The sequence below is a fragment of the Lagopus muta genome, chromosome 6 (assembly GCF_023343835.1).
Source record: "Lagopus muta isolate bLagMut1 chromosome 6, bLagMut1 primary, whole genome shotgun sequence".
Taxonomy (NCBI): domain Eukaryota; kingdom Metazoa; phylum Chordata; class Aves; order Galliformes; family Phasianidae; genus Lagopus; species Lagopus muta.
Window position 1 is genome coordinate 51,244,783 of NC_064438.1, and position 53,702 is coordinate 51,298,484.

At 40.9% G+C, this 53,702-nt stretch overlaps 2 protein-coding genes across 2 annotated transcripts; one reads left to right on the plus strand and one right to left on the minus strand.

Annotated features, from left to right (window-relative positions):
* Nucleotides 1–3,403: 3,403 nt before the first annotated feature.
* On the plus strand, nt 3,404–17,978 carry C6H14orf180 (chromosome 6 C14orf180 homolog). The gene is made up of 4 exons (XM_048948645.1): nt 3,404–3,617; nt 5,985–6,111; nt 8,109–8,135; nt 11,119–17,978. The coding sequence occupies exons 1-4, from the start codon at nt 3,564–3,566 to the stop codon at nt 11,316–11,318; spliced, it is 408 nt and encodes a 135-aa protein (XP_048804602.1). The 5' UTR covers nt 3,404–3,563; the 3' UTR covers nt 11,319–17,978.
* On the minus strand, nt 17,952–30,966 carry TMEM179 (transmembrane protein 179). The gene is made up of 4 exons (XM_048948644.1): nt 30,472–30,966; nt 27,301–27,438; nt 26,015–26,093; nt 17,952–24,401 (listed from the first exon to the last, which is right to left on the minus strand). The coding sequence occupies exons 1-4, from the start codon at nt 30,771–30,773 to the stop codon at nt 24,222–24,224; spliced, it is 699 nt and encodes a 232-aa protein (XP_048804601.1). The 5' UTR covers nt 30,774–30,966; the 3' UTR covers nt 17,952–24,221.
* Between the last annotated feature and the right edge of the window lie 22,736 nt (nt 30,967–53,702).

Below are 53,702 nucleotides of genomic sequence, written 5' to 3' on the forward strand. Positions count from 1 at the left end.
TTGACACTCTGGAAGTTGAAGAAGATATGGAAGTCTCACTTCTAATTTATTTATTCCTTTTCTGTTCTGTTATCCTGATATGCTGCTTCCAGTTACCTCTGCACCCCGCATTGTATGGTATTACGTGATTTTGTTTTCAGATTGTTGGAGATAAAGTTACTTCATTATTAATATATATGCACCATGCATATCCATAAATATTGAATATATACTTGTGTGTATAAACCTCCTGGAAGTGTTAATAGTTAAGATAAACTAAGTCCATTATCAAAATGAGTGACTATTTCTATGACCCTATTTGCAATAAAACCAGATTCAATGATATGAGAAAATTGCTAGGTTTCAAAATAATTGAACCAGACCACACGAATCCCCACAAAGGCATCATTTACAAAGTACTTTGCTTGTCTAAAATATTTATTCCTGCAGAAGGGAATGGAAAAAGAATTCACATGGTTACATAGCTATCCTCTGAGCGTAAAATTGTTTTATCATGTTATGTTTATTTCCTAAACATCTTCCATTGGAGTATTGCGTGAAAATACTGGCTGTGCAGTTAGTTCCTTTGTGTGGACTGTTCATATTTATTCACTGGAAAGTCAATCATGTTTTGCTCAGGCTTGTTTTATTTTTCTGCTGAGCAAACACTTAAGCAACCCTTTTCTTGTAAAAACTCACTTGCACGTACGATGTAAGCCATTCACAGTCGGCACTGCATAGATATTTGACATGTCTGCTTTCTCTCCTATGTAATACAGGAAGTAGTGAAGTTTGTCCTCAGAAGAGGCGATTTACTGATTAAGACTGCAGTGCATTGGTCATGCTTAAGGACTCATCAGTAGTTACAGACATTTTTAGTTTGTCTCACATTAAAAGCCTGGATAGTTTTTTACTATTAAATGGTCACAGAGAAATGCTTCCAAGCAATCTACAGGCAAAGAATTACTCCCAGCAATTATCCACTGAATAAATCTGAATAATGCATACGTTCACAAAAGTCACTATCTATTTGTGAACAATTAGCAGAAAGAAATAGAGGTGACACTCATCAGCTAAATAATTCATTTATGAATTCTTTGTCCGGCTTTGGTTCTGACATATGTTGCATGAAATGACATCAAAGCTTCAAAGCAAAAGGAAATTCTTCCAACTTAAAGCAGTAATTATTTCCACATTGCAACTATTATTTGTTGATTGATTTCAGAAGCTAGCAAAGTTATTTTTTCATGGCATTTTTCATTTTGTGCATTAAATTGTGTTTTATTCCTAATGTATATCCAATTTTAGGTTGTTAAACTGCAATCAAAAGCACTTAGTAGGAATGAATCTGTCTCTATTATGAGATTTGAACTCCTGACATCTTTATCCACTGGAACATGAGTGCCCAGGTAACTACAAATTATTCAAGCATTTACAACCGTTACTATCAATAGAATTAATGCATTGTGGAAAAAGCAGTGAGAACAGTACTATTAAATGATCATTTTTAATGTTTAGATAGCAATCTTTTATGAAAACATTTATAAGATGCCTTATTATGTTTCAATTAAATGAGCAGAAAAATTGTTTACATTTAAGGGGAATGTCTGGAACAAAAAAGAATAGATTTCTGGAGTCGAAAATTAAAATATCCATTGTTTGAGAACAATAGTGAAAAAATAGATAGAACAACTATCTTTTTATGGGGGTTCTCAAGAGAATCTCAAAAAGATTTCAGATAAATTATTTTTAAAAATATGACCTCATTTTCAACAAAATCAGATTTGGTAGAAAAGGCGGGAATAGAGTTTGCCATTCAGGTCTCAAAAAGCTTCTGTGCTCATTTCTACTGTGTGCAGAAGAAGCTACAAAAACTTTTATGTGCCTTGATGGACGACTCTAGTAAAAATGAATGAGAAAATTTCTGTAGAGAAATTGTGAGTGAGATGAATGCTAGGCTTTGATTTCCCTCTTCCCACCTCCACCCATTTTTCTGGCCACATTATGCACATAAATTCTTTCTATTAATTAGTAGGAAGTAATTACAACAATGGGAACAAGGAGGAGCCAGAGAAGCTAGGTACCATGGTTTGGAAGGTTTTGTCACCTTTCTGTCTAGGATCTACTCTCAGAAAAGTTTTGAAGAAAGAATTTTCCCTATTGAAAGCTCAGCTTAGGTATCTCAAAAATAAATGTTGTGAAACATTTGCAGGACACAACAGAGAGGGGATTTTGAGATCATTTTTCAAGCCCTGTGGCTGTGAGCCAGTTGCAGCATGAGGAAAAGCCCTCCAACACCCCAATGTACAGGAAAGAGAAGGTAAGGTGATTCTCTCCAGGTAGATTTCAGATATGGTGCATTCAGTAAAGTGCCCCAGGCCGGCAAAATGCGTCCACCTCCATGCTGACATTGCTTTCACTCCTGGAAAAAAAACAAGGTTTGAGGACAGCATCTCTTACAATCACTGTAATCTCACGCAGAGACTGGTTCTTACTGCCAAGACAAGCTGCATGCCACAGGGTAGGTGTAAAACAATGTCTTGGTCTGAGCATGCACTGGTGTAACAGATTAAAACACTTGGGTCTTTCCTCCCACTCTGCAGCAAAATTTGCCCTTGTGAAAGGAGAAATGCCAGTGTTATTCCATGGAAGATTCCATCTGAGCTGGAAAATAACACAAAACTGTAGTTCCTTAGACATTTCATAGCAAATAAATAGCTCCAGGAAAAGAACAACAACAAAAAAAAAGTTCAAACTTGTGCTTCTTGTGCTTGTAGAGACAATAAACCACCATATTTCAGCAGTCATGGCAGGTAATTCTAGCTGGAAATTGTATATTTAATGATGGCCAGCCTTCAGCATTTGACAACAGGCTATTGAAGCCCGTTGAACGGTAAATCACCTCTCTTCACCATCAATAATCCTATTGTAATATCTATAGAAATGTCTAAAGTTAAAATCTCATTTTATTACTACAATAATGGATCTAATTTGTAAAACATATGAAATGAGGACATAGCTGTACTGGAGGGAGATATATGTGAAGCCACTACATCTATATCTATTTCCTGATGGCTTTTGCCCACATATTTTTGAACAGGAGAAGGACTAAAATAAATGCCACTTGCATGATTTTGGGGATTGGGTATGGCTTCTAGAAAGGAGACCAACAGATCATGGAAAGGGAGTAATCTCCACAAAAACAATGGTCTTGAATTTACATTTATACATATGGATATGTAGGTGTTAATCTGTGATTTGCTCCATTCAGCCCTTTCCAATCGCCAGGGAAGCCCAGCTTTCCAGCTGCACATCCACTATTATCTCTACATACTATTTTTGGCTGCTGAGTACATTTCAAGCTACGTCATCCTTCCCAAGCCAACATTGGCATGAAGGGCAGAAATTCCTCTCTCCACTCCTCTGTCATCTGTCACAGCTCCCATCCCTTGGTGGCACTGCTGGCTCAGCCCTCCTGCGGAGGGATATCCAGGAGCTTCTCCCCGATCCTCCCCATTTCCTTGAATGAATTGCTTTCCAACTGAAGCTTCATGCAGGAGGCTTCATGTTAGCATCCAGAGTACATGTCCCAAGTATGCCCAGCCCCATCTTCTGATCCTAGTGCAGACCAGCTCCCGGTAAGTAACGTCTTGATGAGTGATAGAGTCCTTGTGCTCAATGCCCAGAGCTTTTCACAGGTGGGTTGTTTATAGCAGCATACATTTTCCAACCTAACACTTCGGTAGGTTTCCAGTTCTTGTCATTGCATGTTGACACTGGATTGCAATGTGAGGGGAAAATGCATAATATTTTTCTGACGCTGTGTAGCTTTGATTTCCACAGGTTGTTAAAGCCTAGTAAATATTGCAAATGCCAAGTCTTGTTTAAGGTTTTTGCTGGCTAGGTGCTACCCAGCTATCTATCTGTTTAACATTTTTTCTATTCTGAGGTGACATTGCTGAGAGCTTTTTGACAAATCTCATATGGAAAAAAAGTGTCTTGTAGGGTTATGAATCTCTTAAAATATAAGGTTTCCTTGGCTATGCCACAGGAGGACACATCACAGCAAAAGCTGTGACCACTGCTGGTCTGAGCCGGGCATCTTGTGCTGTGCCTTCCTGAAACTGCTACCTTTTTCAACAAAGTAATTTAATATTCATTATGTCAGAAAGCACGTGTGCATGTGTGTGTGTATGTGTAAGACTACAGCAGAGTGATCAGGGCACTCACCTGATAGAAAGAGACCCTGTTCTCAGTGACTGCTCCAATGAATATTTAAGCATTTCACATTAAGTATTCATTGGCACAAGGATTGGAGCAGACCTCTTCCACCCCCAAGGGAGCACCCAAACACCAGGCTGCTAGGTCATTCTTTCATTCATTCTTTCTTTCTTTGTCCCAATGAATATTTAATTATTCCAGGCCAAACAAGATAGCTTCAGAGGCAGAGATTGAGATTCCCCACTATACAGGTCTGATGACTAAGGTGTGCATATAGGAGATGTGGGTTTGTATTCCCTTAGACTTAGAAGGTGAATCCAGGTCTCCTGTACTTTGTGTGTGCCTTCCAGCTTCTGAGTTGCTAGACAAAAAAACCACAGATCTCCACCATTCTGCCCATGGACATGACACAGAGAGGTTATGGATGCTTGTATGACCCTAAGATCAGAGAAAACATCCTCACCAGTGATATGCCATGCCAAAATCTAGCTTATTAATTCCTCAAGAGAAAGTATCAGTGCTGAAGATGATCCTCACTCCATGGCAGTTCCTGCTGTGTGTGTTATATGCCTTCCAGTTCAGTGGCCCAGCAGCTGTGAATGCTATTTTTAAACATAATTGTCTTGTGAATTATGTAGGCAGCATAAGTATTCTCCGGAAATCCATTCTGGTAAGCTTGATCTGCCCAGCAATGTCACCCCTAAATCCCTCTCTAGCTCCATCCCATAGTGGCATCTCTTCCAAGGCCAGTGTGATCAGCAGGTGTTCGGTCATAGGAATATCCAGTATGTGATGCATTGGGAAAACTACAGGTTTTTCATTGAGTAGGAAAAAGACAAACGAGGATAAAGCAGAGCAGGGAAAATCCACAGCAGAAACAAAGAAAACATCTAGGAAATAATATTTTTTCTTGAGCAGAAGGAAATGAAGAGGTGTAAATGAAGGTGTGTAGAGAAGAGCTATGGAGAAAACAACTTTATCTTAAAAATAAAATGTGCAGAGTCTCTGCCACCCACTTATGTCCTCAAAAAGTAGAAAATTAGCCATCTGTTGCTCCCCTTCCTGACAACAGTGGATGTATCTGAACTGAGATGCTTTGGATTCATTTTGGAGTTTGACATTACGAACATTCTGGGTGAGAATGAGGGATTTTTTTATTATTATTTCAGCTCTGTTTTTTGTCATTTGGCAGAATCCACAGCAACCTGATTTCATTATCAAAGACTGAGTGTGCCTTCTAAGCAAAAAATAGAACAGCAACACAACTGTGATATCGAAATGCAAACAATTACCTTCTCATACCCAATGGGATGGTATCCAAACACAAGATTGCTGAATAGCTACAGTTGAAATGGCAACACTGCATCCAAAACAGAGCTGCTCAGCTCAGAAAAGCACTTCAAAAGATGCTTCCAATTCATAAATCATATATTTCAAATCATATTTCTGTTCTTCTGCTCCAGTCTGTTGAGCAGCCACCTTCAATAGCATAGAGAAAACCTTTCTGAACACTTTTCTGTCTGTTATTTTAAATAAGATTTTTCCTGAGAAGACAGCTTTAAAGTATTGAAGATATTTGACAGTGAATGAATGTCTATATTGCCTTATTATAAGTTAAGTTATAAGTATTACAGTGATCTAACTGTAAATGTCACATCAGATGTGTTCTATATCATGCTCTTTGAGGGACATAGTAAAAATACAGGCACAAAACCTCAGAATTTCACTCAAAATTCATTACTCCAGCTTGAAAGCCTTGTTTTGTGTTTTGATCAACTCTTTAGACAGATGACAGTAGCTGCCCTCCTTCAATACTGAGGAAAAGGCCACCCGTGGACCAGGCTGTGGGGGAAAAGAGGAAAGCAGAGAGAAGGGTTCGATTTCGTGAGCCAGAAGAAGTCATTGAACATGGTATGTTCAAATTATTAGACTTCTGCCATGACTTGTCCTGTTCTTAACGTTCATCCTGTCTGTCACATCATCCTCCCCCTCTGCTTGTTTTATCTGTTATTTTGAGCCCCACAAAGAACAGAGGACAGATATCTTCTGCAATGCGCTCTACAGAAGTGCATCTGGTCCATCTGTGTGTCTGTCCTGGAGGAGAAAGTCATCCTCAGGCTGTTCTCATGGTGAACTGCCCCCTTTTGCAGGAACCACTGCAAACTGCAGGCTTAGCTGAGCATCACCCCAGAACAATGCCTTCATTCACAGAAAAGGATCTCAAACCAAATTTAAACATGCTTGTGTAAATCTGTGTAACTAGGATGCAATACCATGCAGGGAGCTCATTTTCCATGTTTTTGAGTAGTTTTCATGCCAAAAGACAGAAGAGAAATGTTCTGAGCCCAGCCAGCCAGGGTTAAAAATCAGCCAGGACATAGCTGCATCTGTAAAGGAGAGTACCCAAGGAACAAAACAACTAACCCAGCCATTGCACTTTCATTTGTGAGTCAAAATAACAGACTGCAGGTAGATCAACTGAGTCTGACCTCAGGCTGATGTTTAGCTCAAGGATCCAGTTTACACTTATGCACAAGCTATATACAACTCATAATCAAATAAGAATTGTTACGTTATTCTGCATTTCACAAACAGACCCAGCTAAGAAAAATGTGTTTATTGCTAAAGAGCTAAAATACTGCTAAAGAGCTAAAATTGTAATGTTTTGATATATCAGCTAGCAAAAACACAGGTGACAAATTTCTGTCAACCACCTGTTTGGACAGCTACTCAGCTTCTAAAAACAAGACTTGGCATCCATTTGTTGTGTTTGCATACAGACCTCTTGCTGGCTTAAAAGCATGCTATATCTGGTGCCTTCTAGTGCAGAAGTGAAAGCTGTTTCTTGATAAGGTTGTTGACACACAGCCTGGGCTTTCCTTTCCAAACTGAACTCACAAATCAGTGAGTCAGCCTTAAATCCTTCAAGGCACATTTAGATGTGCATGACTAGGATTTTTGTGCCTTTTTTTTTTTTAAAAAAAAAAAAAAAACAGGGTATAAGACCTCTTCAGCTCCCTACCAGAGCCTGTTCTTCCCCCCCCCCCCCCAATTAAAAAAAAAAAAAAAACCACAAAAAAAAAAAATCAACATTTGGCACCCCACAGTCAGCCCAACTTGGGCTGAAGTATTGTCTCCCACTGCCTCTGACATCAGCACAGCTGTGCCTGAGCTGCAGAGAGTTGCAAGGACAAAGACACTGACTCTTTTTCATGGAAAGAGGAAAAAAAAGTCCCAACTCATAGTTTATGTTCTGTGTTACAAATAGCCTATGGTTTAGATGGTTGTATGGGGTTTACCCATACAACATTATTACTATCAAGATGAAAGTTTTTCCATACTTAGGCCTTTTCATGCTGGATTGCATCTGAGTATCAGCTGCAAAGCAGAGGCAGTTCCAGGATAGCAGATGAAGGTTGTGTCTTACAGCAGGGTTTATTTTCTAAACCTCATTCTTCTCTCAACTTCTGGTCTATCTCACTTCCCTTCTATAAACAATGCAGAGTAGGAAGAGTTTAGGTGTTTTGTGGGTTTTTTTTTTTGTGAGATCTGACTCTTGAATTCCATGTAACAGCAGAAATCTCTACCTGTGAAATCATTTTTTTCCCCCTCACCTTCCTGAAGTGCATACAGACAGTATGCATACAGACCTCTTGCTGGCTTAAAAGTACGCTATATCTGGTGCCTTTTAGTGCAGAAGTGAAAGCTGTTTCTTGATAAGGTTGTTGACACGTATGTTTGCATGGAGCAGGTAAATCCTCATCTGGCATAAGTGCATTCAGCAAGATATTGCCCAGTGTCTGTAAGGCAATGGATAATTGCAGACACATTATCCACTGTGTCTACCTCTGCAGACAAGAGATGCCCTCTTTCCAGACATCTAACAATGTCTTTGTTCTGTTTTCTAGTTATTTCCTGCTGTGACTACGTAGTGGGTAAGTCAAAGTTCCACATTCTAACTTCGAGCCATCCACAGCACTAACCTGAGTTTGCTTTGCAGCTGTGGGAGCACACTCTGTAAATAGACCCTCCACATATGAACCATTTCAAACTGTCAGCAGCTGTTGTTTTTTTCTTTCTCAGCATATAAAGCACAAGGTGTTGATAAGGTCAGGTGCAGTATTTTAAACAAGTCCTCAAGTAAGACAAATAGTGGAAACAAAAATGAGATCCCTGAAGCTATTTTTAATTTAAATATAATTAATATATTTTATGGCAATGAAATAGGTACAGGTTTTTCACAAAGATATGGAAGGAAAGCACCCCAAGCAAAACAGTAGACCTCCCTGCTGACTTTCTTATGTGGGGAAGAGACAATTCATTTATACACCAGCAGCAGGGTAGAAATAATAAAAATAATGTTTTTTTTCTTTTTGTTTGCAAGGATGTTTGAGGCCAACCAGCCTCAGAGACCCACAAGGAAATGCGTGTACCTGGATGTTATTAAGATGTTGATCACTGCTAGAAGACTTGGCCAATATCCAGTCCTTTCTGTATGCAGTACAGTAAGAGGGGAAAGAGTACAGATGTGCACATACATATACAAACACAGAGCCATAGCACTGGGAGGCCAGAAGGAAGCAAATGTTATCACATCCTCCAACTGCCACAGTTGCCCAGGAAGAGGGTTTGTACGCTCATACAAACAGTAGCATCAGCTGAGGGAGTTACTGGGCTAGGAACAAGATTCTATGGGGAGGAAGGAGCTTGAAAAGACTCAACAACTATCAGGCAGCACAGAAACATACAGCCAGTACAGGATGTGAAACAAAACCTCCTGTATGCTGGTCCAGTGCTTTTCTCACAGACAATTTTCTGTTATCTTATGTGTATGGGCACACAGCTAGGGCTGAATGTGCTGTTCCAACAAACAATATAACAAATTTAAGCTGATTTTCTATTTGTTACTTATAATAAAGCGGATTTGCACTCAAGCACACTTCTGTAGCAGTGAACATAGTTATGTGAGCATAGCTCATCGCTCTTTTCTTTTTGGAACTGTTCTTCCATGTTATTTTTCCATATCCCTGGACTAAGCATATTCCTGTATTGAGAGGATATAATGAAAAGCCTAGTTTGCATTTTAAGCAATCCTAAAATTTGACTTGGAAAGTAACTTTCACAAGAAGGAAAATTATTTTGAGTACTTAATAGAAAAGGGCTGATGTAAAAAGCCATTGAGGATTACAGAAAAGTTTCACCCTTACAAAATATACTCATCAGGCAGGCCCTGTGCTTTGGAAATTTCGTGTGCTTCACACTCAGTCAAGAGCTATATTGTGTAGTCTGGAAGATCACACAAGGGAAACATCACCTTCCAAATTACAAAACTCCGCAAAAATCAGGAAGGTGTGAGTAAATTCATAAAATTATAGAATGCCTTGAGTTGGAAGGGACATTAAAGATTGTCTAGTTCCAACCCTCTGAGCTGGGCAGGGTTGTCAGCAACTAAATCAGGTAGTAGATAGTTTTGCCCAGGACTTCAGAACCTTGCTTTGAACACTCCATCGATGGGGCAACCACAACTTCTCCAGACAGTCTATTCCAGCATCTCAGCACCAAGATGGATCCCCAGAGGACACCATTCATCACAGTCTTCCTGGCCAAACATTTCCATATAAACCATCCATAGAACAATACCAAATAATCAAATTTATAAAAATTGAGGACTGTTTATGGATAATTTGCAAAATAGAAAGAAAGGCAAAATTCAAATGAATACATTATTTGCTGCAAATAATTCACTCAGGTCTACTATGGGACTTTGATTTGGTTTCTAGAAGCTATAAAATGACTGCCTATTAACATTTTACCTTTTCCCAATACACTTTTTGATATATTGTTATGTGTTTCTGCTTGGTTTTATGACTTTTACCTTCCTCTCTGTACATCTGAATGACAATTTAATGGACTGCTGTGTATACCAGGGCTGGTAGTAGAAGCTAATTTAAATATGTTATAGCTAATGCTGGTTCTTTAGCCATAATAATCCACAAGTTTTATCTTCTTATTGATTATGTGCATATGGCAGGAAAATAGCTGCACACTCCGAGTTTCTATTGAGGCATGAATTTGGTTTTATGCTGCATGTTTAATATCAAAGTGCTTTATAAAATAATACTAATGGTGCAATGACCACACAGTCAAACAGAGCTACCTGACTTGAATCAAACTGGATACATACATAAGAGCTGAGGCATCTCTAAAGAGCTTTGTGAGCATCAGCAAGCTAAACGTAGCCCATTGATTTCCACACATGTACTATACCTGACCTACAGCACTTTAAACATCTCTGAATTATATTTTAACAGGCAAGAAAAATGTTTACAGTATCCTTCCATTTAAGAGCAAATGCTGAGGATTTCCAGTATAATTAGTACACCTAGCATTTACAGAGAGGTTAAGTCTGCCAGACTTTCTGAGTGTGCCTCTCACCAAATAGAGCCTCTTCTCAGCTCTTACTGTAATTAGCAGAGATACAAAACAGGCTGAATAACAAGAGAAAAAGACAGAAATCTAGACCCTCTCTTTTCACTGAACATTTGTGAGCATTAAATAATTAGGTGAGATAGCTTAATATTCTCCTAGTATTTAACCTAACATTTAGCTTAAAGGCATAAAAAAAATAATTGCTGGAAGGAAATTAGAGATTATGCATTAGCTATGGTAATCCTTTTCTTATTGTATATAATTAAACTCTTTAAATGCACCATTAGATCTTTTATACTCACCAGCCTGCATCAGGAGTGTAACCCTCTATCACTTAACTAATGCCTACAGAAGGACTCAATGCCAGGGCCCCATGTGCCCTGCTATTCCCAGAAAAGGGGGGCAATGGCATCAGTAGGGCATCACATTTGGGAAGTGTAATAATGCTGAAATAATGCTGCTTTCTGTTTCCTCCTTACCTGTTTCTAGTACATGACAGGTCATCACCTGGATTGCCTATGCTCCTGGGGCTATCATTCTGTGTGGTACTGATCCTGGCTGCAAGTCTCTTCTACGCCAGCATGAAACAAGATACCAAAGTCCTGGAGGAGTTTCAATCCCGACTTGTTATCTTCTTTCTTCAGATAAGACACATCGCTCATAAATGCTGGACTTGGTTTACAAGGTAGTAGCGATGTCCTCCATTTGCAGGAAGGCAGCACTGATAACCACCACGTGTCAGAGTGAATGTCCCAGCCCACATTTAAGGAACACATGAGCATTCACCTCGAAGAACAAAAAAAAAAAAAACCACCCATTTTGTGCACTTTCTAGTACCTACTTTTTTTTTTTTTTTTTAATATTTCTGAATGATAGTAGTAGCACTAAGAGGTCCCACCAAACTGATGCTCCATTATCCTTAACAGCAAACGAGGGTCTGAATTTTGTCCCCCAAAGAGATTATGAACTGCTGCTATGAGGAGCAAGGCCAGAGAGAAATTTATTGACCTGTGCATGCAGAAGCACATTGAAAGAAGTCTCCTGAGTCTCAGGTCAAAGAATTAAATACCAAACCATTTTTCTCCTCAAGCTTCCTAATAACTAGTCTGCAAAATTTAACATAAAGCTGAACTACTGCACAAACACTGCTCTGGTGGCCAAAGTCTTGGCAAGCTGCTATATTTATATACCTGAAATGATTGCTAGTAAAATATCAGCAAATGGTTTTCTCATTTCCCTTTATGCTCCCTCCCCCCCATGGGCAAAAGCAGTTTTTTAATGTTTCACTTGACTCCCAGGTGTGAAAAATAACATGAAAACTCATTTAAATACTAAACAGTGCAATTGCCTTAACACAATACAGAGCAGCATTGAATCCCAGGTTAATTACCAAATCAGAACTTAATCCTCTAGGTTTGATTCAGTTCATAAACCCAAAATTTATGGTTGTGTTTGTCTTCAGTGGAAGCTTTCACATTTATGCCTGCATGTTTAAGGGTATTATAGACTGTTCATGAAGGTGTTTGGTCAAAGCCCTGTTATCCTCTGTTGTAGTACCATACAGTGCATCTCTCTGGAGGGAACCAAGCATATGCAATCTTACGAGCTTCAGCTATGTTTTGTTCTTAGAATCACAGAATTGCTTAGGTTGGAAAAGACCTTCAAGATGAAGTCAACCATAGACAAAAACAGCATGATTCATCTTCCAGGCCCTAGGTTCTTGTCAAGTAATACTTGATACGTGTATAAGGGTGACGGTGACAGCAGAGCCCATAAAAGCTGAAGAAAAGAAAGAAAACTGTGGAGAAGAGGGAAGAGATGCCCACAAGACCTTGGCTTTAACTCCTCCACCACAGTAATGCACCAAAAAAAAAAAAAAAAAGAGCTTTATTCCTAATTGACTTTCAAAAAAAAAAAAAAAAAGCAAGCTTATCCAGGCAGACCAAAAATTTAAACCAGACAGAAGGTAGAAGAAAACTAATTACAGAGCCTTCACCTAGAGCAGAGTGGCAAGTTGACAAATAACGAGTACAAAAAAAAAATATATATTTGTAGCTATTAAGAACTGACTTGAGCAGATATTCTCATGCTGTGAAGGCAGAAGCAATTGCACCTTGGGAGCTGCTGGTCTGGAACACAGAGGGCACTGCAGAAGCATTTGGCTCAGTGACTCTTTATGCAGAAGACTCATGCACCCCAGCTCACAGGGTAAGTCCCCTGCGGCTTCCCTGTCTTCTCTCCACTCACCCCACTATTGGGATAATAAAGAAGCAGCTTTAAACTTGTGTTCTGGTGAATCTATGGTGGGAAAGCTTTTCCTGAAGAGTCAGTTCCTACACTGCAAGCTGTGGTATATTGCAATATAGAAAGGCAAGGTCTGGCTTGACAGGAGCTGGGTCACTTTGAGAAGGAGAACAGTACCACAAACCTCTTGTGTGCTTTCACCTGGTTTCAGTAACTTGAAAAGAAACCAAAGGGATAAAATTAACCAGGAACTCTTTTTAGGACTGAAAGAGATGATAGGAAATTCATATGCATGTTTATATGCATGGGGCCGACCTTCTTCTAGCCATGCTTGAGGTGGAAAATAACTGCTGACCTCGCTGTGTCCAAGTTTATCAGTGTGAGAGGCCTACCCTGAGAATGGCTATCACATCCAGGTTGTCAAGGGAAATTAAGCAGGGGAACAGCTATTCCTAGCTCTGGCTGGTACAGCTTTAGGTACAGGCAATATCAGCACTTGAGTTGCCTGCAGCCTCCCAAAGTTTTTGGGAAGCTTCCTGGGCCAGGATTCTTTGCTGCAATCCAGTCAGGTATTTGGCAAAATGCAGAGAGCCAAAAGAATGCATTGTAGAGTACCACCAAAGAGCCAGAAACAAAAGCTAAAATCTGTCCCTGGGAGAGCAGTGACCTTTTACAGCTGAAGAATCTGCAGCTGAGAAAGCCAGTGCCTCTGTGCAAGTGAATGAAAAAAGTCAATAGCCAGAATGGAAATAGAAGTAAAAATCATGACCTCTGGGCCTGCCTTTAATTACCAGTGCACAACTCCACTGTAGACTTACCTGTTTTATTTTCTCCTCACAGTGAAGCACTTGTCCCCTCCAACCATTAAACACTCAGCACCCTTCTCACGCTCTGCTCTTTATCCATCACACATCTGTGCACACTGCTGTGAGCTGGATAGGATTTCTCCTTGCTCTTGCTCAACACTGCTTTCTTAGGTGTGACACCTTGGTGGGTTTGAAGGAGATGACCTCTGAATTTATACAGATAGGGTTGTGTTGGTTACTGTTTCCCTGGCAGGCTGTGCTGGGTAATGTTTTCCTCCAGTATGACTCCTGAGAATTGCTTTATAAAGTGGAAAACAAAAGGAGAGGGACTACACAGTTTGTAATAAATAATCAGAAGTGTTCACATGAATTCACTGTGGTGCCAACATGAAGACTAACTAAAAGCCAGCTATCTGAGCAATTGTCTAGTCTAGCTTGGAAATGTCTTTTTTTTTTTTTGCCTCAAATTGCAGAGAGGAGGGACAGACTTTCACAGCAAGTTTTGAAGAAGGCTGCAAGAAAGCAAGCTTGCCATGAGCAGTGTCTGGATTGGCAAGAATCCAAGGGACAGAAGAGAGCACAGAGTTCTGTGTATGAAAACAGGCCTAAGGGCAGAAGTGCTCCCTATTATCCCCTATGCAATGGGAGTTAAATTCATGCATAGCAGGAATCAGCAGAAGGTAGTGTTGTTTTGACAGTGTGCAGCGCATTCCTGCAGCAAAAACAGAAGGCAGCTGCCAGCACCCTCTTCAGGCAGACTCACCCCATCAGCACCACCTGATTGCGCTAGCTGGCATAGCCATACCCACATGATTACAAGGAGGTAGAAAAGCACATAGTGAGATGACACTCGATTTTTTTTTTTTTTTTTTTTTGGCATTAACCTCTAACACACTTCGCATTCATATTTACAGCCCCAAAGCCTGCTCCTAGTTCTACTCTATTACTTCACCTCTCCAGCACTGAGTCTGGAAACAAGGAGCGCAAGCAGTCTGTGGCAGCATTTTTAGTTGTTTCTGCCTTTCACCACTTCAAAGTAAGCAGAAGGTCAACAGCATGTGACTACAAAAAAAAAAAAAAAAAAGCTACCCTAAGAAATAACTGAGGAGCCACCAAGATAATGGAGTGGACTCCTTTCTCTATTTCTTTCTCCACAGTGGCTGTTGGGATTATTTAGTCTCACTTCTGGAAAGAAAGGCTGCTGTTACAGGAATTAGTCAGTTGACAATTAGAAAATGACCCCCCCCCCCCACGCAACCTGCAGTAGCCCTGTACTCTTGTTAACAAGCTGACTTTCAGCAACACCCTGACACTGGATTATCTTCTCCTTGCTTTCTATAGCATTAGAGTTCACTGCTGGAAGATGGTGGAAGGGCTCAGTTTAGGAGATTGGTCACGTCCTTGACCATGGGAGCTGCAGCAAGGAGATTCCAGGGAATGAGTGCACTAACCAGGGTGCCTCCATATTATTATTATTTTTTTTTTTTTTAAACAAATTTCAATTCACCTTCAAAAAAAAAAAAAACAGGCACAGAAATACTAACTTTTCAAATAGTTTATTTGTATATATCAACAAATCATAAAAAGCCAATGCACTGTCCAGCAAAAAGCATCAATATATAAAACACACTTGCTATCAGTTATACTTGAGTACACCACTTACACTGAACCCAGTCCAGCTCCCTACTAAAGCCAAAGGAAACACTGTCAATGACTCCATTAGCAAAAGGATTGGACTTTCAATTTCTATTTGCCAGGTGTTTACAAATGCTTGCATTAAAATTATACTAGTATAAAGTTCCCCCTTTGAGACTGCATCAAAACAACAATAAATTTAACTCCAATTCTGTTTCTGTCAAATGCATGCAATTAATGTTCCAAATCAGCACTCATTACACTGCAGAAGAGCATACAAAGCATGAAAAACAATATTCAAAACAGAGCGAGCTCTACCCTCAGCTTGTGTGGACTGGCATGGCTCCAACAAGGCTTACAAAGCTAAGCTGCATACACCAGCTAAAGATCTGTCCCAATCCTACTTTCAGCAGTTAAACAAATCGTCAAAATCTGGAGACCTCAAAAACAAATTATGAAAACCTGAGTGTTCCGAGCTGAGGCTGAATCTGGAATTAGCACTGCCAGCCCAGGCTCTGCTGCACTGGATCCCTCACGTCACAACCTGAATGCCGAAGTCCCTCACAGGAAGAATACTAACAGTTCTCATTATCTATTTTTATTCTGACTTACAGTACTCTACCCCCTTTAGCTGTCCTTGTTCCTGATAGGAAGAGATACGAGAAACAAGGCCTGATTAGCCTGGTGGCAATAAAACTCTAATGTTTCCAAGAATGTTTTTAGAGAAGAAAGGATTCATGGGAAGGAGATGTCAGTGGAACTAGATTATTATTTTTCTTTGTAAACCTGCAAAAACCTCTTAGCAGCACACTTTAGATCATGATATATTCATTTCTCAAGAAAGCTGAAGAAGAGCAGTAGTTGTATTCAGGGAGCATTTGAGAAAAATCTCTAGTGGCACCAATTTACTGTCGATGTGGTCCCACTGCAGTAGTCTTGTAGTCATTCACCTAAGAACTGCTTACATCTGCTAAAAAACATTCATTTGAGGAGACTGTCAGCATCTTTAGAAACCAAATGGTGACCACACTGAACAATGAGGGTTTAAATTATTGCAGTGGTTAATCAACATCAAGATCCAGTGTGCTACAGGAGGATGTGCTGTATCTCAGACACAAACTGTTGCACTTTGCAGTGTTAAACAAGAAAAAAAATAATTCCTTCTGCTGTGGGACTGAATGAGTGAAGTGCTCTGTTCTGTGTTATGTGGTATACCATGACAGGATTTTCAAACATCTCCCTGCTGTAAAATCTATGGATTATCATCCCACTCATCTGATTCCACCAGGTTGCTTAAGGGAATGCTGGCACCAATCTTGGTAATCTTTTAGAGCAACGTGTCAGCCAAATCAGGCCTGGCTTGTGTAAAAGGAAGGGCTTGGCACCAAACCTTGAGGATTCCAAATGAGAATAGCAAAAAGCTGAAGTGCTTTTATTTCTCTAACAAATGGAAAAGTCTGCCATAGGAGCTGCAATTTCTCTTACATTCATAAATAGTGTTCAGAAGCTGTACACAAACTGGAGTCAAACATGCACAAATCTGGGGGGAAAGGAGTGGAAAATAACTTTCACCACAAGGTCATATATCCACTTATGCAAGAAATCATCCAAGAAGTCAACAGCAATGATGGATCTTCATTCCTACCTCCTGGCAGGGCATCTCCACCCTCTCTTTACACCATAGACAGGTGGAAAAGAGGAACAAAAATACCTCACATTGTGTTCCCATCATAAACAAGTAATTCAAGCTATTTTGGCGAATTGCTCTTGCTGCCAGGTACTTTATCTCCTTGATAAACACCATCACCACTAAAGTGTCATTTTCTATGACTTTCAAACCAGGCAGAAAAGTTCTAACAGGAAGACTCCCCAGGCAGTAGGGAAGCTAAAGGTTCCTTGCAGCTCCTTGCTCATGGGGACTGCTGGCAATGACTGCTACAGCCCTTCTAATACTTGCTCAGTACTATCTGCCATCTCTATGAAATACAATATTAGAAGTAACATATAAACTCCCACATCTAAAGAACCACCATCGCTGGCTGTTTTTGGTGAAATAATAAATAAGCATTATTTGACTAATCTAAACAGCTAATCTCACTGCCTTTGGGTTTCTATGTCCATTTTTTAGGAACAAGGAACTGAATTTAAAAATCCAAGGAAGTTAAGAGTTAAGTCCTAAATCGTTATGCTTTCTGTGAAAATAGGATTTAAGCTTTTACAGATATTGCATGTAACAGCCAAAAGAACTGAATACCACTTCAAGCAACTATAGCAGGTATGAGAGGTAGAAAGGTTTAAGCACTCAGGTGAATACATTCACATTAAGCTATGTTTGCAGTATCAGTTCAATTCTACTCTTTGGCATGGACTACAGAAACAACAAAACAAAGTGTGGTTATATAAATACTGCTCCAGTAACAGAATGGAAAAATGCTATCATTTACATCCCTGCCTTGAAATAAGCAGTACTAGCTATATATTAAGTAAACTGCTGTCTAACCTCTCAGAAAAAAAAAAAAAAGCAACAACATTTAGAGAGTACAGTTGCTTTCTTCCCTTTTTATGCCAAGAGTGCATCAAAGTGCTGCATTTTGTAAAGCTGTTATATTCAGAAATTGAGTGGAAGGCTGTCACTTCAAAAAAAAAAAAAAAAAAAAAGAAGAACTCTTAGGTTTATATCTGTTCGTTGTAAAGAACAAAGATACAAGTGTATACTTCACGGGATGACAACAATAAACAGAAATAATTCTAATACCATTCCAGTACTCATGAAGCTATGTGAGCATTTTCTTGTTTAATGTAGGTGTGTAAAAACATTATTCTCCATGATTCCCTAAGCTCAAGGATAGAATGTTTCTTATCTCCAAAGAAAACATTCCATAGAGATAAAAATCACTACTTTAATCAGTAAGGGAAATGGTCTAAGATGCAAATTTAGGATCTGTATACAGATAATTCCCATTAGCTCAAGGATGTACACACCCAGGCCACTGATTCAGAGAAAAAAAGACAAAAGTTTTATCAAAATCCAGATCGGTTTGTCACAAAAAACTATGAATTTGACCAGCAAATGACTGTTAGACTTCTGTAGAATTTAGATTTCAAACAACAGAAGTGACTTTACATACAATATGTTTGAGGTGAGATCTTCAGAGAATGGGGATAATGAAAGCCACATTCACCAACACCTGGTTTGTATGGGCTGCCTTGTGCTGAATATTGTGCAGGAGACATCAGCTCTGAGTCTGCACATTTTATACTTCATTTTCTAAGACCCATCACAGAGATGGATATGTATTTGACACTGTGCAGAAACCCTGCCTCCAGCATAAAGATTAAATGATGGCCCATGGCTCATGCTTCCCTAAGGGGACCCCAGATTCTATATCTACATCAGGCTGAAGAGACATGTACTCATACTTCTACTTCTCTACGGAAGCCTCCAGCCACCAACCTAAGGACTAAGATACATAAGGTGAAGACACAGTTTGGATTAATATATGACAAATACTAAAAGATTCTGGAGGACAAACGAAGGTGAAGCATGGCTTCATATCTTACTGTTGAATGCCTTCATGTGTACAAGGGAATCCTGGGTGCCCTCCCTCAGTTTGTTTTGCATTTCACGTGCAAGTCACTGTACCCCCAAGAACTCAGAACACAAGTTAGCTTGTCCAGTATAGCCCTCTATTTCAGCAAAGAACACAGCCAAGGACATTTTCACCGACTATTCACACTGGAAGCAACACACTAAAGCAAAGACCTGCTTGAGCTTCTTTGGTGAAGAAAATGTGTTTCCAGATTAATTTTCCTATCTAGATTCCTACTTCTACATAACTGTATCTGAAATATGTCTTCATTTTTGTCATCTGATCTTATCTTCCAAAGAGAATGACTGGTTCCAAAAAACATTCTGGCTGTTTTAAGCCAGTGCTGTATTTCAGAATTACCTATGGCAAAAGAGGTGAGACTCCTCTCAGGATATGTTCTGTTTGCTGTCTACATGTTTGTACTTAAAACGCAAAGGAATTAACAACAGAGCTACATCCATGCCAAGTCACCAGTTCTTCCAGGAGCCCATGGTGCAAAATTCCTGATCCTTGGGTAAAATGGTCTTTTGCTAAAGCACTGAAAATCATACAATGTGTGCTCTTTTTCCTCTGTAGCTCTACTCCCATCCTAAATACCACCTATATTAAATCAGCAGCATTTTACATAGGGAGGGATGGTCTTGAAAGGAAATCTGACTTTGTTCTTACCAGAACTAATACACTATAACATCAGGACATAACCCAGAGACTGGGGAGGAGTTAAAACATCTCTCAAAACCCCTATTAGAAACACATTTCACACATTTCAGGTTGTGCACTGGCCACTCCGCTCACATCCTATTCACACACAGATATCATAACCTGAGTGTTATTACACAGACTCCAATACTAGTAAGAAAAAGGCAGTGTCAAAAGTTAAAGCAATTTAACAACTACCCCAAACCAAGCTGCACATGCTCATATCACAGTAGAGCAATGGAATTGTTTGTGTCATTTGTCTGTGTACATTGTACATACACTATTTCCCTGACACTGAATGCTTCCTAAACAAGATCTATCTATTCAAGCATCCATCACCACTTATTACAATAACCATTTTTATAAGGGACCATAGAAACACTGCCACGGCACACACATCCTTCAGTTCTTGAAGTAAGTCATCAGGCTCTTATCTTTGTGATTTCTACTGAAAGTTCACAGCTGAAAGATTCCTCATGAATCAGCAGGACAGGACGTTGTGAGCATTTGTGCCCTATTCCAAAAGTTAGCCTCAGTTGTTTCCTCATTATATAATAATAATGAGGATTGAGCTAAAAGCTCAGCCAACATGATGTCGACCAGATTTTTCTAACCCAACATGCACCACTGGCAGGGAACTTTACCACAGATGGTAGCCAGAACTTGGAGAACATATTCAACATAATAGAATAATTATTTGACAGCACTCCAGTGTCTCAGAAGCAGTATCCATTTGTCTTTCATTATCTAAGGTTCACTCTTTCTTACTAGCAATTTAAACAAGTTGAAATGAAGACTCTCTGACTATAGCTTTATCATCATAGGGAACACAGCAAGTAAACTACAGCAGTACACAAACACCCCAGCTTCGCTATGGGCAGCAACAGGTGGGCTGCACAAGTAAATGTCACAAAGTTTTTTTTCCCCCCTCTTCCATCACATGATAATAAATATAAATACCATGCAAAGACCTAGTTCTTTAAATACACCTCTTGGTGGAGTGTTCCCAGACACCTACTTTTGGATAGCAAAATAGAGAAAGGCAAAATAGAGAAAGCACTGAAATACTACAGAAAGGCAACATTTGATTAATACAAAATCCTACTACAGCTAAATGGACAGTTTGACTATAAAGGACTAAAAGCAGGGGTTAGAATGGTATGAGAGAGGTGTGGGTGAAAGAGGTCTTTTATATGTAGATAAGAAGATGTAAATAATGTCGATATTCTAACACATTTTCAGTTGATGGCCTGAGTGTCTAAGGTTTCAGAGAAGAGATTGCAGAAAGCTAAATGCAATCAAAAAAGCTAAAGCAGGTCCAATAACTGCACCCTTCCGCCCTTTGGCTCAGAGGAAGAGCTGATCACCAGCCCAGGGGCTTCCTTCAACACCAGCTTTACCAATATAATCATAGAATCATAGAATCACTAAGGTTGGAAAAGACCTAAAAGATCACCCAGTCCAACCATTCACCTATTCCCAATAGCTCCTACTAAACCATGTCCCTGATTTGTGAGCATCACTGATGCTCACAAAGTGGGTGCTAGCCTCACTCTACCCAGTCACATGAAACCGATGGCACATGAGGCTCAAAGTCTCTTTTTAGTTTACCAGCAAACCCTAGCAACCAAGATGCTCACACACGTGGGCACTGAAATGGAAGTAAGGGTAGAAGAATTCACCCAGGTGAATGAAATATAGGAGGTTGAACTTTTATGACAGAGTTCACAGGTGACTCTTGTTGGAACTTCCAGAATTTTTTCTTTCCTACTGACTTTTCCTTGGTGGTAGAATTGCAGCTGTCCCAGATGTTCAAAGTTACATAACAATGAAGATCATGTTGGTGAGATAGTGCCAAAGTGATAAATGCCAGTACAAACATTAATCACAAAAACCATCAAAAGTAGAAATTCTAGCCTCAGTATCTACTGCTTCTCATGGAAGTAGAAAAGAGGAAAAGACACAAAGGAAAAGAGAGCAATAACTCTGGGCAACTTCACTGAAGAGAAAGCAGCATCTTTCTTCTCAGGGAGAGCAACCAGGTCTTGGTGCTTCAGGAGGAATAAGGAGGAAGCAGTCGCTGTCTTCTGTTCTCCACTTCTCCAGACTCACAGGCAAAACAGGAAACTGTGGCCCAACTCATATTGCTTCAGCCAAAGTATGATTTGGCACATACAGAAATTATATGAAGTAGCAACACTGTCCTAAGCAAGGGGTTGGGCATGCACTGATGCATTTTGCGGAAGCAGACATCAATGGCAAATCTCATATTCAGAGAGATATTAGAAAGAGAAGTAGTGCCTTCTACAGTCAAAGAAGCAACTGGGACACAGAGTGGCCTTCACATCCCAAACACTTTTTCAAGGTGAGGCCCTAGTCCAACAAAGGTAACTACCAGAATCTCTCTCTGATTAGACCACAAAACACAGTGGAAGTGCAGCAATGACAGCAGAACAGCAAGACCCCCATACTGAAGCAAATGAGGATTTGACCAAATGCAACAGCCAAAGAAACTGCTTACCTTTGGAAAACTTCAGGCATAGAGGAATCTCCAACAAGATACCCTTCCCTCCACTGCCAACCCTTAAATGAGGTCTGGGAGGGGGTGGTTCCTGGCTCCATCCCTTCTGGTCACTCAGGTTCATTGCATGCACCTGAGCTCCCCTGCGTTGGCCCTGCCTTCCACCAGTGCTCAATCACTGCTTCGCATCACGACTTAGCATTTCTGCAACAGACAAACTGAGGAAAAAGCCTCCAATAGTCTTGGTCTTTGAATTTTAAATTGGTATTAGTTAATTTGAGCTCAGATCACACTGAAAAACAAGATTTCACTACAGATAGCTGTGGCCAGCTAGGTATATAAGTGACATTCACAGGGCCAGATCACTGCTTCACACCCTGTGGCTGTTTGCTTTTTTCCCTAAACCTATGAGAACAATTTGCTTGTTAAACATACTGTTAGATTTTATGCCCTAAAATCCTTACAAATAACAGGATTTGTTATGACATTGTTATGAAATTCTGTTTCAGCCACTTAAACAGGTACTTAACTTTAAGTACCAGACAGTCCCACAAGACCACAGCAAATGGTAGCAGCCTGTTGTCTTCTCCCTAGGCCTATTTGCCAGGCAGTATGGATAGACATGATCTGCACCTGTGTTGCAATAAATTCAGTGTCAACTCAAGCTCAGCTGCCACAGGAAGTGTCAGGATACTCTTAGAAACATAACTTCTTGTTGAAGTTTTTTGCTGAATGAGAGTTTTCTCTGCATTGTGCACATGTGGATAGCTGCCTAATTTTAGCACAACTTTATTTCTCTGCCATGCAAATCTCACATTCATCTGAGTCATTCTGCTTAATTATTGGACCTACTTTTCATCCACCTCATTCGTTAACGTGCTGGCCAAACAAAACTGAAAGCAACAACAGGATCACGAGTGAGCTTTGTGAAAGTAACAGTTCTCCCTTATCACAGCAAAATTTGTCAGCCCTGTAACTCCTGCCTGGGAATGGGGAACAGGCCCATTCAGCACAGAGCTACCTATGGAATAACTCAGCTGTTCATGCTCCTTGCTATGTTGATAGATACACAGAGATACCTACAATGCAAATGCTTACAGTAATTTTGCGTACTTTATATGAAATAAATATCACAAGTAAGCTCTAATACTTAGAACTGAATAGCATACAATATTAGGGACCAAGTTACATTTACCAATGCACAAGCATTAATCCTATGAACTCAGTTTAATTTCTTAGTATGCAAGCTTCAGAAATTGCTAGCTAAACTACGCTTCAAGAAGCCGTAATAAATGATGGTCATGCCAAAATCTAAGAAGAAACAAAAACACAAACATTCTTAAAATCATTAAGGTTGGAAAAACCCTCTAAGATCACTAAGTCCAACTTAGACACTAAGTCAACCCATCACCACCATCATCCCTTGAAATGACACACAGCTTTTAACAGACAGTAATAATATTGTGGATTCATGAAATTCATTAACACCATCTAATAATAAATATCATCTGGAACATAGGTCTTATGTTCTAAACAAATTCAAAATCAGAGCAGGAGCAACAGCACGTTGTCCACACATAGCAAAAACAGAGACAGCAAGAGCCTGTACCTGGACCAGAGCTGCAATCGCTCAGAACAAAGTGAGAATGGGGCAGATTTACTGTCAAAGGGGAAGAGATGGAGAGAAGAGGGCCTTGTCACAGCTCCAGTTATAGTTGTTGTTGCAGAACAGTTTGGAGGAATAGCCCAGACTCTGTAGCCTGCTCTTGCCAGCATGGTCCTCAAAAATGGACAGCAATCCAAAAGGCAGCAATAGCATACAGGAGCACTGCTAACAACAGCAGATTACAGGCTGTGCTGCTCCACGTCTGTGCAGGACAGAAATTTTGCTGCGCCAAAGGCACACGTGGCAGTTTGTTGTCTATATCCTAACATAAATACTTCTGCCAAGAATTTTTCAGTGAGGAAGTAAGTGATTGACAAGTATATCTTTTTTCAGAAAAGAAAAGATCTCACACACTCAATACTCTGACTCAACATCATCTTGCACTACTGAATAATAAATTCTGGATCCTGCCCTGGAAATTTGCTTACACTTTAGATCATGGCACTTTTGTCATCCTGCAAACAGGTTCGTGAAGAGGATCTTCCTAACAACAACTCCTTCTCATGGATCAGGCTATCTAGCAGGTCCTCTTGTCTGTAGTTGTGATACACTTTCAGGAAAGCCAGAATGGTGATTCCCAGCCAAGTCAGCCAGGCAGCCCACAGACCAAACTAGAGAAGAAAGGAAATGATAACGATGTCAGTAGTGTTTCATAAAGACAAAATCAAACGTCCAAGATCAAAATCTCACCCAAACCAAAGGCCATGGAGTCACTACAAGTTATTCTTTGTGAGGTTCTGGTCCTACTGCTCCTCAACCCTGCCTAGTTATTTTCAGCTTAAAAGGAAAAAACAAACAAACAAACAAACAATATGTTTTTTCAGGAAAACTGAAACAGAAACATACTCAGTACAACAATGAAGAACTCTGTATAATCCACATTCAGCTGCTGAATTTCCCAAGTATGTGACATTCTGGCTGTCTTAAAATTCTTGAGATTATTTCTCTTTGGTTATCATATGCTTTAATACATTTTCCAGAACTTTTTTCTTGAATCCTTTGAACATCATGCTATCTGTGCAGAAGTACAAATTTTAAGGCATTTCTATTCAGAACGTTGTTGAGAAAATACTATGAATTGAATGGTTACATTGTGGGGTAATTAGTTCACAATAGCATGAATTCAGAAAGAAAAATAAACTTCATCCAACACACCCAAGTGCCTGGTGGCTCATACATGCATGGCATTTGAGATCTGTTCTTAAAGCCTCGGTTCTGCAGTAAGTTGCTAACTTAGTCTCTCTTGTTTAACTGCGCAAATAACTACACTTCTTGAGGTACTGCACTGTTGGCCTCCCCTGTCTCAGAGGATGCTTGTTTGTAGTAAAGTTTTCTGGCAGAAATTCCATTCTAATTTCATTACACCTTCAACAACAACATGAAAAAAAAAAAAAAGCAGCAACAGGTTAATTGAATCCTTGTATTTCAGCTTTGACATAATGCAGTTTTTATTTTTAAGAAAAGTGACAATCTGAACACTTCTAGACAGCAGGACAGCTGTTTATCCTAATAGCCAGTTTAGGTAAACAAGGGCCACAATTATGTAAATGGAGGTGTATGGTCCTATATGTCTTATGTACTTTAGAATGTCTCCTAAGTATCCCTGCTCATTCATACCATTATCTCAGTTCATGAGTAAATAATATTTTTGAATTATTCTATGGGACTTGGAAACAATATGCTCATCTGGGTTTATAAGACCAAATACAGAGACTTGGAAGCTTTCCATTTATTTCCTAAGCACCATGTCATTAATGAGATATATTCAAATATCTTGTACTGTGGTTTCCTCAGTGTATCTGATATGAAGGTATCTACATGGGCTTAACCAAATTTAGGGTTCAGGGTATCTCTGACAAAGAGAAAGCTCACAGCCCCACAGTCTGTGCAGGTCAGCCATTCTGATTCTGATTTCATTCCTGACAGCAGTGTAGAGCTCCAGGGCACCAGAGCATTGGAGCCTTTGAAGAGCTCATACTTTGCAGAAACAGTAGATTTTCCATGATGAGTAAGAGTCAGATTTTGACATGCCTGCATTCAAAACTATTTGTTTTGGATATGAAATGCAAATGTGACCATTCACAATCATGCTGATTCACCACACATGGAAGTCAGTGGAAACATTCCCATTGATTTCAGAGGACCGTAGTTCAGCTCCAACAATCCCAGATCAATTGCCAATGGTAAATGAACTGGAATAGAACCATGACCTAGTCTGACATACCTGTGCAATAGCAAACTGGTCATAGAAAGCAGAGTTTTCTAAGTTCAGTTCAAGATCAATATCTTGTAATTCTTCGCAGCTGTCCAAGGAAAGCATTTGGGGATGGGGGAAGAAGAAAGAAAGTTATTTCAGAATCTTCAGACAGGCAAATCAAACATAGAACAAAGAAACATCTGAGTGTTTCCAACAGTCACAATGACAAGTTCTACAAAAATGTATATAAGTTGGTGCAGTAACTGGGTTGCTTGCCAATCTTCTCTATAACTAGGGTAAAAAAAAGCCTGTAAATACTTTCTTTTAAAAAACAAGGTGTAATTATGTAAGTGATAACACCAATCTTCCATGAAATGGAACTGTAATAGCTGTTATGAAAACACTATACTTAAAACCCTGTTCTCCCACTCCCCAAGTGCCTCCCACTTATATGCATCAGCCCAGCTCATCTGCTTCACCCCTCAATGAAACAAATTGCATGAGCCTCCATTACCTTTTGACATCATCAGGGAAAGCCTCAGAAGAAGGGATTGTATGGGTGTTTTTGTTTCGGATGCTCCAGCAAGGAGACGGAACTCTGATGGTAAGATAGAGGCTGCCTACAGATTTTACAAATAACTTGGACTGTTACTGATGTGATAAAATTCCCAGGATTTTGAGGTTGTCTTTCTATCTCTTGCTTGATTTCTGCAGCCTCTTCTCTGTCCTTTTCAGTGCTGTCGGTCATCTTGGGTTCTTATCCGAATATTCGATTAGACGCTTTTTGTAATTGAATTTTTAACCGAATATTCGAATAATTCGATTAATCGTTGCAGCCCTAAACAGAACATTTACTATGGCACTTTACAACATATGACAATGTGCAATATTATTGTATGCTTTAAGTAATATACTTATTCAATATCATATGACATAAAATGTCAGCCTTTTCTTTCTTTTTATCGTCAAGACCCTGTCTCCCAGTCCCCTGCCCTACTCATAGCACCACTCTCCCCACTTCAAGTATTTCCAAATCCAGATCTCCTTTGTAAGTGAAACTTTTTGGTTTTCTTTTGCATGTGTTCATGACTCAACAAGAGACCATGAAACATCACAGAAACCATACGTTGTTTTGTGGGGAACTAAAAGCAACAAACCTTGGTTTTCTAGCTTTGTTCCAAATGAAATGAATCTGGAGTTCCCTATTTTTCTCTTTGATTACCTTGCACGTAGTAACTACAGTTTGTAACAACACCGTTCATTTGTGCATATACAAAAAATAAAAAGAAGAAAATATATTCTTTAGTACTAACCTATTTGGCATGCTTCCTTTTTCAGTAATTGCATCACACCACATGTTAAATCCTACGCTCACTATAGTGCTAGCAATAAATGTGATAAACACCACAAAGGCGCTGATCAGCAGATTCAGGAAGGCATAAAAGAAAGAGCTGTAATAAAAGGGAAGAAAAATGTAACTCATAAACATCTGAAACACAACATCAGCAGTCTCTCTAAGCAGCATATAGCAGGCAAAAAGATATCAGTTTCCATTTGAAACGCTTATGCTTTAATTAAGACAACCTAATACATTGAAAATCTATGGATTATGATTTTGAGTCAGATTATCCTCACTTTTAAGCTTCTTTGATTTTTTTTTCCATAAGAGGATGTGGCTCTAAATCATAAAGAGTAAGTGGCAATTGTTCATACACAGAATGGCCTTCATTAGCTGTAATGATGAAAATCACCATTGTTAAAATAAATGCCATTAGCTCAAATTATGCAGCAACTGGAGTTTAAATTATTTCATGACCAAAATGATAATTGGGACAAAAATTGCCTAGGAGAGAGAAACTAAAAATAAAAATAAAACAACACAGTACTGATAGCTATAATCATTTTAAGCAATGTAACACAAGCTACTGGTATCATAGGACACGAATCTCAGTTTTATGGGCAATTTGCAGAGCAGGCCAGCTTCTCTTGGGATATCTCTGACTTCAATGTCAATACATTATTTTTGCCAGCCAGATGTTAGCTTATGCCAACCCCATTAGTCTGTGCAACCAGGGCCTGCCCAAAGCATGTGCTGCGAGGTATGTGAAGATGCTCAGTGTGGTGCCATGAGGAATTGCTCACCCATCTTCCAGTCTCATGGGCAGTCTTCCTCATGACTGGGTTACGCTGAAAGAGGATCGCTTTGCTACCTAACTCCTCAGTTCTCCTAGGCAGCCTGGTCTAGTGGTTGGGAACCCTGCCCATGGCAGGGAGGTTGAAACAAAATGATCTTTGAGGTCCTTTTCAACCCAGGCCATTCTGTGGTTCTATGATTCTATGACTCTACAATGAATTCTAGGTAATGAAAACTTTCTAATCCTTTTCTCATTCTTCTGACCAAACCGTTTGCTACTTGAAGCTGCTAAATGACATTTGCAAAGTCTCACTGCTGAAAAACTGAGCACCTATTCTAAGTTGCAGAAAGACTAGCAACTCCACAAGGAAAAAGTATTCAATTCAATAAGAATGAATATGACAAATTGCCCACTATTGCCCCTTTCTTATGCTGGGGATAGGAGGAGTCTACTTACTCCAGGGAATGATACTAATAAAAGCCATTTATTTTCCCTGATTTCTCATTAAATTAAAATCTGAGAGGCATTTTTGAGTTTGTGGTCTTAGGAATATTCTGGGCTGGATCATCTTAACTTCTGGTGGCCAACCCTGCCCATGACAGGGGCGGTTGGAACTAGATGGTCTTCGAGGTCCCTTGCAACCCAAGCCACTCTGCAGGTTGCACATGGTAAGACATATGTGGCCTCATAAGGACTTATTTAAAATCAGTTGAGGCAGCATTTACCAGTTGGTCTGGGATGTTTGGTCCTGGATTAATAGGAGCTTTGAAGGAGTTGTCTATGTTCTCTCAAAAGGGCAGTCATGCCATCCCAGCGCTCATACAAAAGAAGTTAAATTAGTCATGTTTCAAATGTGCTCTTACAGATTGTAAGGGGAGCTTGGTTCTGGGACACCCAACTTCTAGATTAATGTTTACATGAATACCATTCTTCCCCTTCAGTTTCACTGGGCTTACAACAGACCAGCTCACGGCTGCAGTGCCAGGCTCCATAGCAGATGGAGATGGTATCGGCATGCCACAGTTTTGCATGTTCATTGTCACTGCCCTGGTTTCATATCTAACTTAGGCCAGGCTCTTGCCAGCCTGAGATACAGAAAAGAATGGACCTGTACCCTTGAATAAAACTAAGGTTGACACTAGAACTAATAACAGCTTTAGAAAAGGAATGATTATCACTCTTCTTGCTACCTTGCAGCACAGAGGAGGTGCCTCTGACTTTCTGAACAAAGCAGAGCTCAGTGCTGTACCTGATCTGCACTGGAAAAAACATTGTCATCACCATCACCATCACTATAACCATGCATGAAGATCACTCAGGTCACAGCATCCTGGCAGAGAGATGGGAAAGTCTGAAAAAAAGCTGAAAAAATGTGTCTGGATTCAACTACTGCCAGTAGGTATTTGATGACCAGAGGAAAATGAATTCAAATATACTGTCCATGATTATACTTAGCTATTCTAAGGTAAGTTTTAATATGGAAATAAGTTTCTGTTTTGTACTGCACCCTCGCTGTGGTAAACAAAAAATAGCTTTTCAAGTCCAGCCAGCCACCAATGTGTTCTCCTTCCTTCCCTCCTCCATGCAATTGGATGCTTGAATACACCATAGCACCCACCAGCTGGGTGACCTGTGCCAAGGGCTGTATCAAAGGTAGTAAGACAGGGACCAGAGAGCCAAACACTGTGCACAGCACCACTGATCTGCTGCCTGGAACACTGGGCCCTACTCCTCCTGCAGGGCCTGGTGCATTTTGGTTTGTCTGAAAAGAGAAACAATCCACTGGAGCAGCCGTGCTGCTACACAGCACTCAGCTCTGCTCACTTGTTACCAAGCGATAGCTGCTCTCTGCAATAGTTGCCATGTTCACAAGAAAAGCAGAATAAAAATAACAGTGGAACAACCTACCGCTCCCTCCTTCCTTCCACAGACACAGCCACATTGCTTTGAGATTTATCACATACCCAGTATAGGTCTGGGAAAGGCCTCCTCCTTCAAGGATGTGCAGAGGGACCAAGGCAGGCGGTACTTTCCAGCATCACCCCCATCCCCTTTAGCAACTTCATACCCACCGTGGTTGGCATGGCCAAGTGCTGCACCCAGTCACCAAAGGACAGCAACAAATCTGTCTCCCACCCCACGCCCATGCATAGGAGCATCCTCCTGAGGTTGCCCTGTGCACAAGTGGAATACAAGTAGGGTGTGTGTGAAGGCAAGGCACCACTTCACCCTAACTCCTTTAGCAGGGCTGTAGATGGTGCAGAGCCCAGTGTTTGGTCCCCAGGCTTCTCCCATCTGCCCCAGTCCACAGAAGGGGTGGGCACCCCTGCCCTCCCCAGGGGTACTTACTCCTCATGCCCTTTGCAGAGGAAGAAGAGGGTCCGCCAGGCCTGCACTGTAGCCAGCAGCAGAGAGAGGAGCCCGGTGAAGATGCTGAAGCGGCAGGCAGCCTCAGGCCCCCACTCCTGCACGGTGAAGCGCTGCCGCTCCACGGTGAGGTTGGCATTGAGCCACATGCCCTCGGTGAAGAGCAGGCATCGGCCGTGGAAGTCATTGCCATTCTCAGACAGCGGCACCACCACGATGAAGCTGAAGAGGAAGGCCAGGAAGTAGCAGATGCACTGAGCAAAGAGGAAATTGCTAAGAGCCATGTCCGCAGCTCCTCACAGGCAGAGGGAGGGATGAAGGGAGGGATGCGGGAGGGAGGGATGGCAGAGGGAGGGATGCAGGAAGGAGAGATGCAGGAAGGAGGGATGCAGGAAGGAGGGATGCAGGAAGGAGGATGCTGAGGGGGAGTGATGCAGGGAGGAGGGGGAGGAAGGATGGAGGGATGCAGGGAGGAAGCCTGCAGCAGTAGGGGGTGGGGTGGGAGGATGCGCAGTGCAATGCAATGAAATGCGATGCCTCCTCCAGCACCACGCTGCTGCGGCCGGAGCTGTCCCACTGTCTGAATGCTGATGGCTTCAGGACTTTTGCTGGGAGGGAGAGCCCTTGCAGGAAATTCCTGTTCCTCTGGGAAATCTGGCAGCTGATGCTCAGAGGATTAAATTAATCAGTGCCTCCCCTGCGGGGCTGGGTACCACTGGGGCTCTCAGTGTTCCTCCTATGACAAAGGGCACTTGTGTCACCTGTGCTTGTGGCTGTGACACACCTCCTCCACTGTAAAAACCTGCCTCATCCTAGCTGCTGGCTCCCCGAAGAATCTAGCCCTTTTTTCCTAAAAATATGACTAAAACATGCCTGGGACACTCTGTAGACATCGAACATACACCCCTGCACTTCTGTCCCAGAGTGTGTGAAAGACCCTAGAGTACACAGTGGGTGGGGGCAATGTCCCATCATCTCTTGGATCCCATTTCTCTGTTTCCCCAAATCCACAGCTGAACCCAAACAACTATCAAACAACATGGCAATAAGGGTCAGGGTGTACAGGTCCCCACCCCAGGACCAACAGATGGAGTGTTTTTGGTAACCCAGCTGGTCACCCCCATACAAGGCATTGCAAGGGCTCACCATAAGCGGGATAACTTTTATTGAGACTGGTTGTCCTGCACTCAAGCTGAACATCGAGCCAAGATTAGACCAGCCCTGGCTCTGGACACAGCAAAGACGCTTGTCAGAGACAGTCACTGCTCACTTGATTCCCAGGATCAGGGACCACTGTGCTCTGCAGTGCCAGTTACATTGCATATAGGATTTCATGCTTGTGTTTTCCACTGGGCAGAAAGTATTTATTTTTCCATGCTGTGAAGAGGTTACAGTCTTGGGGCAGAGGCTTCTGGGATTCTTCCTGAAGCCATTATTCCAGCTTCATTGCAATTTATTTCCAATGCACATTGTCATGAAATTCTATTCTATCCATACAAGAAAAGGTGATTTTTGTGCAGAACCTGCTTCTGGAAGAAAGCTTTTGTCTGTCATACAGCTGTTCAGACCATTTTTCAGATTCCTACACAATCCTGATCACCAAAAATTGTATTGCAATTATACAAGATGAGTTATAGAGAGCTGGCCTGACCCTGTGGGGATAGACATGCACTCATAGCAGAGAAGATTTTGCTGATATTTCAGTCTGGTAGTAAAGAGGAAAGTTTATTGCACTTAACCTTAATTCCAGGCAGTGCTGGGTTCCCAAAGGGTTTTGTTCTTTGTCTGGAAGGAAATCAGACCTGGACTGAGCTGGAAAACTATTTTCTTTGAAACTTGATACATCAGATTTGCCAGATAATGTTGTCTGAAGTTAACTTGGGAGGTCAACAGCACCATAAAAGCTTAGTTACTGCTTGCAGTGGAGCCCACAGAAGGAGCCAGCAGATGCCAAGGGCACTTTGCCTCTGGCAAACCCAGTGTTCAAACCTCAGCACCAGCAACCATAGAGCACTGCTGCAGGGGCGAAACCTGAGGGTTGCTTGCAAAGCACACAAAGTTGTCCTTGCTGATCAACACGTTCAAGCTAGCATTTAATGGGGAGTTTTGGAAAATGCAGCTAGACATTTGCAAATGTTAACAGACATGTAAAACACAACTGCTTGAAGTAGGTTGACAGCCACTGAAGCACAGTGCTTGGTCAGCTGGAGCAGCCACATGCCAGAGAGTGCACACAGGTGGAAATTAAACTTGTCACCTGCAATTCATTTGGCAGCTGCCTGAATCCCTCATACTCTACTCTCATGTAAATCTTGGAGAAAAAAAAAAGACAGTAGTGGAATAAATGTGATGGTGTTTTATAAAAAAGACTTAAATAGGCTTCGTGTCCTTAAATGGGGCAATTAAGGAAGGAAGGCACAAGATAAGGTGAATAATCGTTCATTCCTTCTTGTGTCACCTATACTAGAGTACAGCAAACAAAGTAATGAAGCAGAAATTTTAGAAGAGAAAAAAAGATATGTATTTTTCACACAGCGCGTAATGAATCGGTGGTACTCATCATAGGACACTGAAGAGGCCAGAAATAGATCGGATCCCAGGCAAGATGGCTTTTTGGTCTTACCCACTATGGCCTTTTCAGGTTCTCATTGCCGTGGCTGACATTAATAGTACATTAATAGTCTGCTGTCTTAGCATTGCCACCCGTGCAGGGAACACTGGTCACAACAACAAAACAGGCTGTGAGATCAATGGCTGTTGCTATTATGACTGGTTGTGAGATTGTATTCAGCGAGTGGTGGTCAATGGATCAATGTTTGCATGGAGATCAGTGATGAGTGATGTCCCTCAGTACTGGACAGCACTGGAACCAGTGCTCTTTAACATCTTCGTCAATGATACTGAGAGTGAGATTGAGTGTACCTGCAGCAAGTTTGTGGACAGTGCCAAGCTGTGTGGTGTGGTCAACACGTCTAAGTGATAGGGTATCATCCAGAGGAATATAGACTAGCTAGAGCAGTAAGCACAGGAAAACCTCATGAGGTTCAACATAGACAGGGACAGACTCTTTAGCAGCGTCTGTTGTGATAGAACAGTGGGAAATGGTTTCAAACTAAAAGAGGGGAAATTCAGACTGGATATAAGAAAGAAGTTTTCTATAACTACTATGTAACCTCTGGCACAGGTTGCCCAGAGAGGTGGGGGATGCTGGCTCTGAGCATCTGATGGAGCTGTAGGTGGCTCTGTTCATTGCATGGTGGTTGGACCAGATGACATTTAATGGTCCCTTCCAACTCAAACAATTATTTGATTCTATGATTTCCATCTCTGTGACAGGTAGAAAAATAATCTGGGTGCATTGACATGAGATGTACCAGATTTACCCACATCCTCTTCATTCCTGTATCTCCTCCCAGTCATCAGGCTCACCCTCCATGGATCAAGTAGCACTGCAGAGTTGGGCTGCTGCAGAATGACAGATAAGGGCTGTGGTTCTGACTGCTGCTCCATGCTCCCTCTCAAGTCATTAATTATTCCATCTGACATGAGCAGTGCTCTCAAGCTGATATTTTAGTGATGAACTTCCTCTCCTCCTGGTAGCTCATTAGGACATGTTTTATTATGGGAAAATTTGCTGAGGAAGTAATTATTCAGGCAAAAACACTGTTGTGAGAAACTTTATTTATATATTTGCGTTACTGTGGATATATTATTTTTGTGGTCTAAGAAAAAATAATGGCTACATGTTTAAGAAGGGGCTACCATCCTGATACCAGCAATGTGCTGTTTACTGATGGAGTGGAGGCACATAGTCACAGCAATATCTGTGCAGAGGGATGCCCAGGGAGCAGTGCATCTATATTTCAGGCAGAGTACAACAGTCCAAACAGCTGCTTTTGTGACAGCCCTTCAGTCACCCAAAGGCAACTTCTCCCTGATTTACTTCAGCTCAAATGCCTGCCTCAGTCCCTTTAACCAAATACTTTAGCAAAATGCAGTTTGACCATTAAATGCAGCAAAGCACCTTCAGGCTCTGGAGTCTGTTTTATTCAGACTCTCTGATCTGTTTTATTATTATATTAATCTACTATTATTTTTCCACAAGCCTTGACCTATGGTATTTTTTCTCTGAGACTAATGGAAAGGATCAGGCATCCTGCATATCCTCTGATAGTGGTTACTCTAAGTGCCACTCTTTGGGAGAGGTTACTTATGGTAATCACTGTCTTCCAAGAAGGTGACTGCCACTAGTTCAGAGGCATTATAAACAAAGCACCCAACTGTCAGCCACTTGTCACATCTGCATTTCTTTACAGCTACTACAGCTTCATGAATCTCTCAGGGCATCTCATCTGGGAACATCTTGACATTGTGCTCTTTTTTTTTTTTTTTGGTGCAAATAGTTCTTTATGTGCCTCCATTTCACTCAGATAGCTGTCTTGACTACATGGAGGTTATGCGCCCAGAAGGTGCCATGTTGACAGGCATTAATGGAGCAGTTACCAGGAAACAACTGAATGTCATTAATGTGTCCATAAGCCATAGCCTCTGTATTTTGATACCCAAAGGAAAACGAACATATTCAAGTCTGAAATGGAAAACTCTAGAATGTGGCTAAAATATAAACTGAAAAAAGAAAAAGGAGAGGAGAGGAGGGAAGAGGAAAACAAAAAGGGCAAGGGCAGGGGGAGAGGAGAGGAGAGGAGAGGAGAGGAGAGGAGAGGAGAGGAGAGGAGAGGAGAGGAGAGGAGAGGAGAGGAGAGGAGAGGAGAGGAGAGGAGAGGAGAGGAGAGGAGAGGAGAGGAGAGGAGAGAGTTGCTTGAGGTTTTCAAAGCATTGTTAACCCTAAGCTCTGAGTGACTGACCCACGCCAGACTTCACACAGCATTTGTGTGTCTAAAAATATGTTAAGAAAGCATGGGAGGCTTCTTAAAAGAATGAGAGGAATGAAAGGAAGGAAAAACACAACAGAAGAGAGATCAGCAAATTAAGAGCCTGCAAAGTCTAAACAATCAAAAATCCAGCCAGAGGGTGAATGTACCTCTGCCCCACTATAGATTAAATGGGGTCATTACAAATTACATCAATATCTGACATCTGTAGCTTAACATGTGACTGCCGAAGACTGCAATATCATCAGGTCTAGGAGTGAAGCAGCCACTGAGGCCTTGTGCCTCCAAACAGTCCTGCATCTGCTCAGACCTTTGCACCTGTCTGTGTTTCTGCATCATTCAGCACCCAAAAGCCTACACTGCGCTGAGACTTCTGAAAATGCTGTTCTGTTTTTCTTCCCAAAGAGCAGTCAAATGTTTTCCAGCCCTAACATGGTTTCGAAAAAGAACTTCAGCATTTGTTGGTTTTAGTTTTCTTTGTAAATCTATTTTTATGTGCAGCTCATTTGTTCCTTAAGCTCCAGTCATTTCCCTGAGAAATTCTCAAGGTCAGTAACCAGGAGTTCATCACAAAGACAGCTGAAAAACAGCAAACAAAATCCTTCTGTGAGCCACACTGTGTTTCTAAATGGGTTATCACTGTGATAAAAAAGGCTTTAGGTTGCAGAGACAGACACATCACAGAATATCTTTGCTGTTTATTCTAATTAAACGTGTTGAATCCTATTTTGGGGAGGGGAGGAACATTGCCAATCCTTATCCAGGTAGAGCAGTGCTACAGATCAGTGTATCTCAATTGGTGTCACTGCTGCTGCACTAATTAATGCCTCAAGACCCACCTGTCCCACACCTGTCTGCATCAGCTTCTTTGCCACACACACAGACATGCACAGTAAGAGCAGCTAATGGATAGTGTGCCAATTAATAGCTTGTTCTTGCTTTATGGGTGACATATTGTACCAAGCATTGATTTTTAATCTGCTCAGACTGGCATTTGTCATGCAGGGTGAGAGTCTGATGTGAGAAATAGCTTCTTCATTCTCCCTGACATCCATCAACAGAGTGCTCATGCAGCTGCTCCTGCCTCCTCAAAAAATGCAAATACTGAGGAGAGAGCCAGTTTGTAAAACTAAACAGTCTCAAAAGTGAATTAATCAGCACACAGAGATACATCCTTAGCTCTGGGAGACAGGAGGAATTTCAGAATGACCATTTCCATCTGATGAGACAGTGAAGAAAGGCAAACCCAAAGCTGTAAGACTGTGATACCTTCCGGAGATGGGACAACTGAAATGGGAAAAAGTAGACTTATAATTATTCTGGAGTCATATAGTAAATAGACTTTGTATAAAACCTCAGTAGCTTCCCTGCCACACAGTCACATCTGCACCCTAATAACTTGCTCTGTCAGTATGACTCATGCCCCACCACCAAAGTTCACCTTGTGCAAGTAGCTGTGAGATCTGAGAGCCCTGTATAATACCAGGCAGAGACCGAGAGGAAAACGAAGTGACTGTGGCCCTCAAATCCCCCCAGAGTATATCATGGCCTCATTAGTCATATTGCTCAATGTAAGGTAGAGACAAATGCTCATCAGCTCAGATCTCGGCTTACAATGCTGGTGCTGACCTCATTACAGCTGGCAGGAGGTCTAACCTGGTACATCATCCCTTGGGGCCGCTGAGAAGGGTGTGGAAATAAACAGCAAAAAGAGCCCCAGAGCATTATCGTGTTCCTTTGTGCAGTTTTCAACTCAGCAGAGTACAAACCCAAATTCCCTACCAGTGTTTTTTGAGTTGTAGCTAACACTGGTTCCAGTTTACTCCATACATCATGCTCCTGGATGTCAGGTATGCATCTGTTGCTGCAATAGCTTTCGGTTCTTGGTAATGATTGGAAAATTGGATGGATCTATCTGCTTTTGGAAACAATTAGCACATGGGCTGTCTGAAGGTCAGAGGACTCCCAACTGTTTCATGGCATCATTTCTTTCTTACCTTTAGCCTGTATTTCAATGTTACAGTGTGCATGCAAAATATAGTCTTGATGAGATTTTGGAAACATTAAAGGTTCAACTCTTTTCTTCTTATTTGAGTGTGATTAGTTTGAAATGGACTTGGATCAGTTATAAAATGATGTGTGATATTGTACTGTATTATGCATACAGGGCTTAGTGGGCATGGTGGGGAAGGATCGATGTTGGAGTAGATGATTCTAGCAGTCTTTTCCAACCTTAATGATTCTATGACTCTATTATTTAAAGCTCTGTGCAGGGGTGACAGTATGTGCAATGTGTAAGCACCCACTGCTTGGGTAAATCCCAAGGACCTCAGAATTTACTAAGAACTTGAGGCATAGCTCTACCATGAAACATTATTTCTAATGGGCTCAAAGGTTCTGAAAGCTGCTATTAAAATAATAACAATAATAATGAAAATTAAAAAGTAAATAAAAATTTAGTTTATGATTAGCAACTCAGAGTTTCCCATGTGAGCTCAAAATTAACTACTCTGTAGGTTCAAACACAGAGGTACCACCTTGTGCCAGAGACACATGCATTTTAAAGTGATCAAAGCAGGGCTTTGAATGAATGACATAGGAGATGAAATACAGATTTATGATTTGTGAAGTAAAAACACAACAACAGCAATAATGAGACATCAAAACACCTCTGAATGTCACACTCCTGGGTGCAATCATAGTGATAGTTCATCTTGTGGCAGAGATGAAAAGATGCAGAATACGAGCTCATTATTGTAACAACTACTTTAATAAGCATGGTGAGATTTTTTCCTGCTACTCGTCCTGTTTGGTGTTCATCTTTGTCAAGATTGATCAAAAATTGACAAATGCCTTTTACTACAAATGCACGGTGTGATCGAGATTTTCAGAAGTGTTTTTGGGATGTTTGTACGTCCGACTAACACTGTATTTATACAGACAACAACATACAGACCCATTTGACTGCACATACTCTAAGCTTGCCATTACTAAGAAAAATTTAGCTAACATTTTCATCTGAAAGTCTGCTGCTAAGTGATGCAGTATTAAATACCTTGAGTTCATTTGGAGCTGGCATTCAGAGCAATCACAGTGACCTGCTTGGCAGGGGAATGTATTTCTATCATTTGCCACCAGAACCAACTTAATGTTAAGAATCCTAGAATGATAGAATCATTAAGGTTGAAAAAGACCTCTAAGGTCACCCAATCCAAACCCAATCCACCCCACCATGCCCACTGACCACATCCCTCTGTGCCACAGCTCCACAGTTCTTGAACACTTCCAGGGAAGGTAACTGTACCACCTCCCTGGGCAGCCTGTGTCACTGCATCAGCACTCTTTCTGACTAGAATTATTTCCTAATATCCAACCTGAACCTCCCTTGGCATAACTAATAGGCCATTAATTCTTGCCCTGTCGTGGGTTTCAGGCTGCATGGAAAGGCTGAATGTTCACTGATTATATCTGGTGAACTCTTCCCTTGATTTTCCTTGCGTATTTCCCTTGGCAATGTCTAACCCATGCCTGTGATTTTAGTGACAAGCAAGTGGCAATGCTCATGAAGCAAAGGACTCTCTTCTATGTGGGGCTGTTCTTTTCCTGATAGGATTCCAAGTTAATTCCTCATTTAAATATGTGCTCTGTACCCCCAAGAAGTGAATTTTTTCTGTTAGTTAGGAACTTTCTGCATGCTACATAAACATGCTATATAAATGTGAAATATTTTTTATTAACGTTTAATGGAATATTTAGTTATGTATTGACACTAGAAAATAGACTGTATTATTTTTACACTGTGATATGCAAATATACTCATTATTATTGCAGATTAGGAGACTGGATTTGCTAATGTTTTTTAATAATGTTTATTATATTCCTCTGACAAAAATACCCATTAAAATACCACTTAAAGAAGATGAAAACTGCAGACATCTGAAATCAATTTCGATATTTTAAAAAAGAATAAGTTTTAAAAATTCAAATCTGCATTTTTCTGCTTTTACAAATGGCCCACCAAATCAATATTTCAGGAGAGTGAATCAATATTTCAGTACACTGTGATATAAAGTAAAAAAAATTGGTCTATTAGCATCTTTTTATTAGCATGTCAATTGCAGTGTACAAAATTTGCACATATGGGTAAAGAAATTGTTTCCTGAAAATGTGCAAATTGCTACTTCACTGAATGTAAATGAAGTGCTAATTGCTCTTTGCAAACAATATTTATGCAAATTATGCCCTGCTGCTTACATAGCAGTGTGGATTTTACATTTACTTTTGTCAGATTTTTTTTTCTCCATCCATTTGACAGTGCCTGGACATAAGGACTTGTGCTATTACTCACTTTATTTTCAAGGCATTTTATGGAGATGTGAATGGGTGAAGAATGGGAAAAGACCCGCGGACAGTAATACATCACGACCTAGATGGCAGAAGATCTAAGTCTGTTCTGTTATCCTGCTTCATCATTCACTAAGAAAACTGTTTGCAATAAATTATTAATATCCATTTTTTTTTCATTTCATTCTGCTTGCCTTTTGACCCCCAGTATGTTGGAAAAATCAAGCTCCAAAAATACCCTTCATGAGCTATCCTTTCTCTGTGGCATGTTTCTAAATCAAAAGTTTGGGAGATGGTCAGCAGTCAGTCCCTTATTACAGGTCATCCTCTGCCACCAAATGTTTTATTTAAGTAATCAGCCTCTTCTACCTATTTAAATTTTAGAGCCAGTAATGCTGTTGCACATTCCTTCTGCTGGAAGCTGAAGCGTGACGATCAGAAGGTTGTGGTGGGTGGTTCTGATGATAGATCGCTCTTAGAAACCTCTGCTCTCCGTAACAACAATAAACACTACCAGGCCAAATGTTTAATTCAGATTAATACATTTTGAATTTTTTTTCCTTTGTTTTTATTTTAATTTGCTTGTCTGTTTGTTTCTGATGCAACCTACTTTGCTTCTTCCTCTTTTTCCTATTAATGTCTCTTTAATTCTAACAAGTCAACGTACCCTGTCTAGAATTTCCTAGCCATAAGCAAGAGAAGCCTTTTATCACTTAAGGAATACGTTCTAAAATATTCTGAATATTGACTGTAAATTTTCATTTTGAACCCTTAAAAATTCCCCCTATACTTATTAACATTGTGTTTCTTGAGGTGAAAACTTTCTTCAATTGGTATTACCAGATTTGTCATTAACTTCAGTAGAGTTAACTTCATGGTTTTGTTTCTTAAAATATATTCTCTAATGTAAGACATGATTGTTTTCTTTTTACAGTGTTTTTTTATTGACTTCTGGAATTTCAAGTTGTCAGGTCTTCAGATGGCTCTGCCTTCTTGCTCTCAAAAACATGGAAGGCAAAAAATATTTTTTTATTTCTTTCTAGATTGAATGGACATAATGCATCTTCATAGCATCGAGGAGAATGTAGCACAATACAATTTAAAAATAAATATTGCTGGAGGAAGAGAACAAATATGCCTGGGGGAGCTGGCCAGGACTCTCACAGATTATTTGGATTGGCTTTTATTGCTCTCTGGAGGCAGGCAAGCTGTCTTCTCCCACACTGCCAAATGGTCTCTGTTACCCTTTTTAGCTCCACTGCTATTTCTGCCTGAATTTGGCCATGTCACTCATGTTCACAGGACAAAATGTCAAATCTTTCCTCATTTTGCTGTGGTGACAGGTCATGCTGCATTCCATGGCCACAAGATTCACCCCAGCCCAGACAACCATCCAGAGCATCTCACAACAATAGGTTTTCAGTGAGCTTCCCTGAAAGCTTCCTTCCTACAGAGAGGATCCGTCAGGCACAACTCAAGTGTGTGGAAGAATAAAAGTTCACTAACAGTCGCTTGTGTGCAGCTTTTCAGCTGAGGAACTTCTCATGTGATGTCAGTAGGATCGTAGAGCACTCGTGATGCTCCTTTACACAAGTTACCATGTCTTCACAGCAGGGTTGGTGTCATTAAATGGTAAGTAAGAAATTGATGGGGAAAAAAAAAAAACAAATATTCCACTGTCCCCTGGTGAACATGTCTGGCACTTAGACACTAAATCAGAGTTGGATTAACGTGATCTAATACAATCTTCAGGCTTGGAGTGATGGGCAGAATAACAGCAAGTGTGTGCAGCAGATCAGTGGGGGCACAGCTGTCCAATGAATCCATATTGAGTACACCTCATTCTAATCCTAAGAAAAAAAGAGACCTTAAAAATTAGCAAGATGCCCCCAGCAGATCACAAGACAAGCACTCTTTTGAAGAGAAAGGCACACAACAAGGAGATTACACCATTTCACCTAAACGGACTGTTCTGTTGGGATCTCACAGCTTTTCACCTTGGATTCTGAAGGTTTCTCTCAAGTTCTCCTTCTTTGAGCCACTTCTTTGTCTCAGGAGTGATGGGAAACAGCAATCATGTTCATTTTTGCAGAACTTTCCCAGCTGGGATAACGTGAACATCTTTAGGAAATACAGTATGTTTGTCTATATTGCTGTTATAGCCCATGAAATACAGCTCCCCTAAGACAAGCATGAAATCTCAAACCTTGGCCTTAACGTTTGCTTCTTTATCTCCAGGTGCTTCTTGGAGAAATCCTCAGACATCACTCAAATTCAGCTTTACCTCAGCAACTAGAATGTCCATCAAATATTTACCAGAGTCTCTCTGCTCAGTGAGCTGCCTCAGCCATTCCAGTCCACACCATAAAACGTTCTAATTCAAACATCCCACATATTTTAATTCAATCTTTCTTGAGAGCTTTAAAGTAATGTGTTTTATGCTGCTTCATGACTCTGGTGCTGAAGGTGCGTCCCCTTGTAAGATATTCTACCTTCAATGAGTCAGTCCGTGTCAGTGATGATGGCATTTTTAATTACTCCAGAGAACATACATCAACACCCATTCATCTTCAGATCAAGGCTCACTATGAGAGTCTGGGGCCATATGGCTCCCATTTTTTGTAGGGAAAAAGTGTGACAGGCTCAGTCCATTATCTCCCAATGAGGTCTAATTTATACACAAGCTTGTGGGCAGCCTTGGTGCCAGCAGGAAGTCCCTCTATGCTGTAGGGATCTCTGAACACACATATGGACTGAACACACATATAACAAGGCATATGAGAGCCAAAGGCACTACGAGCCTGATCTTCAATCCTGTGCACTGCAAGCACAGCCCTGCCTGCCCCTAGGACCACTTACAATAAATGCTTAAATTTGAGCACGTCCTGTGTCAAGTGCTCATCAGTCACATAAGCACTCTATATAATTGGGGTCAGCAATAGCCAGTTTTCTGCAAGAAGACGTCATCTTTGGGCTAGAAAAATGATATGAGAAGTGGCTGCAGCCTGGGGGAGAGTCACTATCAGCATCTATCTGCCAGCTCTGAGCTTGTGCTGCACCATCCGATCAAGTTGAATGCAATGGGCTGAAAAGGGAGGGGGCAATAAACCTGCGGTGGGGCCAAATAGGATCCAGGATGAGTGTCAGTGAGTGCAGGCAGTTTGTCATGGCCTCGCAGCCACCCCAAGGAAGGAGCAGGGCAAGCTGGGGCCAGCCCAGCCATCAGGCACTCCACAAGGATGTGAAGTCAGCCCACAGTGCAGGTCTGGACTGGGGGATGCTGACAGAGCGGAGAGAGATGCTGAGCAGGGCTTCTGTAGCCAGCCTTATTGCCCTTCTGCTGAGATGGGTTCATACAGTGAGGTGTGCTTTTCTTTTATTTTGAACAAGAAAACTTGGTTTTGTACAGAATCCTTTACATTATTCATAGTGCTCTTTCTTTGCTGAAACATGTAAGCAGTTGAGAGTTTACCACAGACTGATCAAGAAGAAAATCCTTGGGTTTAAAGCCACAACTTTAAAAATCAGACTTCAGACTTAATTTCTCCTACTCTCCACACCTAAAGCATTCTTGCCATAGAGAAACAGCATCATCAGACCTTGACACTTGTCCTTCAGGTGCTTTGAAGTGCTTGAGTCATCCTTGAAGGTAAAATCGGGATCATATGATATACATATTGATGTTATATTATTACATGCAGTACACTGATTCTTTTCCTCTTATATTTGTTTTCTCTTAAAATAAGACAGGACACGAAGAGCAACCCAGGATCAGCCCTTCCTCAGGCCCCCAGGATGGGATCCCTATGAAGGGCTCATCACTTGCAGATAGAGTGGTTGTAAAGATGTCACCAAGGGCATGCTTTGATCTTCAGGTTTTTATTACTGGCAATGATGTGTGAGAAGATAGAAATGGTTTCTTTTTTTGTTTTTTATTTTTGTTCTCAGACATGAGATTGAATTTCCAGTCCTAGCAGTTAGGAAAGAAAAAAGAAAAAACAAAATATCCTTGGAAATACATGGCATCTCGTATGGAAACCAATGGAACACAAAAGTTATGTTGCTATTTTTAAGGCATATTTTATTAGTACAAGTGCAGTTTAAAATAAACAGCAATCCCTAGAGCCTGTTAATGCTAGTCTCCCAAACCCACAGCTTCCAAATAGTATTGGTAGGAGGAGTCAGAGTCCTTAACACCTCTCACACTGGTGTAATCCCATGCAAACATACACAGCCGTACGCACTGATATCAAAGGAGCTATTTGGGATTTGCATTGAAACCACTGAGAACAAGCTCTGACCTGCAGTGCCCAAGCACATGGGAAATACGTGTTTCCCAGACACATGAATATTGCATTAGGCCATGACAAGGCCTCTGCTCTCATCATCCAGGAGCAGACTCGGCTCGTGTCCTGGCTGTCAGCCTCCCTCGTACACCAGCTATCACAGCACTGCTTCATACCTCCAATGGGGAGACAGGGAGGGCCTCAGAGATAGGGGAATTTACAAGCTCCAGTCCGGAGGATTTTTGGTGGTGCTTCACAATTAGGAATCCCTAATTCATCCTCTTTGTTCCCTGTGAATGTAAGATCATCCAGTCCAATCCCAACCCATCCCCACCATGCCCACTGTCCATGTCCCTCAGTGCCACATCCCCACAGTTCTTAACACCTCCAGGGATGGTGACTCCACCACCTACTGGGCAGCCTGTGCCACTGCATTGCCATACTTTCTGAGAAAAAATATTTCCTAATATCCAACTTGAACCTCCTCTGGTGCACCTTATTATTTGCACAGTATAATTTGTCCCATGTTGGATGTGGATAGAGAATGCATAAACCTGCTGCTCTTATCTTTTTGTTAGCAACATGCCCAACTTTGCTTTTCAGACAGCAGTACATAGCTGTGCTACACGACACATATGGAACATTTCAGACAGTGTCAGCAATGATTTCTGTTGGCTAGGCTTTAAGTTGAACAAGTTTTTAGATCTCTGTAGTCAACTGCTTGTGGAAGAGAGCACATTATTCAAATCACTTTGATATATTCAGTTAAAAAGATTTCCAAAATGGCATGCCTGGTTTTTTTGTTAATTTGTTAGTTTTATATGAGATAACCCAGTAAGCAGAAGTCAGTCCGTCATTTTTCATGCTAAAGAGTCCCAACCAAATTAATTGTTCCTCTACTGTTCTTGTCTTTTTTTTTTCTTTATTTATTTTTGTATCTATCTTCCATCATCCTTGTGATGCAGAGCCCAGGTATAGAAAACTTTCACTAAAAGACGTCTTCAAAACTGTTTTCCACCTCAGGTTCCCTGTCAGTGTGGCAGGAAAAGCCCCAAGATGCAAGATGTGAAGTTATGAGGAGAGAGATACAAAAGAGATTATTTCCAGAATCTGTCTCACCTTTCTCCATTTTGGATGAAAATTCATAGAATTTGATTATGCTTTACTACAGAACATAAATGTGAATGAGAGTACCCTTTTCCTAACCTGTTCTAATAATCACCTGTGAAGTAACTACTTTTGCTAGCGGGGGACTGACTTCTTGAAATCTCTTCTTGTCCTCCGGGAAAAGCAGCAATTTTGCTCTCATTTGTTCCTGCAGCAGAGTTCACAAAAGAAATGCTCTGTGGGCTGCCACTGAGTGAGTCTGGTTTTGTACTTTTTATGGTGCTGAATGTCTTCATTTCAAATTTAAAAAAAAAAAAAAAGAAAAGAAAGAAAGCTGAAAACATGTGACTGTGCTTTATGTCTAGAAAACATAATGCTATGGTGCAGTCTTTGGCTCTACACATGCACCTATAAATATCTTATCCAGGCACTTGGCAGTACGCTATTGTTCTTGCTTCATGGCCATGTGGATTCGAACCTTGGAAGCAAAGGAAATGTGAAGTGGATACAGAGCAGGAACATACTCCATTCCAGCTGACAATTCAAGGTTACTTTTGAAGTAAATAAAGTGTTGCTAAACAGATTTCTCTCTCTTTTCTGATAATAAAGTTGCTACATGCTGGATTTGACTGCTTTTCATTAAACAAGAGCTGCACAGGTCAGAAGGTGTGCAGGTTCAATTTGTTCTTTCAGCATATAAGTACCAAAGAGCTTTCTGTTATGCTGAGGGAATTAAGCTAACCTTCAGTCCCCCCCTCAGTACATGGCAAGGTTTTATAGAAGGCAAGTATTTTCTCTGGGCTCCCCTTTCTGCAAAATACCTCCTTATTTTCATGGGTTTTAGAAGTTAGAGAGGCTGAGAATGCCAACATTTCAAAGTGTTAACAGCCTCAGCATTAGGATTGAGAAAAGCGCTGATGCCCAGACTTAAAGAACATTTTTCCTTTTGCATCTCACAGGTTTTCTTGTAAAAGGAGGAGCATGTAACCTTTCAGGATGTAGTGTCTTACCATCCTCTGCAAGGGAGTGTCAGGGTGGAAGTGAAGGTATTTATCTGAGAGATTATTCAGTGCCTGCAGAGAGGGACAGAGCATTGCAGGGTTTGGGCCTACTGGGCATGGTGGCGATGGCTTGATGGTTAGACTAAATGCTCTTAGAGGTCTCTTCCAACATTGATGATTCTATCATTCTATGATCCTATGTGCAGAAGAGCCTCCTTTGAAGTTTGTATGCACCTATGAGCCGGCGGAGAATAAGTACAAGCAGCTTTCTCTGTTAACTGTACCATTCATCTAATATCATTTCATCCAGTTTCTCCTGTTTCCCTCAGAATTTGAGGCTACTGATGAGAAAGGCAATGAAAAGTAGCCTGGTCATCTGATTTTATACTAGGATATGAGTGGCCTAAATGTAACCCTTTCCTGTATGATAGGCTCCAGCTTGCAGCAAAATCTCTTAAGCCCTCTATACGAGAACTAAACTGCTTATTAAGGCAAGAGCTAACTCCTGTGTGCCCTCCTGCTGGCACACCAAGCTCCGTGGCAGTGTTTCCCTGTCTTGTACTTGGATAGAATCAATTGAGTTGGAAGGGATCTTTAAATGCCCCACTGCAATGATCAGGGACACCTAAAGCTCAATCAGGCACTCACAGCCCTGTCCATCCTCACCCTGAGGGATGGAACATCCACCACCTCTCTGGGCAACCTGTGCCAGTGTTTCAGTGATTTGAATGATTTTTCCAAAGGCACAGGTTCAGTGCCTTGGGAAGAGATGGTCCATCCTATCACTTTTTTCCCCCAGTCATTTATTTTCCACCATTCTCTTTCTTATGATCCTGCTGTTTGCCTTCACTTGTCCTGGTTCTCAGGTGGCACTTTGCTGAACCAGAGCGCTATCAGAAAATAAAGCTACTTTAATACCTTTTGTTATGTATGTGTAAAACATAGATCTGTTTTCTTCCAGACAAGTGAGTTGAATTGAGTCAGTGAAGTGTCACAGGAGAAACAGGTCTGGAGCAGAGACTAGAAATTAAATGCTCCTTTCACCATAGCAGCATGGAACACATAGAGCCTGGCACTGAGATGTGGTTCTCAGCAAGGTCTGCTGCTAACCAAAATCTTGAGACTGGAGCCCTAAAATGAGATAATTACACTGAGAAAGTGGCAAAATTGCCCCCTTCCTGGAAGGCAGTGAGATTTTCCCTGTAATAAGGCACCAATTACACCTGGGAATCATCGTGGTGGGTCAGTGGTTGGAATATACAATCTTTAGCCATCAAATGATGACTATCATTTAATCATTTCCAACCTTGATTACTCTATGATTTTATGATCATCGTCTAGGAGAAGGCAGCCAGAGAGCATAAGGTCACTGTATCTCCACATCACTGATGCTGCTACAGTCCTGGCAATGCCAGTTACCAAAACAGACTCTGTCCTCTGGTCTTCCCTCCTCCCAAGTCCCAGCACTGCAAGGAATGAAGGACTTTGCCATTAATAAAAGATCAAATCCAGAATAACTACTTAACTTATAGATAACAGTGAAATGGAGAAAGGTAAGATCACTGGCAGTCAAAGATGTAGAATGAGCAATTCCTTATTGGAATTTCTTAGAGCATTACTGGGTTGCATGGGAAAAAAAATCAATTAAGTTGTATATTTGCAGTATCTAATCTTTTAAGTTTGCTTTAATAGTCCTTTACCTCATTATGATCAGTGCAGTACGTGCATAAATATCTCCATCTCCCCAACATTTTCCTCTTGACAGGTTAGTTTTCTACCCACAGAGATATTGATGAGACACTTTTGTGCTCCAGATATGTGCATTTTTCTGCATTTTCAAATAGGAACCACCATTATCTTTTTGCAAGCTGAATATTTTTTATACATCATTTACCGGTGACTAATGTGTACTTCAGCCATGAGCTCCAAGGACTGTCATTTATCTTCCATAATGACCACAAGTTCTTAAAAAACCAGCAACGTACTGCCTGCAAAATATGATCACAGAACTTAGTTACAGCAAACAGAAACAGAGCAAAACGTGTGTTGATATCTCTTGTTTTGGAAACAAAGGAAAGAATCAAAAGCCTCTCCTACCTCTTGTGTGAAATGCAACATAAAGTAAAAGGCTTTAAATCAGTTAAAATATATAGTTTTATTTCTGTTTCTGACATGATTTCCTCATCTGGAAAAAAGATCCAACAAAAAAAGAAAAAATAACCAAATCAAGCACACACAGCAATGATCAATTCCATTGTCTGCCATTTCTTAGTGACTGATTACTCTCTGTATAAACATACGCAAGACTATCTGTACATGTATTTAGCACAGTGCTGCTGTGACCATAGGACACAAAATATCCATTAATGTTTAGCAAATTCTTCTGTGTGAGGGCAAATCAGATGCCATTTACTACAGGAAAATATGTATTATTTTAAGAAGTCTGCTCAGACATACGTGTGTTTGAAGCACTGCATCGCAGAAGCTGACTAAATATGTGCCAGACTATGCAAGACACATCTCTGGATGGAATTTAACAAGCCATGAAATCTCCCCTTGGGTTAAGTGTAAGCAATTGCTCACCATCCTGGCAACTCTGTCTAAGCTGTTCCAATCACCATGCTCAAGGAGTATCTTCTCAGCAGGCTGCTCTGCTTTCGATCCTGGGTTCTCTGGGGTCCTGGACACATGTTGTGTTTCCCACTGTTGTCTTTGTCGTTCACAGTGAGAATGTGCTCAATTTTTCCAGTGCTCCTAGTGATTACAAGTGCCCTATCTGACCATGATTTTCATGGAAAGAAAGCTCAGCACATGTATGGATGCCTTCTGATAAGTATTTCCTCTTCTGAAGTTTTACTAGCAGTTCAACAAATAGTTTCCCCAGTGCCAAATAAGTTTCAGCTATGCAACAATTTTCCCACATGCTTTCAGATGCCATAAAACAGCTTTATCTCCATTCTGTGTCTTGATTTATTTTTTAGTGTCTTTCCTCCTATTAATAAAGAGCAAAGGAGTGATAAATGTGTATTTTACGCAGTACACAGCGCTTTATATGTATGTTGTTGCTTCCAACAACTCAACCGCCTCCTATGAATGCAGACTCTATACAACTTCCTCCTGTAAAGAGGCAAACACACAGAACACAGAGAGCAAGGGAGCTTTTTGTCACCATTATTTACCAGGTTTGCAGGGAACCCATGAGGCCAAGTACAAATCCAAAGAGAAATCTCATTACCTTCTTTGGAGACAATGTCCCTTACTAAAGTTCACAGATGTTGAGCATGTATTTCCCAGTCAGGATTGACAGCAATCAGTCATATTGATAATGTTGACATCAACTGATTAAATTAGTGGTCACACTTCACATGTGTAATCTTGGCCAGTGTGTAATTTCTGGTTTTAAGTATCTCATAGTTTGCTCTCTTACAGGTTTCTAGCTTGTTTCTGATATTCCCAAATGCCTGCCCTATCCCTCTTTCAGTATCTATCTACTGAAGCCTGTCCATTCTTGAGATAAATATTCCTTTATTCCCTACCTACACAGACAAATATCTGGGTGCAGAGATCACCCAGAAATCAATAGATTAAGATGAGCTTTTCCTGAGCTGACAAATAACCAAGCGTGCTTTGCTCATGGATTATGCGCCCACAAATATCTTTAAGATATCAGAGAAATCTCATCTTCAGAGAATGAGAATTTGGAAACAGAAGACTGGAAATTCAAAATCCCTGAGACAAATGTTTCCCACCTTCCCAAGTTATTAATTTACAAATATAATTGCAATGAAGAATGTTTTCATGTTATAGTTGGTGAGTATGTTTGCCCAGGTATACTTCTTTTACTCCTCCAAGATATAGTCACTGATAAAGATGGATGGGCTTTGACAAGGCACATCTGTCATTTTCAGAAATGTGATAAGGCCACTCTGTGCTCAAACAGTCCTGTGTGAGCACAACAAACACTGAGTTTGGAGAAGAATATCCTTGTCTGCGTTTGTGTTTTGTAGCATCAGTAATACGTACCTTGGGAGCATTTAATCTATAGTATCAACACTGTTTATGGTGTCTGGAGTTTTACATGGCTAAAGTAATTACTGTGATAAATGCCAGTAATATTTTAAAATTAACATTGAAGCTTCCTTCGATTTAGATGCAGAAGATATTTAATTGGCAAAGATGGGATTGCACTAAATTCCATTGCTCTTCAGGGCCCGATTCTGCATAGCTGATTCACAGAACAGTCTGTATTTTCATCCTAATATCTGGAGTCACTACAGGACCAGGTCTTGTTATGGTTTTCCCTGTTCACATTCTCAGTGATAATGGCTTCAGCTTTTACTCCTCTTATAGAAGTCATCAAGTCTGCAGTACTTCAGAGTATAGCCTACAACTTAGCTAACAGATGGACAGATAAGTCCAACTTTGTCTGCTTCTCCTCTACTCTGGAAACATCATATAACCCCTCTCAGCAAGCTCAGGAAGAGTTCTCAGTTTTGTTCTAACCACAGCCAAAGCACATGAATGTAGGGTTTGTCTTTGTGGTGGAAAGAGCTCCAGGGTCATCACTACCTGGTCGTCACAGAGGGATATGACATTGACTCATAAGTCATGGGATGATATCTAAGACAGCTTGGAAACTGTCACCATTACCAACAAAGGGGCATGAGTGAATGAGGATCTCTAAAGGAGCAGGTTCAGCCTCCACCATGGACTGCTCTAGTGCTGCAGCAGCTTCATTTGCAGCCCAAGGGAATTTTCCCTAAGAAAGGAATGCAGGATCAGTCCTCTACACAGCACCCAACTAATGAAAACTCTATCCAAGATGAAAACACTTTCTCTAAACTGGTAAAGAATTATTCATAGAAACATATAATCATTAAGGTTGGAAAAGACAACTAATATCATGTAGTCCAACCCCAACCCATCCTACCATACCCACTGACCACATCCCTCAGTGCCACATCCCCATGTCTCTTGAACACCTCTAGGGACAGTGACTCCACCACCTCCCTGGGCAGCCTGCACCAAGGCCTGACCACTCTTTCATAGAAGCTTTTCCTAATATCCAAACTATATTCAGAGTGTTGTGCTACCAGAAAGTTATCCAAGAAGTGAAACTTTCTCTAAGACTTTTAGACGACAGAGCTGAGCCAGCCTAAAGGTCAGTGCTAGTAAGAGACTGCAGCCCTTGCCCCTGTATCCTCCTTACTCCCTGCTGAGCTTTTATGCTTCTCTCTTTGTGACCCAGGTGGTTTTCCTCGTGTTGCTGAACTGATCGAACTCACTAATCCAGCAGAAAAGCAATCCAGCAAGAAGTGGAGTTGGCTCATGCAGGGGTCAGACAGTAGACTGGGGCTGCTGCTGGAGTGAAGTTGAGTAGGAAAAGGAGGAGAGCTTAAAGAAAAGAGAATTCTTTTTTTAGTGAAAATGAATCATTGGTTCAGCTTGGATGTATTGTGTGGTCATGCTCTCCAGTGGGAAAAGGAATGTTATTTCTAGTGTTTCTGAATATCACATCAGGCTCTTTTCATTGGTGCCCAGTGCCAGGACAAGAAGTACAACTCAAAATCAGTTTATCTGCTCAGCCTAGCCTGCCATGGAATGGAATGGAAACAGCAGAATGACTATGACTGCTATTCAATATTTGTGTCTAGGCCAGCACTATCTTTTTAGCACTACTCAGTTTTAGCAATTGACTTTGCAGATATACAACAAATCATGCTGGAAAGGTAGAACAACAGGGAACTCCCCACCACTGTCTCCTGTCACAAACAGTGGCCGTATCCATCTTGCTGTGTGCTCACTATCTTCTCTTTGTTGGATGCTTCCTGAGATGAATGAAGATTTTTAGACATTGAATTGTACAGATTATGGACTATGCTTTCTAGTCACATTCTACACATATTCTACCTCTAAGCCCTGCTCCGTGTCCCTGCTATTGTTAATAAAGAAGTTGTCAAGCTATTTGAAAATCCAGGCATTGAACAGAGTCAGCAGGTACCTGACATAATCATATATTCAGCTACAAGATCTTCATTTAACTTGAACACAAACTGCAGGGCCTTTCCGTTTTTTTTTTCCTCAGGAATTACTCCTGTATTTCATTCCAGAACACTTGTCACTCTGGTGAATATTAATTAAAAGTTGTAATTAATTAAAATGTCAATTAATTCCTTTATTTTATTCTTCAGGGTAATATTGTATTCAGTTCAAGTGAGAGCAGCAGGTGAGCTTACCAGAATGAAATAAAACAAATCTCAGTCTAAATCCTGCACTGTGGATTCTGAAAGAAGTGATTGCCTCATCACCATTTAGTAAAGGGAGAGATAGGGTTAGAGAGCACCTCCATGAAGGCAGGCAGACAAACATGTTGCAACAGTTTGAGGACAACTTGAGGTCAATATATGAATGAGCTTTCTTTGCTTTAGAAGTCATGACTGCATGCCAATGGGCATCTCTGAAACAGGTTTTTCAGAACCACAGAGGGAACATGGAATCTTAGAATCACAAAATCATAAATGATTTGGGTTGGAAGGGATATTAAAGCCCACCCAGTTCTAACCCCCTTCAATGGGCTGGTTGCCCTCCCACCAGCTCAGGCTGCCCAGGATCCCATCCAGCCTGGCTGTGAGCACCCCCAGGGTTTTGGCACCCATACCTCTCTGGCCAGCAGTGCCAGGGCCTCACCACCCTCTGGGTGAAGAAATTCTTCATAACATCTAATCTAAATCTCCCCTCTTTTAGTTTAATGCTACTCCCCCTTGTCTTGTCACTATCAGACTGTGTAAAAAGTCAGTCTCCTTCTGCTTATAAGCTCCCTTCAAGTACTGGAAGGCTGCAGTGAGGTTTCATTGGAGCTTTCTCCTCCAGGCTGACTAAGCCCAGCTCTCTTAACCTCTCTTCATAGGAAGGTCAGCTATGCTTTAGCAAAACATCTGCATGTGGCTTCAGCAAAACTGTTTTTCAAAATCCAGATTCTACCAGAGTAGACAACAAGGCAGAAATCACCATTTGTGCAACAAAAGAAGGAGACAGAAATTGAAACTGGTTGGTTTTTTTCCACTGGAATTCAAAAGGTTTAGAATCAATGTAAGTGTGAATGCAGGATAGAACTGCAAGAGAGCTCTTCCAGAGACCCTAGAGCTAATCTTTAAATGACTTTGGTAAGAGAGCACTATTTGCAGCAATAGCCATGGGAGTTTAATAATAAAGGATGAAAATTCCCATACACGTAAAGTCAACACAGAGGCATGTTGTTTACCTGGAACTGCTGATGGTCTTCTCTGTTATTGTTTCATTTCCTCGTAAAGTTTCTCAGAAATCACAGTTATTGTATCTCACTTCCTCCTTTTTCCCTCCAGGGGCAGTTCCTTCCAGATCAAGGCAAACAATGAGTTTATGATGCATCCTCTCCAGACATTATGAAATGCGGTTTTGTAGACCTTTCCTGTCAGTTCGCACAGATGATTCTATTGAGAGATCTGAGATGGTTTTAAGAATGTGCATTTACCCTTAATAATAACTGGGTACAAAATACTGTGCTATACAAGTACAGTCTCTCCTTTTGTGTTTTTCTAAACTCA

Bases quoted from the DNA above. Each gene is read 5' to 3' on its own strand.
- C6H14orf180 (XM_048948645.1), top strand. From the start codon at position 3,564: ATGTCCCAAGTATGCCCAGCCCCATCTTCTGATCCTAGTGCAGACCAG. The intron at 6,112-8,108 runs GTATGTTCAAAT...TCTGTTTTCTAG, and splicing joins AGAAGAAGTCATTGAACATG to TTATTTCCTGCTGTGACTAC. The intron at 8,136-11,118 runs GTAAGTCAAAGT...ACCTGTTTCTAG, and splicing joins CTGCTGTGACTACGTAGTGG to TACATGACAGGTCATCACCT.
- TMEM179 (XM_048948644.1), bottom strand. From the start codon at position 30,773: ATGGCTCTTAGCAATTTCCTCTTTGCTCAGTGCATCTGCTACTTCCTG. The intron at 27,439-30,471 runs GTAAGTACCCCT...CTTTTATTACAG, and splicing joins CTCTGCAAAGGGCATGAGGA to CTCTTTCTTTTATGCCTTCC. The intron at 24,402-26,014 runs GTATGTCAGACT...TTTCTTCTCTAG, and splicing joins ACCAGTTTGCTATTGCACAG to TTTGGTCTGTGGGCTGCCTG.